The sequence below is a fragment of the Emys orbicularis genome, chromosome 18, assembly GCF_028017835.1.
Source record: "Emys orbicularis isolate rEmyOrb1 chromosome 18, rEmyOrb1.hap1, whole genome shotgun sequence".
Classification (NCBI taxonomy): domain Eukaryota; kingdom Metazoa; phylum Chordata; order Testudines; family Emydidae; genus Emys; species Emys orbicularis.
Genome location: NC_088700.1, coordinates 15464107 through 15536195, shown reverse-complemented (window position 1 = coordinate 15536195; position 72089 = coordinate 15464107).

Here is a 72089-nt window from a genome sequence, read left to right as displayed (position 1 = left end):
AAGTCAAGGAAACATTGTTCCCATTCCTGTGAAAATTCTTCTGTCCTGAATCCGTCAAAATCTCAAAAATTTTCACCCACAAAAAAATAGTTCAGGTCAATTGAAATGTTTCATTTTAATCATTTCAGAATATTTCATTTTTTTCGGACTACTTTTCATTTTTACAAAAATTATAATTAGTTTACATTTCAAAACAAAAAAGTTGTTTCGAACCTGAAAACGGGAATTTTTCATTTCAAAAATGTCAAAACACTTTCAAAACTTTTTTTCTTCCAAAGAAAATTTTTGAGTCAAAAAATGTGTCAAAACCACCCCTTTCCCATGAAAAGTTCAGGTTTTGACCAATCAGCGTTTTCCAGTGAAAAAATGTTTCACCAAAAATTCTCAGCCTGCTTTGTTTTTTACTCAAGCCTCATACACTTCCATTGTGGCGGCCAATGGGAATTTGCCTGACTAATAATTATATCATATCTTTTAGGCACAGCCCATGGTAAGGGGCAGTGTGGAGGTGCAGCATCTCAATGGGACCACCAGGCGGTACTCTGCCCCTGGAAAGCAGAATTCCTTCAGTAGCTTTTAGCCACATAGAAGGAGCATGCCCACTGATACACCACTTCACGGAGTGCCCACTTCTTCCACCCTCTGTGCTGGTTCCATCCCACATGCTCCTGCCCTTCTATGCACCCTTTGGGGCAGCATCAGTCCCCTGGACAATAGGGACAAAGCTATCTCTGTGCTCTGCTCAGCCCAAGCAGCGAGTGCAATTCTACCTGATCCTTTTGTCATCTGTGCAAGGTGTGCTGTGGCAGACTTCCTCACACTGTGTACCAGCATGAGACCCAGGCAGAATCTGGCCCTGAGTAAGGACCTCACATTTTGACCTCTAGAGTAGCTCCAAAATCCCTCTGGGACAAACACAGGCACTTCCCTTCTCCTAGACTGTGTGTTACTGGAGTAATATATTGGTCTACCAGGGGTCACCCAATGAAATTATTTGCCAGCAAGTTTAAGAGAAACATAAGGAAATACTTCTTCACAAATGCACAATCAACCTGTGGAACTCATTGCCAGGGGAAGTTGTGAAGGCCAAAAGTATAAATGGGTTCAAAAAAGAGTTAGATAGCTATTGATGGACCTATCCTCCATGAATGTATTAGCCAAGGTGGTCAGAGATGAAACCCCAAACTCTGAGTGTCCCTAAAACACTGACTACCAGAAGCTATGTCTGGAAGACAGGGGACAGATCCCTCAATAATTGCACTGCTCTGTTCATTCCCTCTGAAGCTTCTGGTACTGAACACAGTCGGAAGACAGGATACTGGGCTAGATGGACCATTGGTCTGACCCAGTGTGGCCATTCTTATGTTCTAATGATTCTAAAGTGTCCTCTTTTGGTGCCTGCAAAATATGTCCCATGTAAAACGAATGGTATATGTGGAAATCCGATTGGCTGGATCTGTAACTACGTCACTTGGGCCCACAGGCCCATTGCAGGTGCACTAATGTGGGTGCCCCAGCTTGCGAATGCAAATCTCCCCTGCAGAAGGAGGCCCCATCCTTTTGAAAAGCTGGCCCCAAAGGTTCTTTGTTTACCCTAAATTTCCTTCTGTTTGCAAGTCTGAAATCAGACCTGAACTGTGTGTGACTGGGGAATGTTGTCAGTACGAGGTAGTGCTCCAAGGGGAGCAGCGGGGGCACAAAGCCTAACTTGTTTTAAGACTAAGCTTGATACGTTTATGGCAGGGATGGTATGATGAGCTTTCCTACAATGGTCTATGGCCCATTCGCGACTGCTAGTAGCAAATATCTCCAAGAGCTGGAGATGGGACACTAGACAAGGAGAGCCCTGAGTTATTATGGAGAATTCTTTCCCAGGTGTCTGGCTGGTGGGTCTGGCCCACATGCTCAGGGTCTAATCACCATATTTTGGGTCAGGAAGTAATTTTCCTCCTGGTCAGATTGGAAGAGACCCTTCCTCTGCAGCATGGGGCACGGGTCACTTGCTAGTTTGAACTACAGTAAATGGTGGATTCTCTGTAACTTGAAGTATTTAAATCAAGACGTGAGGACTTCAGTAACTCAGACAGAGTTGATGAACCTTCTGTAGGAGTGAGTGGGTGAGGTTCTGTGGCCTGCAACGTACAGGAGGTCAAACTGGATGATCCTGATGGTCCCTTCTGGCCTTAAAGTCCATGAGTCCTCTCAGCAGGCATGAAACGGGCTAAGCTCCACTCAAGTCCGTGCAGCGTGGCCAGTTCATACCAGCTAAGGATCTGGCCCATTGTGTTGGCAGAGCTAATAAAAGAAGATATATCATGGCTTCCCGGGCCGTTTAACACAGTCATTGAATACAGTAATTCTGTGAGAATGCACACATTGTGAAGCCACGAACGGCTTATTATTAATACACACATTTAGAGCAGCCCGAAGACTCACCAACAGAGATAAAAACATAATTGTCCCACAGACCCCTCTGCCCACAAAGGTGTTTATTAAAATCATTTTCTGCAACTTGACTTTTGGTTTTGTTAAAGTGTAAAGCCTTTTAAAAGGAAAATGGAAATATGTTTGCTGCTTCCTTTGTAGTTGCTTTCTGATTTTGGAGCCTTTAGTATGCTCTCAAATCACAGTTTCAAGTTTTTCTCCACAGTTACGAAGGCTAGAAACTCACGCTTGTAAAAAAATAAAAGATGAGATTTCCAGGTAATAACAGGACTCCAGGAGTTGGGGCATTAAGAAAAATATGAAATATCATGAGACCCGTGATAAAATAGTGAGAGTTGGCAACACTCTGCCCTCTGAATTGCTATTAAACCAATGCCCCTCATGGTGTCAGTGAGATATCTTCCCCTCTCCCCCTGCCCTGAGCTCTTCTGTCCTTTTGTACTCATTAAAGATCGGATGGCACGTTGCATGGTCATCAGAGTTCCTTAGTCAAATTCTATCTCAGGTTATTTACATTCAGCCTCTCTACATTCCCCCTGAAGTCTCATTTACAGATGTTATCCTTCCCTTTTTAAATACAGATGTGTACAGTTCTATTGGTCTGTTGAGCAGCTGCCAAGTTCCGCAACAGAGGTGGCTGCATTTCAGTAGCAGGTTCCGGAGACCTTGGATAGATTAAAATATTGCCAAATGTTCCTTTTTGTAGATGAAGTTACCAGCTGATCCCTAATTCAATTGGGGCTCTAATATTTGTATAGCACCATAGATGTGCACATGGCTTTATATACATGCTCCTTGCCTCAAAGAACTTCCAGTCTAAACTGACCACAAAAAGACAGGGTGGTGTAATAGACAATAGGCAAGAGGGCCAGTGGCAGATTACTCCCCCCCCCCACCCCCCAGGAGTGAAGGGGAAGATCGGGATGAATCTTGTCTCAGCGAGCTGAGTTGCTTCTTGAGGAGCCCCGTACACAGAGCTAGATGCAAAAGGATAACCTAGCCCTGTCTGATTTTCTGCACCGTATATTTTCAGAGCATTGATTGGACCCTGCAATCACAGATCAATTGGTAATTTCATAAAACCTAATGTATGGTTGTCAACATTTTAATCAGTGCAATACAATGTCTAGCCATTGACCTTCACCCCTCTGCCCGTGAGCATGTGTCAAAGATAAAGTGCCTCTTCTCTGTGCCTGTCCTTCCCACTCTCCTCAGGCTGTTGCTGTTTATGGATAGAATGAGTCTGTGTTTAATTGCTTATGGTAGGAAGGGAAATAAATAACACTAATGCTTAGCACTTCCATAGCGTAACCCCAGATTGCCACCGTGTGAGGCTTGGCTGAATGAGAGATTAGTGAGTCTGCTACAGCTGCCAGAAGGAGGCCGTCACCTTTTAGCATGAACAGTAGAGGATCATGTTTTTAGCAAGAAGTACCCCGTTCAATTGCTGCTAATGCCTTCGGCCAGGTCCACACATTAAAATGTAGGTCCACCTACCTATGTTGCTCCGGGGTCTGAAAAATCCATACCCCTGAGCAAAGTAGTTAAGCCGACCTAATCCTCAGTGTAGACACCAATAGGTAGATGGAAGAACTCTTCTGTTGATCTAGTAGCACCTTCTCAGAGAGGTGAATTAACTACAGCGACAGAAAAAACCCTTCTGGTGACGTAGGAAGTGTCTACACTATGGTGCTCCAGCATCACAGCTGCAGCGCCATAGCTGGGACACTGAATTACCTCTAGTGTAGACATAGCTTTGGTAACAGCAGAGGGATGAGAGTCATAAGAACATTGCTAGCTCTCAATATGCTTTACAATGGTGGGTATAAGGCCTGGTCTACACTTAAAATGTATACTAGCATAGCTACATCGGTCAGGTGCGTGAAAAAAAAACACATCCTTGACCAACTTAGCTACGCCGACAAAACCCCCAGTTTAGACACAGCTATGCTGACAGAAGAGGGCTTCTGTCAGCATAGTTAATGTTCAGGGAGGTGGTGTTCTTATGCTGGCAGAAAGGGACCATTGGTCCTGGCTGCTCTACGATACAAAGTTAGCTCGGCTTATCTACATCACTCAGAGGTGTGAAAAATGTCACGGCCTGTGCGACTAAGGCCATGTCTACATTGCCTCTTATGTCGACAAAACGTATGTCGCTCAGCTACAGCCTCTTGGAGAGGTGGATTTACCACAGCAATGGAAGAGCCCCTTCTGCTGCTGTAGTGTCTACACTACAGCGCTACAGTGGTGCAGCAGCAGCGCTCCCAGCTGTGTCTTCGTAGCATTTCTAATGTAGACATATCCTATGTGTACGCTGCAATCTATGCCAGCCTAGCTGTGCTGACATAGGCTGTGTCTAAACTACTGAGTCTAAGTATTATCTGCAGTTTCCATATGGGGAAACTGAGGCATGGCACAGCAAATAGCCAAAAATCACCCAGCGAGATTGGAGCCTCAGCTTTCCCTAAAGTGTCAGTGTATATGCTCTCTATCTGCATTTGTCACCAAACTACTCCGAAGAAGTGGGCTGTAGCCCACGAAAGCTTATGCTCTAATAAATTTGTTGGTCTCTAAGGTGCCACAAGTACTCCTGTTCTTTTTGCGGATACAGACTAACACGGCTGCTACTCTGAAACCAGATAAGTGAATGACTCTTGTTTATTTGTATAGATACCTATATTTTTTCTCCAGTCAGCTTATATTTTTACTACATGTTTGTTTAACTTTGGTATTCTTAGAGCTCAATGAAGAATTTCCAGCGAATTTAACCTCTTTTTCTCAGGGTGGAATATTCTGTGAGCAGATTCCAGTTTCCTCAGATTTCTTCATTATTCAAGTTAACTAAACAAATATCTTTTCTGATTTTTAATCCCTCGAACCACTGGTTGTAAACATTCACAATTTGATCCTGCATTGCTTAGTTGTGATTGGTCAATTAAGTCACATGGCTCAATATCAATTCTGCTTCCCTATTGAATCAGTGTTCCAATGCTTCCAGGACAAATACTTGCAACTGTGGGTTCAAAATTTGGTTCCTATGAGACCTCACGTAACTGTGAGACTTTCTCCCTAAGCCATTGATTGCTCAAATTCATACAGTCATAAAGTGAACACAAAGAGAGCTAATTAAATTAGAAAGGCAAACAAAAGTTCACAGGAATTTGTTTGCATTATCCACCGGGCACTAGTCATTATGCAGTCACCTCTCTATGTTTCCTTCTTGTCCATCATAATAAATAAATACACCTTTTGGCTTTGTTGTAAACATGCCATGAAATGTGGAATCAACCCATGTTGTGCATCATTTGGATGCACCAGCCGTGTTCAGGCGCCTGTATGAATTAAATGCCATGCTAATCAGATCAAGCAGTTAGGACACAGAATTAGGTTACGGCCCAGAACCAGAACCCTGTACTCAAATGCCCCTTAAGTATGGGGTATTTGAATTAATTGATGATGATGATGATAATAATAAATTATATGTATTAGCGTAGCTCACACAAGTCCCAGTCTTGGACCAGGACCCCATTGTGCTAGGTGCTGTACAAACACAGAACAAAAAAAGATAGTTCCCGCCCCAAATAGCTGACAGATCAGGATCCAAACTCTATGGCTTGGGCTCACGTCCATGCAATCAGTATAAAATGGTCTGTAGCAAGGATATAGTCACCTTATTCAAGTAGGGTGTGCCTCATCCTCCAGTCCTATCACCCCCTTGAGGCTAAAGGGAAGGGAAACTCCACCAAGTTCCCTTTGTGAAGTCATCAATTGTTCCTTCATGGGTGACAGGGTTTGTCCTGATGTCTCTCTCTGGTCTGGGTCTACCCCCCTCGCCCCCACCCAGACCTCAACTGATGGAGTCTAAGGCCATCTATACAGAGGCTCTGGGCCTCCATGCCTGTTATGGACCTCTGGTGCTCACTCAGTGCTATCATAGGGCCGAAGCAGATGCATTTTCAGTACTTCCATTGCTGGCAGTTGTCATGGCTGAGGAGAGCTCTATGGAAATGTAACACAGGCCTCGGCTGTTATACTCCTGCCCTGAACGCCACGGGGCTGGTGAGGGGAGAATGCACCCACTCCTCTCTCGGTCTGCCCAACCCCTCCGCACAAGGGGATACACCGACCTGCAGAGCTTTGTCAGGGAGGGTGTAATCCTGACATGGAGGCAGCAGGGCCCCCTCTCCATGCACAGAAGGTCCTTTCTCTCTGTGTGTATCTCTGAGGAGCAACCAGGCCCTTTGTTTTTACTCAAACTAACCCCCAGCATGATTTGCCTGAGAGGGGGCTGCAGGTTCTGCCCCACAAGAACCCAGTCAAAGGGCTTTTCTAGTGACATTAGTTAGAGGAGTTCTGTGGTGGTTAGACCTGGTCTTCCTTAGCTGAGTTGTCTCGCTTCAGACCTGTCATCACACAGACCCGTTGCAGGGGTAATAGCTTGATCTCTCCTCCCAGTCACTAGGGTCTGTTGAGGCCTAGCGAATTGGGGGTTTTCTCAGAGCAGAGGTGTCTCCTAAAGGAAACAGATTCCTGTGCCTGCTTCCCTCCAGTGCCTCTCCCACGAACTGGGCCAAGAAAGGTGTTTATCACCAGGGGATTTTCCAGCATTGGAACCAATACCAGCACTGATAGCTCTCCATGATAAGATCAGAGGAATCGAAGGACACGCTCCGGCAGGATTTCAACTGATTGCCCCCCAGGGGCAGAAAGGTATTTCTCCATGCACCCCCTTACATTGCACAATTCAGTGCATTGTGGTAGTTTTTGCTGCCCTCTGAAGAAGTATCCATCACTGGAGGCAGGAAACCAGACAAGATGGCTGAGTGGTGCAGGAGGCAAATCCTCACTCCCTCTAGGAAGGTGTGCGTTGTTGTTGTTGTTGTTCTTTTCAAAGACAGCACACAGCTCTCCTCCTGCAGTTGCGCTGAGCCGGGTCTCTTCTGGGGTGGAGGGTGGGGGTTGGGAAGACGCTGCGGCTGCGTTTTTTCCCCTGGGGCTGATGCGATATATTAGATGGAGGTGACACTTGGGTCAAGTGAGCACCTGTTCTCTCAAGGCCTCGGGGAGCCTTACTAATGTGGGAAGAATTCATTTTAACAGCTAGAAACTGGGGGAGATTATGGCAGCTCATTGTCTCCCCTGGAGTAGTAAAGTGCTGGAATTCACCTCTCCCCTCTGGGATGCTGCGAAAAGAGGAAGTGTCTCTCTGCAAGGGCAAGAGGAGGGGCCTTCACATTATACCTCTGTGCCTTGTGCTCAAGCTACATGTGCTTTGCAATGGTGGGTGAGAAATCCAGGCTCCCCCCTCCCCAGAAGGGAATCCAGGAGCACAGTGCTAAGCTGACAGGACAGCTGAGGGGTTTGATGGTAGACATGGGATGACTTCGCTATTAGGCTACCGGTTTGAATCCGTGACAGTAGGGGTAGAAATATACATATGTATTTTGCATCCATGTCCTTAGTGTCTGGACATGCTGCAAAAATTAGACCCAAACAAAGGAATTGCTGCCTATTGTAGGTAACTAAAAATATGCATCCTCTTGCCCATTGCCATCTAAAACAGCTGACACCCAGATCGCATCTTGCTGCATGCCCAGTGAGCCAGGAAAATGCCAGATTAAATGAATGGACCCTGGAACACAACCTGTAGATCACCAATCCAACTCCAATGGAACAAGTGATTTGCAGTTTGTTACTGTCTGGTGGTGGCCTGTGTGGCTGATTTCAGTCAACTCCCCAGTCGCTGAGCATCTAACACACAAACCTGGCATGATGTTAGTATCGTTATGAAATGACTCAGCAGAGATGCCAAGGACTGAATGGGCCTGGAGACTCTATTCCTGGTGCTGCGAATAGCAGGTCTGTAGATGAAGGGAGGACTTCGTTCTTCAGGGTGTCAAGACCAGAGCTTGCGCAAGTGCTAAATGAACTTTCTACAGTAGCAACAGGCACTTTGGCTTGGCCAGGTGAGTCTGTGGGTGAGGCCAGGAGCAGAATCCAGCGTGTGAAGCCCAAACTGGTTCCACTAAAGTCAATTGGCTTAATCCCGATTTACAGTGTGGTCACAAAGCAGAATTTGGCCCATTCTCTCCTGGTTTCCATTCCTAAGCCTTAACCACAGAATATCCACCTCCCTAAGCAGAGGTTTCATGATTTGCCCCAATGACTTGGCTAAACAGCAGATTGGCTCATGCAGCTATTGGAGAAAGTTTGCAGCAGCATGTCCTTCCTCTATGTGCACAAACACAAAGGCAGAGAGAGGGGGGGTGAAATGTTGCTGAAAGGGTGACTCCCAGCTTATAGGTCCTCTGCTTGTCCTTCCCAACATCTCTGGTGCAGAGGAAAGCCGCTGCTGCTGACCTCATTCCCCTGTGATCTCCATTTCTTCTGCAAAGTCCAGTGCCACTCCCTTGCAAATGGGCCACGCCCAACTCTGCCGAATAACCCCGCTCATTGAACGTGTCAAGAAGGTTGAAAACACAGCAACAGCCAGACCATCCAGTGCATCATCCGCAGTTGGGAGGAGACATCCCCCCCCGTGAGATTCACGCCCCAGCAAAACAAAACATCTCCTCCAATGCCATGTGGCAGGAAGAGCTCCATAGTCCGAAATCCATTGTGACAAGGTCAGCTGATCCTTTCTTGCATTCGCCTAGCGGTCCCATTGATACCGAGAAGGATAGCCATGGTAATTAAAAGGTAGCAAAGCTCCTCGTCTGCATGAATAGAGGCCAAGTCAATACAGTTCAATCTGCTGCTGAATTGACTGCAATCAATTTCTCTTTCTGCCTGTCCAAGGCTGCAGCTGTAAAGCACTCGGAAGCTGATCAATGGTGACCTTGAGAGTAATGAAGGGAGAGACAAAGCGGCGCTGGGAGCAGAGGGACAGAGGGGAGAATCAGTAGCAAAATAAAATAAAATACAATGCAAGCTGAAAGGCAGAGCTTAACCCTTCCCTAAGCCAGAGCTGAGGCTATGACGCACCAGGGTCATTTCTGCCAGGCAGATCCCAAAACTCAGGCAGCTCCTCCTCCATCCAGGAGAATGATGGTGATAGTTATACTGACCGGATGAACTGTGGAGTAAATGATGCTCCACAGGGGTCCACACTGATAGTGCTCAACCCTTTACCCAGAATCCCTCTGGGAGAGTGCATGTATTATTACATCTATTACAGCAGAGCCTGGAGGCCCCAGCCTGCCAGACCCTGGGCACGCACACAGTAAGAGACAGTCCCTGCCCTGGAGCATTTACAAACTACATAGCGAAGCATTGCTGTTACTAGGGAGAGCTCAGTGGTTTGAGCATTGGCCTCCTAAAGCCAGCGTTGTGAGTTCAATCCTTGCGGGGGTGATTTAGGGATCTGGGGCAAAAATCTGTCTGGGGATTGGTCCCCCTTTGAGCAGGGGGTTGGACTAGATGACCTCCTGAGGTCCTGTCCAACCCTGATATTCTATGATTCTAGCCCAAAGTCACACATGGAGTCTGTGGTATAGCTGGGAGCTGAGCCCAGGTCTTCTGCGCGCCAGGCCAGCACCTTAAGCACAAGCTCAGCCTTCCTTCCCCGCGGCACGGTTTGGATTGTCAGCAGCCTGTCTGCCCTCTCCCGGCTGGATGGCAACAAGCGGGGCAAGGAACGCCTTCAGAGAGAGCAGTGCCAGCTGCACTGCCAGCCTAACATGGAGACTTCACCCCCTTACGGACACTTCCCAGTTCAGCTGCAGGTGGGCTCCTGCAAAGATGCTCAAAAGAGATGGGCAAATGCTCCTTAGCCCCCTTCCCCCCACTCCCTCATGATCCTGCCAAGCTACAACCCAGCCTAATGACTGGTAATTAATTAATTAGCTCAGTCACCACCCGATGTCATCTGCAGTTTACAACATGCAAACCCCCCACTCCACCCCCACATCTTAAAATAATACCCTTCTAAAGGGCCCTCTCTCTCTGGCAAATCCAATTCACCGGCCTTAATGAAACACTAATTGGTAGAAAAAATTGAAAACCTCCTGAATGCTATTCTAATTAAATTTCCCTTTTCTAGCATTGAAAGGTGAGGGCTACCGTGCAGAGAGAAGAGCAAACAGGCATAGGGACTGCCCTTCTCTGGCAGGTGTGGGCAGCTGGGGGGGCATATTCCCTCCCTGAGGTTTTGTGGGGGGGGGGTCAAGTAAATAAATAAAAATAATGTTTACAAAGGCACCGCCTGCTCCTGTGCTTCAGGCACTGCTCTGGCAATTAAAGGATTAGCACAGGAACAGCGATAAATAAACAGCCGTCGTGGTTAGAACAGCATCAGGGTGAAGACGGTATTACAGACAAGGCGAAAGATGGGCCAGGCCCGATGGGCAGAGGTACTGGCCAGGCTGCAGTCCCGGCCTCAAGCGGAGGGAGGGCAGGAGGATTAGCCCTTCTGAAATTCAGTCACCCCAGATTCAGCCGAGTTGTCAGAAAGGTGTGAGGGGGACAGGGAGCTGCAGGGGTGTAAATAGAAGAAGGAGGGGGGGGGCTGAGGTGGCTCGGCCCCATCGGCAGCAAGGTGCATATCCCAGGGCCCGTCAACCACGGGCATAGTGGTGAAACCCCTAGAAGGGGAAGGACACAAGGTGAAGCCTGCAGAAGCAGCCACGAGCCAGGCAGGTAGGGAAATGGGGCCTGCAATGGGAGATTAAGAGTGGGGGGGGATCCCATGGATTGTGGGTTTCATTTGATCCCGGCTGCAGCCGGAGCACCTTGTCTGCGCAGAGCCTTGCTGGAGACTTTCAACATCTTTGCAAACAGCCTGTCTAGCTGGGTATAATTACCTGACTTAAAACCCCACCTCGCCTCTCCCACTAGAAAGGCTCACAGCCGCGCGGTGCTTGTTTTATCAAGCTGGTTAGCAGCAGAATCAGAGAGTCCTTCAGCCTCCACTGCTGATAGACCGGAGCTCCAGATACCCAGTGCGGGGAGGCTCCTGTGCTCCAGCCGCGTCTCCGTGAGCAGGTCGCTGTGCGGGAACTCCAAGCAAAGAGCCCGGAAAGAGAAGCTTCCCCCTTCCATTCTCCTCCTCACCCCGGCCTGTCTATGTGTCCTCAGCTCCCTGTGGCTTCCGGGAGTTAGGAATTTTCACTGGGTTGGCTCCATCCTAATTATCCAGACATGGCCTGTCTGTTGTGCTGTGTTGCTTAACAACAGGATAATGTCTAATGCCAACAGTCAGAGGCTTTGATTCTCAGGTATTCCCACTCTGTAGCTGGAACAGGAACAGAGAGTGGGGCAGAGGCGGCTTTAAACTGTGGTGTTCAGTGATCACTCAGCACCTGAGGTCCTTGCAAAAAATATGCTTTATTCTGTGTCCCATTCCAACTGACTGTGCATAACAACAAGAGCTGCTTCAGCCTGCCCTGCCCAGACTCTCTGTCTGGGGAGCTCAGCCCTTACAGTCACAGTCTCCAATACCATGTAAAGCACCTTTGCACCTACCAAATTCTGTGGCAGCCAGGAGTCTTCCTGATCCTGACCCCTGGTGTAAGTTAGAGCAGCCTTAGGGTTGCTCTAACTTTCCCTCTGCTTCCCATAAACCTCCTTGTGGTCCCAAGGAAACAGAGAATAGCCACAGCACTCTGGCAAGACCCCCTACTTTCCCCTGGCTTGCCCCCTGCCTACTCTGACACACACCCAACCATGGTGGGGTCCAGGAGTAAGTCTGTCATAGACTCCGTACACTAGCTGTACGTTAGCCGTGGTGGCTCCCTAGGCAGGGGATATTCACCCGGGGTCATTTCTGCCCCTGTAGCTTCCCTTTACACTGCCAGAACAGCATAAAGGAACTTTGGTGTAAGTGAGAACCAGGCCCACTGCGTTTGGGTTCGGCTAGGGGTAGTAGGAGCTGGAATGAAGCAGTAACATGGCTAGATTCAAATGGGTGTAGAAGATGTGAGCCTGGCTTCCTCCTCCTTATGGGATGTTCAGACAACAGCCCTGCTCCTTTTTCCTGCTCCATGAAAATTGCCTTATTGAATTTTTAAACAAATTGCGTTGGCCGGAATATCTGAAGAGCCTTTGCACGGGGAGGTTTTTTAAATTAAAAATCTTGGCCTTGGGCTACATGGAAATGTCTGCAGATTTGCAATCAGTGCTCATGTTACAAATCTGACATGCCGTTTATAAACTGGAGACTTCACGGGATTTGATCCTGGGGGCCGCAACCAACAGATTTGCGGATTCCCAGCGCCCAGGGCAGCGTGACACCAGTTGCTACCAATGACCATTACTGAGGAGAAAAAGCATCGTCCAGTTATAATTGAGGAGCTGTGCATGGCAGTCACATCACCCTCTCATTCCATCCTCCTCCTCCTCTCCTTCTTCTTCTCTTCTGCAACATTTTGACCTGCCAAGAGATGCTGCTTGCACTAGGCTTGTGCAATCCATTAAAAAGATTTAAACCAAAGCTGAAAACTTCTCCCAGCCCTCAGGCCAACTAGCCACCCACACCACCAACCAGCAGAGATGGAAAATTAATAACTGTTTGCTGTTAAATACTGCGCAGGAACTGTCAGAGGCAAGTAGACAAGGCAAAAACAGCTTGAACTTTGCTCCCAGGCATCTCTCCCTAATCATTGCACTGGTCCTCCTGATTAGTTGAGGTCAAAGGGAGATCCTCCTTGGGAAAAGCCTGGGGAAGGAGGAAAAGTGGCATTCAAAAGATCCTCACCATAAGATAAAATTGTGATGTAGTTATCAGAGGATTAAATATATGACCTAGTCACTAATGCGCTTATAGCAAGCAGGTAAAGGACACAAGGAGGGGTGAGTCAAAAAGTGCCACCATGAGCAACATGGTGAGCAGAAGATGCTTGAGGGGTAGACTGGTAGATAGAAGGATGGACAGTCAGTAAAGCCAGGCGTGTGGGGGTTAATCGAGAAGTGGGGAGAAGTTAGTGGATAGGACTGGTCTACACTAGAGAATTTTTACCATGCTGCAAACAGTTTCTTTTTTTCCCTTAGCAAGCTTGTAACACACACAAAAGTGCTCCACATGGAGTATATGTTTGCTGAGAGCAAATCTAATGCAATGGTGTCTAGCAGAGCTAAATCTTGGGTCAGTCCAAACTGCTCCAGCCTGAAGTGGCTTAGGGCCAATGTGTTTTACTCCTCCCACTACTGTCCCAACCCATGTCCCAGTGGCATTTTGAAATCTCCCAGAATCCACTGTTTCTAGGAGCTGTGCTATGAACCAAGTGAAAGATACCCACAAGGAAACTTAGAAGAGCCCTGGTATAGAAGCCGGGTAAAAGGGCCAGGGTTCACAACATCTTTGTGCACACTGAACTGTTTGTGTCAATCTGGTGCCGTCTCCTTGGTTGCTTTAGGCGTAGTTCGCTTCTCCTGTGCAGACACGGCATCCGTGTGTTTTTCTGGAACGAGGAGTGGGTTGGTAAGCAGATTGTGGACGATCTGTCAGGTCAGACGTATGAGAGTCAGTCTGGTATCAGAGCGAAGCTGGAGGGCAGAGAGAAAAATGCACTCTCAGGTTGCGAATGTGCACGCTGCTCTGGGAAAGGGAGCAGGTCGGTGCAGTTTGGGGCAGGCCTGTTTTGCTCTCCCTCTTCCCCCAAAGTGTAAATGATTCCCATCCATCATTATTATGTCACTATGCACAGGGCTGACCCAGGATTCTGGGGAGGTCGTGGAGGTGATCCGCAAGGAGCTACCCCAAGCTTGGCTGACTCATGTTACAAATAAAGTGTTTGTGTGTGAGAGCGAGCAAGAGATCTTTAAATCTCTGCACTAGGAACAGAGGAGTGTAATGGTAGCTTCAAATTCCCTTCTTGCAGCACTGTGCTGAGTTCTCCTCAGGGATGAGCCGCTAGATCTGGTTGGGATTTTTTTGACCCCAAAAATGTTTTGTCCTCGAAAAATGCCGGTTAGTGAAAAACAAAACTTCACGAGAAAGAGTCAGTTTCAACAAATTTCTCGGCTCAAAAAATTTGTGGAAAGAAAGCTTCAAACATTTGGAAACATTCCATTTCAGCGTTTTCCAAACCAAAAAAAAAAACCATTCCACTTTGAAACGACAGTTTGTTTTGAAAAGTCAGCGAATTCAAATAAAAAAATGGTCAGCATTAACACAAAATGTTTCAATTGACCCAAACCATTTCTTCTGTAATATTTTATCTGATTTTTTGAGATTTTTTCCCATCCGGACTCAGGATGAGAAAAAAAAATGGAACTCTCAAAAATGTTCACGGGGCAGGAGATCTACATTCAGCTCCTTAGAGCTGTTTTCTGGTCCCCTGTGAGTTGTTCCTGATTCCAGAATGCCCCATCGCAGGCCCTTTGCCTCAGGCTCTCCCATGATAGCATTGCTCTGGCTATAGAGCCAACACTGACGGGTTTCAGTGGAGGGACAGGAGCACTTGTTTCATTGGACATCCTCAGCGGGTGTTTCAGGGCAGTTTGGTGCCAGCCATGCTCTGGTTGAGCTTGCAAGAAGAGCCTCTGCGAATTGGCTGTCCAGGAATCAACATCTCCCCCTCCTGGCTTCTTGTGGAAGCCCCTGCATTATCTGCCTTTAGCCCACAGGGCTCAGGATGAAAAGCGGTGCTGAGAGCCAGTGTCTTTAAAACAGAGAACATCCTGGGTGCAAGACCAGCCAGAAGCTCCATCCTGTGAGAGGCTGGGTGCCCTTCATCTATCATTGATTCTAACAGGCATGGAAGATACTTAGCCCCTAACAGGATTGGGCTTCTATAGGAGGAAGAGAGAGGAAGAGTGAACATGTGGAGGGGGAGAGAGAGAGAGAGACTGTTGGAGGGTTTCATCATTCCCCTCTTGAAGATATTTCTCCATTGACTTTATTTAAAGTCACCCCCAGGCTTGTGGGCTTGGCCAGCTTTTAGCAGATGAAAGAACTCACTCATCAGGCAAGCTTTCTCCCCAGCTCTCACAGGTCTGTTTTAAAAGCCATTTCAGCAATTGTTGGAAACTGTCAGTCGTCTTTGACAGATCAATACGTTACTGTGGAACGTGTGTGGCCCGTTAGCCAATCAAAATGCAAATTGGGGATAAATTTAATACATAAGCCCTCGGTTTGTCTTCCTAATGGCGTTGGAAAGTCATGAAAGTAATTCGGCTCTTCCCCAGGACTGCACCTTTCCGGGGTCTCACAGCTCCGGCTCAGCCTGTGTTTTCACAGGACGGGAATGTATCTGGGCCTATGTCTCTATTGTGCCGGTGAATGCTACAGGCATCATTTCCAAGCCATGAGCATAAATCTTCCCCTCGGACTGAGATTTATAGCTCAGCCACAGGTCTCCCGGCGCCTCCCAGCACAGCTTCTCCTTTTCCTTTTCAGATCGAGACAGGCTCTGATGGGACAGGGTGTGTGCGCAAAGGTAAACCAGGCACTCGTGTCTTTCACATGCCCTCAGTCTTGGTTCCCCACCTCCCTTTCGTTTCCAGATGGCACTAGGTTTTAGTGGCAGAGCTGCGTTTCGTGCCAGCAGCTCACACTGCGGCAGTAATGAGAACCGTTTAATGAAGGTTGAGTCAACAAAAACATGCTTCCCCTTCAACAAATAAACACTTTTATTCCTGCTCAATGTTTTTCCCACTATGTGTTTTGTGCTGTTGGAAGGTGCCAGCCTGGCATCCCAGTAGGCACAGAGCTGCTACAAAGCACACCACATCATTCCCTGCACATGCCTCTCCACCTTGGCTTGGCAGGATCACATCTATGGTTGGGAGTTAGTTTGATATCAATGGTCCATTCCGTTTTGCACCTCTGGATGCATGATGGCAACAAGAAAGCCCACTAGTGGTGTTGTGGTGTTGTGTGATTGTGGGCCCACTGGCGGTGTTGGGGTGTTGTGCGATTGTGGGCCCACGGGTGGAGTTGGGGAGTTGTGCGATTGTGGGCCCACTAGTGGTGTTGGGGCGTTGTGTGATTGTGGAAAGATTTCCATCTAGATCTTTTTCAGTGAAAAATTGGGTTTTTGACTGCATGAACAGTTTTGAAGACAAGGGTCTGCATTCCTTTCAAATGCTCCCTTTTCATCAGACAACTGAAAACCTGGAAAATGAAATGCTTTTGGGTTTTGGCCAACATTTTTCACTTTTCAGCAACCGAAAAAGTGGGGGGGGGAGTGGTTTTTGGCTTTTTGACAAAACATCGATATTTCTGCAGAAAAAGAAAATTTACAACCTGCTCTTGTTGTGGACACCTGTCCACCAGGACTTTTACTAAAGCCACCAGGATTATTTCACATAGGCCACTGCACAGCTGTGGTAACAAATTTACCTAGGCTTATCTCATTGAGCCATCTAGTCCCAGGGTATATGCTGTTTTAAAATGACGCAGATGGTTTCTATTGGTTCCAGACAACCACCCACATTCCTCTTACAGGGTCACATCTTAACCCTGTAGGCCCCAGTTTCGTCATGGGGCGTAAGTTACTCTGCTGATTAGCAAAGCATCCTGATCAGTTTCCATCCTGGAATAGTGCAAAGGGAGATGTTGAAACTGGAGATGACCTTTTGTAGGATGAAGATTGTTCTAATTCTGCCCAAAATGGCTCACACAGTGGTCTTGACCCTTCTGAGGCTGGTTGCATGGGAACTGATATGTTACGGAGCAATATGTTTGAGGTTGTGGGGCTTCTTTGTGCCTTCATATGAAATGGACGTGTCCTTCCCATGTGATCAGCCTGGGATACTTTATTTTCTTTCTGTGCATCCAATATGGTTTTACATCTCACTCCCTTCCTAAAGCCTTGATTCCTCCTCTCCCTGCTGGAGTCTGCCCTCTTGTCTGACTCACCGAGGCAGCCAGGTACCTCCACAGTATTTATTTGTCTGAACTGATTGAAGCCTGCACAGAAGCACCTAAAACCTCACTGAAGGGGTCTGGGTAAAGCCATGGAATGTGATCGATGTGAGAGAACCACCAGCTACGTACCGACCAAAGCGCACAAAAATCCAGGAGCGAGATTGTGGGTGTGCGTGTGTGTATGTGAATGTGAATGAGGTTTTAAGTGCGGGTTCTATTGTGCATCGGTGTTCACAGCTGTTTCTGTATTTGGTCCCTTGTGTGTTTGTGTCAGTGTCGATGACTGCAGGTGTATTTGCGTAGATGGGTATGTGTGTGTATAGGTCAGTGAATACATGACTGCCTCTGTGGTTGCCTATAGACGCGCTTGTGCATCTCTGTTTGTTTCACTATATGTTTGAATGTATATAGGCATGGGCCTGTGTGTGTAGGAGTGTGTTTTTGGAGGAATGTACATGTGTAGGTGTATGGCTTTGTATATATTTGTACATGACGGGAGCTATAAATAGATGACTAGGCATGCGGCTGGTGTTTGTGTGTACATGCACAGGGCACAATAGGAATCATTTCTCGTATAGCAACTAGGCCTCAACGTGCTTCACAGTGCTCAAACATATTTAGCCTCAGAACACCCTGTGAGGAATGGAAGCATTATTCCTATTTTACAGATGAGCAACACAGAGGCTAAGTGACTTGCCCAACATCACACAGGAATTTTATTGTAGTGAAGAGAAGTGAACCCTACTACGTTCTAGGCTACAGCCCTAACCCCAGGCTGATCCTTCCTTGAGGGGATGTGTAAAGATCTCTGTGTGCCACTGGGCCTCTCACAACTGTAGATAGCAAGTAGTCAGCATTTGAGCTGATTGGTCGCCTAAGTCACATAGTATTGTTTCTGTTCCCTAATTGGGTGACCTAGCCTCTATAAAGAGAAGGAATGTTTGAAGGAACCATGGAGGCTTTGAGAGAGTGGACTTTAGGGACAGGTATTCTCCATTCCCAGAGGATGGGGCAAAGTGTCTCTAAAGCAAGGGGGCTTTCTATTGCACTATTCCCAATCCCCAAGTATTCAAAGAGCAACTCCAAAAATCATGAGATTGGCTTAGAAATCATGAGGTTTACAAAATGTATGTGGAGTTCTTTTTACCTTCTGGCATTTGGAGCTTTAGGGTTCATGTTTTGCATCTTTTCTCTGCATCTGGAAGGGGGTAGAAGCTTTTAATTGAAAGAGGAGATTCTCATATAATCCCATGCCTCCAGAAGCTGGCACTTTACAGATGACACCAAACGTCTCAAAGCTTGCTATAACACTCTCTACCTCCTCCCCACCCCTCACTGCTAACCACAAGGATAATATCTCTTAGGTATCCAGATCAGCATTTTTGGGGTGAAGATTTTTCTTTGCATGTGAATAAAATCTCCCCTCCAAACACTTGTGTGAACAAAAATTTCATATATTTCATATTCAGGGAATGTGAATGTACACCTGTCGGTAACATGGTTGAGTCGAAGATTGATCGGAATTCAACAAAAGTGGAAATGTGTCAGGAACTGTGTTGTGACATGTTGCTCAGCATTCCCATGGCTTTGGGAGACGGGCACTGTGGAGGGATTTACACTGAACCGGGTTCCCTTAGGGGTAAAAGAATATGCCCGTTTTCATGCAGTACCCTTTCATTGCACTGATGCACGGCAGTTTACTGTCAACACAATGAGAGCAGGGGCGCCTTCGCATTCCTACATGCACTGGCCGTTTTCAGAAGAGATTTATAGAAGGATGGATCAGGATATTGGTCATTGCAGGCCACTATGATTGATAGAAGCTAGGCATGTTGAACTTCTCAGCTGGGACCCCTCATGCTTATTGGAGCACATGCCACAGCTCCTTCAGGGTTCGGCTGGCACACGGTTGTAGGGCTACAAGCTACACTCAGAGTTTAGCATCAGCCCCAGCACCAGGAGTACAAGCAGCAAAAATTAGTAGAGCAGTTGTGAAAGGGTGTAATGCTCTGGAAGCAGGTGGAAGATGGAGGGTGCAAAGGGTTTAGGTGGGTGTGGCTTTGAGAAGAGAGGGTGTGGCTGGGGCATAGTCAGCTAGAGATGGGCAGGGTTTGTGAAGTGCACAGGTGCGGTATGATCTGGAGTTTGGACTGATGGCTTTAAGGGAGCATAAGGAGCAACAACGAACGCGTCGCCAGCACCACGCAGCAAGCACCTTCGGTATAGCCCCATTAGCCACTTCATTGTCACAGACTCAGAGATGCATCTTTGTGACACCAGTACCGCTGCGTTGGCATATAGCTGTGTATTACAATGAACGGAGCACAGCCTCCGTGCAAAGCCTTGGTACGTTATTAAAGGCACGTGGAACAACACGCTTTCAGAACTAGCTGCGCTTGCCAGACAACAATCATCGTAGGTTTCTGGCACGCAGCCTCGCAATGTTATTTTGCTGGTCTTACTGAAGCATACCACCCAGTATGCCATTGAGATAGCAGATTGCAATACAGACCCCTACGTACACACTGGGATTCCACAGGACCCCACCTGTGGTGCAAACTGAGCTTCCATCTGAATTTCATTGCCGGCTTGCTCCACTCGGAGAGCGCAACTTACATGTCTGATCGGCCTTTACGCCTCCTGGCCTAGGGTTGAGGTTTAGAGCTCAGGGCTCCGGGTTTGGAATATAAACATACAGGTTCCTACTGCTCTGCTAGAAATCAGGGGTATGTGTATACACCCAGAGAGAGCATCTCTCTCCCTTCTCCCGTCTCTGGTCGTTTAATCTCAACAACCTCCTCTTGGTGGCTGCTAGACTAGAATATCCTGCCACTCTTTGGCTACATCTACACTACAGGGGGGGGGGTCGATTTAAGAGACGCAAATTCAGCTACGCGAATAGCGTAGCTGAATTCGACGTATCAGATCCGACTTACCCTGTTGTGAGGACGGCGGCAAAATCGACTGCCGCGGCTCCCAGTCGACGGCGCTTACTCCCACCTCCGCTGGTGGAGTAAGCGCGTTGATTCGGGGATCGATTGTCGCGTCCTGACGAGACGCGATAAGTCGATCCCCAAGAGATCGATTTCTACCCGCCGATTCAGGCGGGTAGTGTAGACCTAGCCTCAGTCCCAGGGTTTTACTTTAGTCTCAGATTTGGGGGGGTTCGTGGGATTTACATGTTACAAAGGGCTTGCGTTTGGTCCTCTTCACAGGGCCAAATTTCAACCTACATGAAAAGTATATAGAATTAGGAATACACTCTGCAAACCTTAATAAAGGAGTTCTTAGAGAGCTCCTGAACTGCACAAAATCTTCCAAGCAACAGGCTGCTTTACCAGGATTAATAACCTAGAGGAGGAGGATTAATATAACTGTTATTCCCTGCTAGAATGGTGGGAAATATTCACAATGAAGTTAATATAAAAAAAATTCTTTGAAATCTGAGGTTTTCACACTTGGTTGCAAAATTCCACAAGAAGTGCTCGGATGTCACAACGTACACGCAATGTTTCCCCACTGTGATTCAGAGCCAGCTGAAAAACCACATTATTCTCCACCCCCAGCACCAAAAAAAAATCATAATTAAAAACATTGCTGTTTCATTCCTAGATCAGTTTTCACATGGAAATTTGCAAAGCAAAAAAAAAAAAAGTGAATTTTCCCATATCTCAATTTGGAAATAATTCATGGGATACTTTGTCAGAAAATGTCACTTTGCAAGTTGAAAACAAAACAGTAGAGAACCTTGTGAAAAGTTTCCACCAACTAATTTCCTGGTTTTCTATGGCCCTGGGGAATACATCATCCACCCCTCACCTACGCCCCCTCTCAGCATGTGGTCAGGTGCTCTACGTGATTACAGTAGCATCAGATCTGATACCAAGACTTGTCCTGATGCCCGTAAATAGAACATCACTGGACTGTGACCAGGAAAATAATTCTTCACAAATAAGGAAATAAACATAATCATCTTTATCACATTAATCACAATTTCACAGGCCACCTTCACCATGGTTTAAAATGAGTTCTGAGCCTGTTATCTCATTATCCATGATTCTACAGTGGCTAGAGGCAACCATTCTTCCCCCCCCCCCCCCGAATGAAATTCACCTCTGTGCAAAGAATCAGTGCAAATTCTATGCATCACTTAAATGCCACTTAACTAGACCCATGTGCTGACTCTCTGCACAAGAGTGCATGTAACCCTTCGTGCATTAAGTGCCTGATTCAAAGTCTGCTGAAGTGACGGGGAGTCTTTCCATTTTCTGTAATGGCTTTTGGTTCAGGCCCTAAATGAAACAGAAATCCATCCAGGATCTCATCAAGACATCTCTGAGGAAGCACGGTTATCTGCACAGGCATTTAGTTGTACCGTAGTGATATTGACATAATTCACTTCTTTAGTCCAGCTTGAGGAATAATAGTTTGTGTGCACCTCGGTTAGAGGCTTGTCAAGACATAAACGGCCTGACCCAAAGGCCGTTGAAATCAATAAGCATCTTTTCAATTACTTCAGTGGGGGTTGGATCAGGCCCAAAGTTTCTACCATTGAACCTGCTCACTGATATTCCTATAGCACGCCCCAGTACACATCCCTTAACCCATCCTTGCAGTGTAGCCACCACAGGGCAAAACACACTTTGTGTTTAACAGTCCACAGCAACGCTGCACCCGGGTTTAGGAGAGAAAGCGAAGAAGAGCGCTGTCTGCAACTGCAGGGGAAATTAGGGATGCAGGATGTAATTGTTCAAATTGGAATTGGGCCAGAACACTGGAGCTGACTTTAAGGCCCAATCGTTTCCTTGGATGCATGTACTTTAGGGCCGATTCTCGGTTACACTAAGGCCCCTCTCCGCCATTCTGGCAGTCTAAAGGGGCCTTAAAGTGAATAGAAGCAGTCCCCTGATAAAAGATCCTTTGCAGTGTGCATCTGCTGCAAAGGCTGTCCACCAGCCCTCTTAACAGCCACCAATGTTGGGGGCGTGTCATGATGTGTACAGAGCACACTGCATTATGACTATTCTCTGCTTCTCAGGGGGCACAGGGGACTATGGAATGTAAAGCGTAAATCAGAGCGACCCTGAGGTTGCTCTAACTCAGTGGTTTTCCACCTTTTCACATTGAGACCCGCATTTCCATACCAAGACTTCTCCAGGAATCCTCTCTTATCAAGCTGGGAACTACCTAGTACCCTCTTTCTCATTTAGGCTAAATGATTTAGCAATACAGGGAGAGCAGGGTGATCACAGCCCCTAATCTGTTCACAACATCCAGCCTGAGGACCCATATTCTAATTTACACCCCCACACACTCCACCCCTGCCCCAAGCACAGGGACAGAGTAATGGAGAATCAGGCCCGTTGTTTTCAATGGGAGTTACACACCTGCATCTGAAGGGAAGATTAGGCACAGCGCTCAAACTTGTACTCTGAATTTCTTTTGAAAATGAACCTTTTACCATTCTTTCTGGGTCAGATCCAGTCCTTTTGCGCCCGAACCACTAATGGTTGGACCACTTCCTAAGTGATGAAACTACTGTCAGTCCTCCATTCCAAGCCAGCTGCATCTCAGACGCACGTAGACTGGGCTTTTGTATGTACAGCCGAAAGCTTTGGAGCTTCTGCTTTGCCTAGACGAGACAGAGAGCTGCTCTGTCAGGCAGAGAGCAAAGGGCCCATCTGATGCTGTGATGGCAGCACAGTAAAATTCCCTGGGAATTAAATATTTTATCTTCATAAAATAAACATAGATCTTCTCATCATGAAATATACATAAAAATGTTTAAACGTGTTAATTATTAAACTAATATTGATTCATATTGGATGAAGCATTAACGGGTGGGGCTGGGAGAGGGTGGAAGATTGGCTAATGTATTTAATATCTACTGCACAGTTGCAGTGTATCAATATTCATCAGCTCTAACCACCAATAATCATAAAAACGACAGACTGTATTTATGGCCTTTGGTGAAGGAGTACAAGTCAGCACGAAGGGACAAACTACAGAATAATGAAGATGTGAGAGGCAGAATCTCTCCTGTTTTCAAAGCTAATCATTGTACTTTTGGAGATCAGTCCTAAAATTTGAACATTGATGGTTGATTAAAAAAAACTCATGACTTCGGATGGGGACTGCAGCGTTCTTACAGCTGATATTAAGCAAAGAATGGACTAGATAGTGGGTTGTGGGGACTATCAGTGATGGGATGTATGTGGAATTCTTTTGTGCCCACTGAATAAGGGGTTAACCTCCCCCTTCCTTTCCTTGAACAGAGGAAGGACAGTAAATTGGCTCCCTGAGTGCCAGGGAAGGGAGAATGCCTTTGAGCACTGTCATGCGCCATACTTTAGGGTACTTTGGGTTAAAGGTGACATACAAGCTGGAGGAGTTTCATGGTGTACGCTTTTTCTTGGTTTCTGGTTATAAACATTACCCCAGAGGAGAATTCCTTGCTGATTGCACCTGGGGCGTATTTCTATTGAGTCGTTCCACCAGCTTGGACCCTGAAAATGCAGCTGGGAAAATACCATGGGACCTTAGAACAGAATGCTCCTAGAAACTAAAAAGACCCTGGAAACTGACCACTAAGCATTTGTGTGAGCTTTCAATGGCTCAGAATTTGGGTCTGCAAGAGCATCCAGCAATGCAAATGGTCATCCAAGCCACTTGGACTTGAAAAATGGAGCTGGAAACCTTGTGGGAATACAGACTTTTACTGGCACTTTGGCTCCTGGGCCTTGTCAAAATTACACCACTTCAGGACAACTATAGTAGTTCCTCAGTTTACCTACATGTAAAATGGGTACAATTACCCAGGGGAATGTAGCATCATGAATGGAAATACTACAGAACTAAACGATCTTACTAATATTATTACCATGCTTTCCAACGGTAAAGAACTCTACAAGTGCTAAATATTAACTAACATGGTATTATACAGAAGAGTGAGTGTTTCTTGTAACGGTCTTGTGAGGTTTAAAGATTATCTTTCAGTGACTCCAGATCAAATTTGTTCAGTTTACAAGGCAAAAGAAGATTGTTTTTCTTTGCCGCCGCCTCTGCAAACAGTGTGGCAACAGACAGCTAAACTGGGTTCTCTTCCTTGTCAAGCTTTGTTAACGATTTTCATTATTGTGTTGTTCTGAAGTGCTAACATGAGTAAAAGTAGTGAAACCATATTTCTGTGAGACGAGGAAGCAGCAGCTATGACTCTGAATAGACAGGTCTTGATGTTTTGGTGATGAAGGCATTAGACCAGAAGTCTAAAGGATGGCACAGAAATTACTGGGTTAAATTCTCTGGCCTGGGTTGTGCAGGAGGTCAAAGTAGATGTTCATAATGGTGCCTTCTGGCCTTAAAATCTATGCATGTAGACCAAGACTTGGGGGTTCAATTCCCAACTCTGCCGCAGACTTTTTGTGTGACCTCATTTAATCTCTCTGTTCTTCAGATCCCCATCCAGAAGATGGGGAGAATACTAATTCTATCCTCTGTCGTGTCTGTTTAGACTGTAAGCTCAGAGCAGGTGTTGACTCCTACTATGTATATGTCTTGGGACCTGAACTCGGTTGAGATCTCTAGCTGCTACTGTAATTAATAATAGATGAGTACCATTGTCTTCTGACCTTAATAACACTTTAATATTTATAAAGTGCTTTGGGATCGTGGACGAAACGCAGTCTATAAGTCCAAAGTCATATTAATGGCATTTACTTACCTATAAAGTTAGAAAAAAACCCACTATTATTCATAGTCTAATAACACCTAGAGGCCCCGGCTGAGATCACGGCCCATAGTGCTAGGTGCTGCACAAACGCACAGTGAGACAGTCCCTATACTGAATAGCTTGCAAACTAACTAGACACGTCAAAGGGTGTGAAGGAAACAGATTTGAGATGATTTGCCCAAGGTTAGAGGCTCCCAAGTCCAATGGACTCCTAGTCCATTGCTCTATCTACTAGGGTGCACTGCCTCCAGAATATGCCCAGGAATTCTCTGCCAAAATACCCTGGTGTAATGGGAGAGATTGACAGCAAACGACAACCTTTTTGATGAGGACAACACACCCAATGGCCCAAGCCTCCAACATCTGGTGGCTGTAGAGTTCTGCTGAACAATGGCTGTATTGTCAATGTTTATACACTGGAGAAAGATGCTTTTGAGCCCATGCAAAGAGATGATACACTAAACCGTGCATTTAATTTCCATTTAATGTGATATTCAGAGTACATTAAGTAATATTTGATCATTAAAAACCTATTTATGGAAGTCTAACATCTATGTCAGTGATACGTGACTAATACATGACTGCTAACTGTGTCTGTCAGAATCAGCTGGGTTTTGGTTAATTTGCTATTGACGATTGTTAAATGGAATTAGTTTTCTGGTGGGGGTGCTCTTCAACTTATCCCTCCAAGGGCAGCCATGTAAATCTGGGGCCTGATCCTACACTGGACTGAGTTCAGGCACAGTTTACTGCTGTGTCTACACAAGATCTCCTGGTATCCTCTAAGCACACACAGGAGAAGGGAAAAGAGTGCTCCTAGAGACAAAAGGAAGCAGTTCTACATCAAGTGATCCAGGCAGGGTCAGAGTCAGATACCTTACTTACCCTACCTTATCCCACAGAGAGTCCTGTTGACTTCTGTGGAATTGGCGCTGGAGTAAGGCAATTTTCAAGACATGTCTACATGGGGAAGTTATTCTGGAATAAGGGAGAGTGTAAATTTAAAGTGGATTAACTGTTCCAGAATAGCCCTCCATGTGGGCACTCTTATTCTGGAATCAGAGTGCCTTTTTCTGGTTCAGCTAAATCCACTTGGAATAAGAAGGCCCAGAAGGGGGCGCTATTCCAAAGTAGCTATTCCAGTCAATATCCCCATATAGACAAACTTTAATGGGAGAAACAAATGGTGTCAGAAACTGGCCCACAATGTCTATTTCAGAAACATGGCAACGTTTCCCGTGCAAGGAAAAGCTTAAAGCTTAACTGTAGTCTTCAGAACTGCCAGCTACCAAAATAACTCAGAAACTGGTCCTGCTTTGAGCAGGGGGTTGGACTAGATGACCTCCTGAGGTCCCTTCCAACCCTGATATTCTATGATTCTATGATTCTAATATAGTACCCAGAGCTGCTAGCCATTAATGCAATCCTAAAACTACGTAACTATAGGATTCAGAACAGCGAGCCACTGAGACTTCATCAATTATTTAGCCAGATTACATAGTAGGTAATATTAATGTAGGTAGTTAGAGTGTCTGGCATTCAAACAAATAGCCGTATAGTCTCTTTATCCTTTCATTTTGCTATCCAGAATCTGCATGCCCTGCTGTCAGTCTGAGAGCATCCTTAGGGACTGGAGGGGCAGCCCATTGTCCCACCAAGGTGACTGCTGATAAATGAGCCCCAGTCCCTCCTGCTTTTCTGTCTCCTTCCTTCTCCTTAAATTCTTAGTCATTATTTTGAAATTTCTTTCCCTCTCTCTCTCTCTTTCTCCCAAATTAGACCCTCCCCAGTTCAAGAAAAGTAAAGGAGTGGCCACTTTTGCCATGTTTATTTAAAAATCCACATTCAGCATGGAGGCAGCATTCAAAAGAGAGAACTCAGCAGTAGCAGCAGAGGGCAATCACCCACCACGGTCCGTCATTTAGGTACTCGTGAGATGATGGATGGGGTCGGGGTTAAGGCACTGGCCTGGGATTCGGGATCTGGTTTTAATTCCCAGCTCTTTCATGGTTCTTATGTGAGCTTAGGCAAGCTGCTTCGTCTCTCTGGCCCCAATTCAGCAAAGTTTTTCATAGATCTTAAGGCCAGAATCGTCTAGTCTGACCTCCTGTGTAATGCAGGTCAATGGGACATAAGCACCGGATTAAAACTGAACCTGGGCTTAAGTGCTTTGCTGAATTGGGATCTCTGTGCCTCAGTTTCCCCCGGTGCACAATGGGATAATGATATCTCCTTTCTCCCACCCATTGGCGGTCTTGCCTGTTTCGACTGTATGATCCTTGGGGTAGGTCCTGAGTATATGTGCGGATAGCAGTCAGCCAAATGGGGCCTAGGTCTTGGCTGGAGCATCTAGGTGCTACCGTAATACAAATAATTAATCATACTAAACGATGCACAGCAGGATGGGCTCCTTCTTGCACTGGGAGCTGATGACATGGGATGCCCTACGCAAATGCATCTGCCGCATGGGCCTAACAGCAGCTCCGCTGTATGGGGTGCAATTAGGAGGCCATAGAAAATCTGGCATTGATGGCTTCCCGGCTGCCTTTAGAAATTGTTCTGAACAGGCAGCTAATAGGTAGGTTTCTTTGACGCCTCTTTGATAGTTAGGGACAGCGGGAGGAAAATCAAGCGGAAGACCCAGCTTGGCATTATTATTCTGTTTCACTTTGTTTAGCAAATGATGTTGAAATGCTCAGTACAAAAGCAGCCCCACTTTTAAGCATAGGTTTTCCATGCCTCGTCTCTTGCTAGGCTCTAATTTTAAGAGAACACTTCAGGATTTTAATAACGGAATTATACATTCCCCCCGCAGGTCTTTAATCTCTCGGTGTTTATCCCATCAGTCGTGTCTCTGGTGAGCCTTTATCCTAGGATGTTTGTCTATTAAATTAAGAGCATTTCAGAAGAGGAGAAGGCATTTACAAGCAGTAAATCACAAGGCAGTGGCATTCACTTAGGTCTCTTACTGTTACATCATTCAGTGTATTATACATTGTTATATATACTCAGTATATCACTGAGTTCTTCATCTTCCCCGCCACCCCCGCCCGCCACCTCCATGCTGTCTGCAAAAGCGCAGACCTCTCGGAGGCTGGCGAATCAAAAGAGAAAGAGACAGATGGAGCCGCGCAAAGCAGATAACTGGGAAATTCGTGAGCGTTTGGATGGCGCGACTGCTTGATTTCAGTTGGAGCATGTTATAAAAAAGCATCCTATGGTTGGGCATTTCGGTAGAGCCCTTTCATCAGAGGATTTCAAAGCGCTTTGCAAACGGTGACTAATTACGCCCCACAAAACCCCCGGGTTGGCAGGAAGGGATATATAAAGTTCATCCCGCCCACCACTGAAATGAAATCATCTCTGGGGTGGGACGCAACAGATGCTTAACAGTGCACAACAACACTGCGCTGTGGTTTAGAAAGGGAAGGGAATGAATATGTTGTGCTCGTTTGAAGCTGTATAGGGCAGTGAGGGAGGCGGAATATAATTAGTTGGGATGTTGCCAGGAGACGGGGAATGACAATCCGACTCTTGCAAAAAGTGCCATGGGGTCTTTACTGACTTCAAATGGCCAGGATCTTGGTTTCACGTCTTGTCCAAAAAAGGCAGCTTCGGCAGCATGGTTCCTCTTGACACCATGCTGAGGTTTGGTTCAAAGGAAAGCACTCCCCCCCTACTGTATACCCAACACCGCTCTATGTGAAACTTGTTATTTTCCCCCCTTGATCTCTCCCCTTCAAGCACTGTATGAATTCAGTCTTGTTTATTATTTGAGATCTGATGAGACCACAACACAAAAAGTGGGTATAGCTGCACAGTGCTTCTGTGATGCTTATGGCTTCTGCATACTGACTTTTCACTGCCATAAGAAGGAGTGGGGTTGGAATAAACAGCGTGAGATTCCCAAACTCCTTGTGTCTTGGCAATTTAGGATTCCCCTCCAGTAGGAAGGGGCTGATCTATCTGATATTATGGCCCAGATTTTCAAAGAGCGCCCTCAAGTTTTTGCAGCTGCAAATAACCATGGCCTTGCATTTATTTGCAACAATGTAGGTGGTTTTGATTTTTAAGTCCCTGATTTGCCGGCAGAATCGGGGTTTTGAACAATGGTGTAAACTCCGTTGCAGACACAAGCCTGGCAAGTTTCAAATTGTACTTGCCATGATTCACACCCGCAGTTCTGTACCCACAAAAATGAAGGCCTCGCTAACACTGAAAACTTGGAGCTACAGGAACATCAATGAGAGGATCATCTGTTGCTTAGACTGCATGACTGAGAGCCAGGGGTGGCCACATTTTATTCCTGGCTTTGCCAATGAACCAGTGCATAGCTGATCTTAGCTCACTGTCTCTGTGACTCAATTTACCCATCTTCAGAATGGGGATAATAATTCTTACCTACCTCACAGCAAAACATAACTAATTCCTGTTTGCCAAGAACTTAGGCTCAGATGCTATAGCAGTGTCAAAGTTATCGTAACGGAAACTTTTGCAGGGGCCTCAATGCTATTCCAAAATTCCTAGGAAAAGAATGCCCCAGGAAACTTAAACTAACACTTTTCCATGCGCTGCCATCTGTGCTTCTTGGAGACTGGTTGGGCTATTGCCATCACACTAATCTATCAGGAGAAGGCAAAGTGGTTAAGAAAACAGCAGAGATCAGTTTAAACTGCAAACTAAGCAGAAAAACTAGATAGGGCAGATCCTCAGCTGGAGTAAATCGTACTCCATGGGCTTCAGCTGAGCTACGCCAATTTACTCCACCTGAAGATTGGCTCCTTATCAACTTCTCCCACAATCAACAGGCAAGTTTCTAATGTTTTGAGTGATTCCTGCTTTGAGCTTACAGCTGTTTCAATAAGGCCTTTAGTTTATCCCATTAAGATATCATTAGTCAGTACATACAAAAAGAACGTTACAAGACTGGCTGTATAAAAAATATAGGTGCATTTATTCTTCCTGTGCTTCAGCCTGAGATCTTGGGAGAGAGAGACTGCTAAAGTAGAATCCTATTGGGACATATTTTATAGTTAGGATAAAGATACTGGCTAGGATCTAAGGAGGTGGTAAATGCCCGTTCAGATGAATGAAAGAACCAGAATGAACCCACAATGCCAAACCAATAACTCTTTATGAATTTTAAAATATTTGGGTTTTCAACTCTGCACTCCCCTGGGGTTGCTGGTTCTACCTGGAATCAGCTGCAGATCTCCCAAAATACCTGGGAGGAAAATTTTTCTGACTCAAAAGGAAGCAGAAAACAGCAGAAATGTGATGAAAAAACCTGTTGTCTTAAAATTTTCAGTCCTTCTTGGTAGGTTTAAGAGGGCTGGATAGTTCAGATCAACCTGGGATAACTGAAATTTTTGAGTCCTTATCTGACCTGAACCTCCAAACCTTTTGATCTTATCTCACCTCCATTGTTATTTATTTATTTTGATTACTTTAGCACATAGAGATCCCAACCGAGGTTGAGCTAAATTGAGCTAATCACTGTTCTTAAGTAGGCTTGTCAAAATTTAATTTCTAGTTTTTCTAATAATTTTGACAGATAATCATGTTTTTTTAAACATTTTTAACAAAGCTACTCAAGATAGTTAACTTCCAGGCCAACTGCAAAGAGCTACAAAAGGATCTAGCTCAGTGGTTTGAGCATTGGCCTACTAACCCCAGGATTGTCAGTTCAGTCCTTGAGGGGGCTGTTTAGGGAATTGGGGTAAAAATCTGTCTGGGGATTGGTCCTGCTTTGAGCAGGGGGTTGGACTAGATGACTTCCTGAGGTCCCTTCCAACCCTGATGTTCTATGAACTGGGTGACTGGGCAACAAAATGGCAGATGAAATTTAATGTTGATAAATGCAAAGTAATGCACATTGGAAAACATAATCCCAACTATACATATAAAATGATGGGGTCTAAATTCACTTTTACCACTCAAGAAAGAGATCTTGGAGTCCTTGTGGATAGTTCTCTGAAAACACCCACTCAATATGCAGCAGCAGTCAAAAAAGCAAACAGAATGTTGGTAATCATTAAGACAGGGATAGATAATAAGACAGAAAATAGCATATTGCCTCAATATAAATCCATGGTACGTCCACATCTTGAATACTGTGTGCAGATGTGGTCGCCCCATCTCAAAAAAGATATATTGGAATTGGAAAAGGTTGAGAAAAGGGCAACAAAAATGATTAGGGGTATGGCATCTGCCATATGAGGAGAGATTAATAAGACTGGGACTTTTCAGCTTGGAAAAAAGACGACTTAGGTGGGATATAATAGAGGTCTATAAAATCATGACTGGTGTGGAGAAAGTAAATAAGAAAGCGTTATTTACTCCTTCTCATAACACAAGAACTAGGGTTCACCAAATGAAATTAATAGGCAGCAGGTTTAAAACAAACAAAAGGATGTATTTCTTCACACAGCGCACAGTCAACCTGTGGAACTCTTTGCCAGAGGATGTTGTGAAGGCCAAGACTATAACAGGGTTCAAAAAAGAACTAGATAAATTTATGGAGGATAGGTCCATCAATTGTTATTAGCCAGGATGGGTAGGGATGGTGTCCCTAGCCTCTGTTTGCCAGAAGCTGGGAATGAGCGACAGGGGATGGGGCACCTGGCATTGGCCACTGTTGGAAGACAGGATACTGGGCTAGATGGACATTTGGTCTGACCCAGTATGGCCGTTCTTATGTTCTTATGTTTTTAAAATTTTGATCTATTTACATTTTCACAGCTGAGTGAAATTATGGGGCAGTCAGCATACAAAATAAGTTCTCAAGGAGCTTTTTTTATTATTATTTTGCCTATCCATCTATTTAGAGTATCATCAATGAAAATCTTTTTTGTCAGTTTGTGTATGTACGGTGAAATCAAAATTTACGGACATTTATAGATACAAATCTAATCCTTCCAAGCCTATACATAAGTACAGTTCCTACCCAAAGAGCTTAGAGTTTAAGTTGATGAAAAATAATGGTGGAGTAAAAGAAATATTATTATCCCATTTTCTTTTCAGATGGAGAACTGAGATACACAGGGTAACATTTTAAAAATCACCTAAGTCATGTACAGGCCTAAGTCCCATTTTCAAAAATGATTTAGGGTCAGATTTTCAAGGTATTTAGGTAGCTAAAGATGGAGATAGGCTTCTAGTGAGATTTTCAAAGGATCCTGAGCACTTGCATTGATTTCAATGAGAGTTAGGAGCCTAACCTGCTTCTGTGCTTCTGAAAATCTCACTGGGCGCTTTGCTGCACCTTGACGTTCCTAAACTCTTTTGAAAATCTGGCACTAAGGAAAAGAGGGGGGAACAGACAGCGGTGTAAAAACACTCCAGTAACGTTACCTTGAGAATGTTTATTTGCAGCGGCTGGAGCAGCTGAAGATATAAAACAAAAAGAGCAGAGCCAAAGGCAAATTCTTTGTTTTCTCCGGAGATGCCTTGAAATGACTCCACCTGGGGGAATGCAATGGCCAGGGCAGCGTCTCTGGTTCTGCTACAGATGAGCAGGCATGCCTGCAGTAACGGCACTGGGCCCGTACGCCAACGGTGAGTGGGTGCCCTTATTGTCTGGAACAGACTTAATATTGTCTTGACTTAATAAACTCACTGACACGTTAGCGTCAGAACCGTGGCCGTGCCTGGCAGCAAGATTGTACTAGAGGCATCATCGGGGTTTAGATTATCAAAGCCATCCATCACCGATGTGTATGGTAATTCAGCTCCTTCGCGCCCACTGGGGGAAAGAGTTCACACACACCTCCCCAGCCCAAGTTGCTTTTTATTGCGATTTCTATGTCTGGAATGTTCCAGCTCTGCTAACGTGCCCATTTTGTAATCGGGGGAGCGATGAAACAATAGCCGGGTCGTTTCAGGGGTTGTGTTTGGAATGATCTATCTTAACGTGGGCTGCGCTTTCCCAACCTACATTTTGCAGTCCAGGATGGAGTGGCTTTTTTGGTTTGTTTGTTTTTGTTTTCAATTGTTCAGACAGCCATGCCTATTGCAATTGGACAAGCAATGACCAGGCATGTGCAGTAGCTCTTTCCAGTACTCCATGTGGTCGAATGCGAGCATCCAGAAATCAGAGCTGCTGGGACTCTATGCTCTGTCTTGCAAGATGGGTAAAATTCACCTTTATGATCAGGACCCAGCACAAAGACCATGCACCGCTTAAGTAGGGTGACCAGATAGCAACTGTGAAAAAACGGGACAGGAGGTGGGGGGTAATAGGCGCCTATATAAGAAAAAGCCCCCCAAAACAGTACAGTCCCTATAAAAACGGGTCATCTGGTCACCCGATGCTTAAGTCATATTTTGGACTCAAGTGGTGTATAGATCCAAAGCTGGTATAGCCAATCCCGCTTGGGCTGGCAGCTGGGTTTGAACACCGACTCTTCAATGCTAAAAGAATGAGGGTCTATTATTTGAGCTGTAGCATTTAGGGTTTGAGCTAAATCCCGCTGGAATCAGTGGAAATACTCCCATTGACTTCAGTGTGCTTTGGATCAGGTCCTAAGTCCTCTAACTGTGGGCAGTAGCAGACTCATAAACCTCCTGTGTGGACCAGATACCAGAGAGGGAAAAAAAAGATCTGCACTCTCCTAGTGTGGCTTACATTGGCTCACAGCACAGGGGTGAATTTCACCAGCTATGTGTAATTCCCCCATTGTTGGACCCTGTGCTGGTGTATGACCTTGGGCAAGTCACTTAACAGAAACACAGACTGCTGTAATAATACTTATTTTGCCTCACAGGGGTGCTGGGCAGTGAAATAGGATGACCTCCCTCTTTAATGGGACCACCAGCACTGTTCACTAATCAGATACAGCTGAGGAGACCAATGTTCCCTAGAAAGAGCTGCAGGAAGCGGAAGGGAAGGGAAGGATGACAGAAAAAGGATGCAGGAAGGGTCAGGTGCCTGTTGTAGTCCCCAAAGAAAGGACACTCCAGGAGAGAAGCCTGGGAATGGTGGCTGGGTAGAAAACCCCAGCTGGAATTTTGTTTTGCTTTTGTGAGTTTGTTGGTTGTTTGGACAATCAGTGGAGCTCAAATGCAGGGGGTAAAGACTGATTTGGGTATGGCTGATAATTCCCCAGGCTAGTGAGGAAGATTGCTAACTTACAGGTAGCTTCACTAACTCGTGTTCATAAAAGGCTTTGAGATAAGTGAAAAGCATCCTTATTTTTATTATTTTCATATACATTTCTATATCTATAGCTATATAGATATATCACTACATCTATAGGTACACACACACACCCCCACACACACATATTATGTTCATGCTCCATGTTAAAGTCCAGTGTGGATAATACCCACCATCTCATTCATTCCAGTGGGAGTTTACTTCCTCACATTTGCATTGTGATGGATCCTTTGGAGCCATTCTGATGTCAGCCCGCTGTCGGAAGTTGGCAGTGGAATAGCTACTTCAATGCACAAGATTCTCCTTGTGCTAAAATTCAAAAAGTAGCTTTAGTCTAAAACCATAAATGTTTTATTTCCCTTGCCCAGACTGAGGCCTCATCCTCAGAAGCATCAGGGTTTCCATTTCATATCAGAGCCAAGTTCTTTCACTCACATACCATACTCCCTGCCTGACAAGTCACTGTTTGTCATGCTGCCATATTCCATTCAGAAAGGAATTCAGGTTCTTCCCCCCTCATGGTCTATATTTCTTCACAGATGAGTATTTTCCAAGCACAGCATTAAAGGATCAGTTCTTTCATTGTCATTGTCACACAACTAGCTTGGTGACTGATACTACCTGTGATACTACAGGGCACATCAAGGCCTACCATTGAGCCTTTCTGCAGCACAGAGATATCTACCTGGATATCTGTGATACTGACTCTGATGCTATAGTGTGCACAGAGACTTACTGGAAATGGCTATGACACTGGTTGTAATGCTTTACAACCTAGATAGACCTGGCTAGATGGCCGTGGTATTGAATGCAATAGCGTCAAATTCAGCGCTGATGTTAGTGGGTGCAACACCACTGCATTTACGCATGCAAGCCTTGTTGTCGGCTAGTGTCACCAGAACGCCACAGCCATGGACTTATTTATAAACACAAATAAAATGGCCCAGGATTTTCTGCTCCCAGGCATTCCCCCAGCCCCAGGGGATATAGGCTCTCCCCGGACATTTGGAAGTCAAAAGCTGAAGGCAAGGAAACTGAAAGTCCTGGAGGAAGATTCAAACTGTTAAAAGAATAAACCAGAATGTTGTGGAGGATATTAAACCTCCTACTTCACGTCTGGAGCCAACCTCTCACAACTGGGGTTAGGAGGAGGCTTTTTCTTGATCTTGCAACGTCCTCTTAAGTGTCTGGTGTTGGTCCCGAACAGAGACAGATACTCAACTAGATGGGCCTCAGGTCTGATCCAGGCTGGCAATTTCTATGTTCCCCTGGATTTCTTCCTCTCAAGGGCTCCTGCTGGGAATCCTGATTCTCCCAATAGATTGGTCAGTCATAGCCCAAAATAGTTATAGAAAGGAGAGCCCGAACCATGTGACCAGACATCTCTCTGCCGCACACCAGCAACTGCTCTGCTGACCAGTGGTAGCCCTGCCCTGCCCCAGAGTGTGTGGCACAGAGCTTTGTGTGTGTAGCTTTGATGTTTGGATCACTGAAACATATTGCGGTGTAACACTGCTCTAAACAATGGGGGTGAGTATTTGTAGACTGTGGGCTTCTGCCAGGTTTATTGGTAGCTCTCACCACTGACTTGAGACCTGAGAGGAGAGGTGAATTCAGTCCCAGTGTTTTGTTCAGTGGTGGAGTTTCACCACCAGTCAGCTCCACCAAAGGACTCCAATCCAGGATAGGTGTGGGCAGCATTTCTCGGTGTCAGGGAGAAAAATTGGTCTCTGTATTCACTGAATCCTGACCATCCTCCCTGCTGCTCTGCCGATAGACCTCAGCCAGGACCCACTGTCTTCTGCAATGAGGGGGAAGCTCAGAATTGATGTTCATTCAGTCCTTGGAATCCCACTGCTACTCACCTAGGATGAAATTCAGCCCTGTGCAATGGGCCAAGACAAGGCCTAAGCCCTTCCTATGTCTCCATTAAGGACCATGCACCACTTAAAATGGTGGCTGGCCCTTGATATCACCTCTAAGGTCTTTTGCTACCAACTTGGAGAAGCTGTCCTCTTTGGGGTGGAATTATGTTCATCCTCTGATTTTGAAAAATGAAAGAGCCAGGTCATCACATTTTTTCTTACACCCAGAGGGTTTTGTACCTTATGCTGTTGTCTCCTGTGGACTAACAAGATGAAAATAAATAGCTAAAAGAGTTGACGGTTTACAATGATCCCAAGTTAAGTGATACAGGAGATGGAAGGAGGTCAGTATTTGAGATGGAAAACACTGTACAATGTCACTGAATTCATTTTAGAGAAGTGCCAGGATATGGGTCCTGAGCCTCAACTCAAGATCCAAACTTCTTGTGTCTGAAAAATTGTCCTGGAAAACTCATAAAAACAGGCTTCACTTATGGGAGTTCCATATTTACAGCTGTCAAATGGATCCAAAATATGAGAACAACAGACTCTCCCCTGATATTCTGACTTCTACTTTAGGCTCATGACAGAAGCTATAAGGTGCATGAAAATGTAAAACTAAACAAACAAACAAAAATAGCCAACCTTTTTGATCCTCACCATTAACTTTGTTTCAGGTGGGAAAACCCTTTTCTGTCTGCACCGATTTCCTGGTCCCATGTTAGTAGCAGTTGTCAAAGTTTCTTTTCAGTCCTGTACATGATTATCTCTAGCCCTCTGGAGAATTTGGACCAGATGTTCAGCCGTTGTAAATCAATGTCGCTCAAATTAAATCTAAATGACTTTGCCTGCGTGCCACCAATTTTCATCAGCTGAGGATCTGGCCCATGTGGGCCAATGGAGTCAGCCTGGGAAGGGTTGTGAGTTTAATCAGTTCTTGCAGCAATCAAACCTAGCAGGGAGTGCGGAGCAGAGAAAGGCATTTCCCACTGATGGAGACAGCCTGCACGGTGATTTGTCATTTTCTCCTCTCCATACATGGACTGTCTCAGCTGCCTCACTCATCACTTTTTTAGCCCTGTGGTTTTTGAGATAGAGGGCTTTATTTTTTCTTCTTCTGTACACTAGGTAACGTTCAGCTGAAATTCACAATGGTGTTGGACTCTGACAGGACTCTGTGTGTGACCTTTCCTGAGTATAAGCCACATGCTTGGGGTGTGTTCATGCGGAGTCATGGCCATCTGCGCGTGTGCGCATCTGTTTATCTGCATATAGGCCCATCATGAATGAATGTGTGCGTAGACATGTTTTGTATGCATATGCACGTGGGAATGTATATGTGTTTCCACATGTCTGAACATATGTACTTGTGTGTGTGTGCAGAAGCATATATACTTACACTTGTCTATGCACCTATGTGTGGCATATATATATATATATATGTATATATATAAATGTAAACACACACATACATATATATATATGTGTGTGTGTGTTTATATATATATATATATATATATGTGTGTGTTTATATATATATATATATATATATATATATATATATATATATATATATATATATATATATATATATATATATATATATATATATATATGTAATTTATGTATCATAAAATGTGCTTGCGAGGTACCTGTGCACATGGATTTATATGTGTGTTTACATTTGTATATGCATGTGAGCTGTGTAGTACAAATCTACATACTATGCTGGTAGACACAATAGAAATACATTAATAGCTAGATATTTGTGATCTGTGCATGATCTTGCAGCCTGGCTTTGGTTGCTTCTCTATGTGTATGGTAGCTAGGTGAATTTGCACATATATGCATGTTCACCTGTAGGACTTGTGTGTGCTTTGCATCTGTGTATGTATTATTAAGATATATTTACATAGCACTATAGACATACATGGCATTTTATAGAGTCATGTAGCTCCATTGACTTCAACTGAGTGATTTACTCAGTGGGATTAAGCCCAAATAAATTTGTTAGTTTCTAAGGTGCCACAAGGACTCCTCAGTGGGATTGTTTACTCTGTGGGTGACGTCCTCGCTGTCTGTCTCATGCTCTTTGCTCTAAAGAACTCTCAGCCTACCATGGTGTGTACATCTGCCTGGAAAGTGTGAGACTGTCTCCAATCGTATATACTTGCTATTATAGCGGTGACAATTGATAGGATGTGGCCCCCATTATCCCTTCTGTCAGAGCAATGCTAGTCGCCACTTTCAGCGGCTCTCAATTTCTTTGGAAATCCAGCTAGCCCAGACAGATGTGGCTCACAATACTACCTGCATTTACCATGTCATCACAGTAGCTGGGGGAGGATATGTGGCTTCATTGCATATGTACTATAAAACACTAGCCTCCTGTGTGTGAGAACATGACTCCCTCTGGTGACTGGCCCATGCGACTATACATCCTCCTCCTTTCTCATAGCTGGCAAAGGTCTTGTTTAGCGCAAGAGGCAGAGACCTGTGGTTTTAGAGCTGAAGATCACAGGTTAGATCCCAGCTGATGACTTCAATGTCTGCATGGTTTATATGGGAGGCTTTGGTTAGTTTCATATGCAGTACAACCATTGAGGAGAATGTAGGCGCATGTGTCTCGCTAAATTGTTTACTCGGTGGGTGACGTCCTCCTCAATGAACTTGCTCTTCGGGCTGGTTGGAATACAGCATCTCTGTACCATGGAAAATCCCAACCCCTTGACATTTCTTTTTGTTCCAAATCAGGATGAAAAGGCAAAATATTTTGCAGAGTAGAAATTCTGAAATATTTCTATATGGAAACATTGAAATGACCATAGAGAAATATTTAGTTTGGCTAATGTCTAACCCTTTCATCTCAAGAATATTGAAACATTGTAATATAATATAAACTATTACATGATATATATTAAAATAAATATAATATAATCTTAAAATTAATTAAATGTTAAAAAGGGTGAAATGAAACTATGTTAGAATAAAATGATATAAGAAAGTCAAAACAGAACAAGAAAGTAAAGATAAAATGCTCCATTTTCATTTTGAATTGAACTTTCCCATGAAATATTTTGCTATAGACAAAACAGCATTCTCTAACGGAAAACTGTTCCATCGTTGTTTTTTTACCAGCGCTATTTGCTGTACTGTTCAGCTCCTCTTCTCAGCTAATTTTACTGGTTGCACTTTTGTATTTGTGTAAAGTGAAAAGACCATTTAACATGGAGATTGAAGTCAGGGCAAGAATTAAAATCTCATGTTTCCAGGCTCCCAAATTGCAAGCTTGATAGGCCATCATCCTTGGAAGATTTAATCAGAAGGCCAAGAGTCCTTCTTCACCACCCATTTCCATTGCATCCTCAGTTCAAGGGTGGTGGGAATAATGAATGTTGATTGAACCGCACTCTTGAAATGAATAGAAAAGAAAAAGACCCATCGCTCTTGTGTGATTAAATTACCTGGAAATACTTTTACTCTCTTGGGGATTTATTCATAGGTTCATAATGAATTCAATTTTGGGGGAATGTAATGGGCACTGACAGTGTTGAACGAATGCTGATTTGACTCCGGAACACGGGTTGTGGAAGGAGGCTAGACAGAGAAGGTAGTAGATGAAGGAGTTCTACGTAGCCAAGGTGACATGAGAGAGGCAAGCAGTGGGAAAGAATTGAAAAAGGTTTTCTGGGGTCTGGGCAAGGATAAGGGAAGGTAGAAAGCAGTGGGTAGGGAACCAGTGCTGGAACTGGGGAAGGTTGCATATGACAGGTCAGATAGCAACAGAGAACAGAGGTGTGCTGGTCTTCACTGAAATGGGAACTTCCATTTAGTAGCAGCCATTTTAAGGATCCCAGTATGTCAGAAGCAACCAGATTTGTACAAATGCAAGTCTGGTAAAAATTGCCAGATTTGTATCAAAACTGATTACGAATCAGAATATAATCCCATCATAAAGAGAGAGATGAACAGAGACTGAGAGCTAGATACAAATAAAACAAACATTGAAACAAAAAATTATGGTATAAATTTCATCTTTGGTGTTTTATACAATACCCTGTTTAAAAACCAAAAAACCAAAAAAACAAAGAGCCCCTTCCACCTTTGTTTTTCAGAGAGCTGGGCAAATAGTATAACCTGGGTATTCACCCACGAAAGCTTATGCTCCAATACATCTGTTAGTCTTAAAGGTGCCACAGGACTCTCTCTTGCTCCATACCAGGATAGCCACCTTCCAGACCAAGACAAAGGAACCTGTGGGGTTAGAAGAACAGAGACACTCCCTTCCCATTGTGGGAATGAAGGAGGACTGCTCCTTCTCAGTGTGGAACAGGTATTAGATAGAGCATTGGAGACAGCCCTTTGCCTGGGTGGGATTTGGGAACGCTGAAGAGAACACCACAGCCCCATCCCCAGGGTCAGGCATAAACCATCTGGGGCTGTTTGTGGGAAGGAGTGAGGGACTCATTCCCTGCAGAGAACTGCACTTCCAGGGCCCGCAGTTCAGTGGCCAGCTCAAAGCCAAAATGAAAGAGGCAAGGATGGCAGGCAGAGGCTAAAGGAGAAACAACAAAGGAGCCGACATGAAAGGCAGCAAAGAGATTCCTAAAGAGGGAAATAAATAGTTGAAAGGCAGATCGGAACCAGTGTGAGGGAGAAAGGGAGAAAAAGCTCCAGTCTTTCATGGCTGATGCCCTGATGACTTAAATGCCAGGAGATTGGTCCTGCCGAGTTCACAGCCCCACCACAGCATGCTGCACTGATGTGGGCTGAGCGGCGTGGTCCTTGGACCCCTGTCTCCAGAAAGAAAGGAGCCGGCACTCATTAGACTTTCAAATGGCAGAGGGGTTTGATAGTGGCAAAGTCTTTGCGATTTTTTCACACAGTGAAAACTTCTATCAAAGGCAAAACTTGGAAAGGACTCGGGGTTTGTGTGTGCTGTTTTCCATGGATTTTTTTTTTTTTTTTTTAGTATTATTCTTATGTGCAAACAGAACTGCCAAGGGAGCACCCAAACGGTTCTCTCAGAACAGCAGATGAAAGTAATGGACTTCTTAAAGACTTTCTTTACATTATTGAACTGAGCACGGCGGGGAGGGGGAGGGAGGAGTGAGATGTGCTCACATATTCAATGAACAGCCCACTTTTCCTCTCACTGCTAGTCAGTGGGCTGCCAGAACATCTGCAGGTTTCGCCCAGGTGTCTCCTCCACGTATATCCCCTTGCAAGTTTGAACAGCAGGACAGTGGTCAGTTTCAGCTTAGCCAGGGGATAGGGAGCTGCTCTCAGTCTAATGGGCCCAGAGGAAACTTCCTGTAGATGTCATTGGCCTGATTTTCAAAGCGTCCACAGCTCCGGATGAGATCAGAAGGAGGGTATTACACCTTTCTTTTCTTCCCGGGGTTTTGTTTTCTTTCCCCCTCAGGTCTAATGTGGCATGTCACTGAAATTTACAAAAAAAAAATGTCCTGTAAACTCTATTGTTGGTCCAAAAGATGAGAAAAATGTCATGACATTTCATTCCACTTTTTTACCATATTTTTATCCAAATATGAAATTATGGTGACATTTTTTGTGGAAATTTTAAAAACGTTGACCCGCCCTCTGAATTATACTTTGCATGCCTATAGCACCTTCCCTCTGGGTATCTCAAAGCCCTTCAGGAACACTAGTGAACTGTGCCTCCCTGCAGCTGTGTCAGGTCACTAAATGTTAGCATGCCCATTTTACAGAAAGGAAAGCCTAGGTCCAATGAGGTCAAGTGACTTCTTCAAAAATAGTTGTTTGCAGCATTGTTGTAGCTGGTCCCAGAATATTAGCGAGATGAGATGGGTGAGATAATATCTCCTGTTGCTGAAAGAGACAAGCTTTCAAGCTTGCGCAGAGCTCTTCTTCAGGTCTGGGTTTTCCAGTTTGGGATATGTGTCCCTAAACTCTGTATGTCACAAGCTGGGAATGGATCATTTGATGATTGCCTGCTCTGTTCATTCCCTCTGGCCCACCTGGCACTGGCCATTGTCAGAAGACTGGAAAATGGGCTAGATGGACCTTTGGTCTGACCCAGTTTGGCTGCTCTTATGTGGTTAAAATGGGATGCAGGACCATGTTGTTGAGTTTCTGTCAAGCACGACTCTATGGGGACATGGGTAAGGATTGAACATGGGACCCTGCAGCACCTACGCTTCTTAAGCTAATTCTGCACTCTCATGATTAGGCCGAGTGATTGTATAGAAAACTGGGTTCCTGCTACGGGGCCAGGACTCAGCCTGGCTCTCCACTGCCATGATTTGGAAACTGAAAGCCAACCTCAGGAGAGAGGAACCCATGCCGAAAGGCAGATATGCAGAACTGAAACTGACCCAGACCTGAAGAAGAGCTCTGTAGCTCAAAAGCTTGTCTCTTTCACCAACAGAATTTTGTCCGATAAAAGATGCTACCGCACCCACCTTGTTTCTCCAAAGGTCTGCAGCAAATCTGTGTCAGAGCAGGGAATAGAATGCAGTTTCCCTGTCTCTAGGCCTGCACTTTAATTACAAGATCATCTTTCCTGCTCATTCAGAGTCAAACGTGTTACTGGATGAGGGACAATTATTATACAATTATGTCTTAGTTATGTAAAATTCATTTGTTTTTTTACACCTTTAGATTCCCCTCTCACATTCCACTGGCCACCAGTTGCATTTCCTACAGGTATAGCAAACACCTGCCTATGGACACAGCATCTGCAGCTACAGCAAGACATAAAGGCTCAAAGGTCACTGTTCACTAATACGCACTGAGGTTCTAAAATATGTCCTGGCTCCTTAGGACACAGTCCGCCATGCTGACAATTCATGGGCCAGCTGAAGATTATAAAACCACGGGAAGTCCACTGGAGATTCACTCAAACACCTACCTTATGCTGGGGTTAAAGCAGAATTTGGCTTCTATCCATACTGCTGTTGCTGCCTCCACCTGGGAATTGTGTTGCCAGATGGCCCTGCTCTTCCAGGTGCCCGCAGTAGGCAGAGGTGTTGGAGAGCTCAGCACATGTCTGACAGACTGGTAGATGGGTGTGCAGGCGGGAAAGGAAGTGCAGGTGCAAAGCGGGTGACTCAAGGCTGACACTGCGGGCCCGATTCATCCCGGGGGTGAACCAATTGAAGGCAGTAGAGTAACAGTATGGCTGCATGTGGAACTGCCATTGGTATGTATTGTGTTGTGGGAACTGCCAGGGGCAACATCATGCTGGGTCTGGAAGAAGCACCCAGTCAGACATGGCCCTGCCTGGAGAAGTTCCCAGTCTAAGACCAGCTTTCCAATGTGTGTGTGTGGGGGGGGGAGGGGGTTCTCAGTATAGATTGGGATGCTCAGCTTATCTCAGAGGCACTGTTACCTAGAAGATAGAGCACTGGGCTGGGACTCTGGGCTCTGTTCCCAGCTCTGCCACTGGCCTACTGGGTGACCTTGGGCAAGTCACTTCCCCTCTCCGTGCCTCAGTTTCCTCCTCTGTAAAATGACACTGACCTCTTTTGCAACGCACTTGGAGATCCACTGATGACAAGGGCTCAATAAGAGCTAGGTGTTGTTATTCCTAGACCTCTAAGTGCCGATCTGATCACCCACAAGCGAGACATGAATGATCGCCTACCGCGCCGACCTTTAAAAATGGCATCCTTCATCTTTCCAGCATGGGGCATGTGGTTATGCGGGGGTGCCAGGCTGTGGTGTTGTAGCTCTGCCAAGGCTGGCTCTGAGCTGCCACTCTTGGGGCATGTGGTAAGGAGGGATCAATGGGACCCTGCTGCACCTCCACTTCGTAAGCTAATTCTGCACGATTAGGACGTGGGACTGTACTGAACCCTGGGTTCCTGCCATGGGGCCAGGGCTCAGCCTGGCTCTCCACTGCCATGATTTGGAAACTGAAAGCCAACCTCACTTCTGTCCAGCAAAAATCTCCCTCCCTTCATTAACTCCTCCCCTCTCGGCGGCTCTTTGGCACACTCAGTCTCTTCCTCAGCTGCTGGATTTTTTTTTATTCCTCCCTCCTCCCCCACCTACTGGATGGAGTCGCCTTCTCAGCCAGAACAGACGTCGACCATGCTGCGATCGAAATGTGTGGGTTTGTTAAGCCCCAGCGATCACCCTGCGATTCATTCTGCAGCGTCTTGCCGAGCAGGGGGGGGGGGGGGTGTCTGAGTGCTGGCTGCTGACCCCCTCCAAATGCAATGCTCATTTATTCCGAAAATGTACCAGAAAACAATTTACAGCGTCCTGGAACCTCCAGCCTGGTGTGCAGCCGAAACCGTCCATCCACAGAATGCATTAGTCACGTATATGGCTGAGTTAAGTTACAATTTGGGACGCTAGGACGGACAGAACCTTGCCCTGTCAGTCTTACAGCATGAGCTTCCTCGTAACAGTGCCCTCAAGATTCCAGTGGGCCAAGCTCTTCTCTTACTCAGGCCGGTAACTCCATCGTGTCATTGGATTTACACCAGCGTGAGCAGGACGAGAGTCAAGCTGTTAGGAACACAGCTCCAGGGTGTGAACTTCCTCACTTCGGTGCCCTTTCAGTACATGGGAGGTAATTCCCAGCAATGCTCCAACGATGCAAGTTACAGCCAGGGCAATTGGAGTCTCCTTTGCTTGGTTAGGCACTTGCCGGGCCATCCTGCTTGGCCTTGAATGTAGCTCAGTGAGTGAAGCTAGTTACTTGTGTACAGACTCGCATTCAGTCTTGGCATAAGTGGGTGCAGTTCCCATTGTAATCAGCAGGGGAGGGTGTTGTAGGACAGCGTGGTTGCAATTGGCCCATTACATCTAGATCCTGCACACATAGGATTGCACAGCAGACCTCAGAACGCAACCCAGGTCTTTTTACTCCTAGTCTAGTGCTGTGTCCACTGGACCGTCCTGCCTTCCAATCCCTACTGTCACTGCAAGGGACTAATTCAGATCAGGGTGTCATTGACCGTCTTTTATCTCAGCTAGATCCTAGTCTAGGGAAAAAGCAAAGCCCCGTGAAAGATCACAAAATTAGATTCCCCCACCCCGCTTCCCCCCCAGAGAAGGAAACACTCACTGGTATGAGCCACAGCCTTGTACTCCGAGATTGTTAATGAACATGTTTCCTGCAGATAATGATAGGGACTGGGATATTGAAAGCACTTAAAACATCTCATTCTTTTAATTCATTAATTATATTGCAATTACACCGTTCTCAGACACTCTCCAGCATGCTGGAAATCAGCCATTCCTAGGAGACACAGCGGAGACGGGGGCAGGGAAGGGTAGCAGGGGCCCCGGAGAAAGAGGGGGTCTGAAAAGATTAAATGAGCTCATGCGACAAGCTAATTGGAAACCTCTCAAGTGAAATCAGGGTCCAGTGGGTTGGGGAGAGCTCATGGGGCTGCACTGATGTATTATTTATTATTCTTCATGATGAGGATAGAGTCTCCCCCTGCCTGAAGTCTCCAAGTGCTTGGATAAATAGACCAAAAGTTTGTCCAGTTTTGCTGTAAGTTCTGCATCCCGTCTCCCTTCCACTCGCTCCCAGTAAAATGGTGAAGCACTCCATCCCAGAGAGCCCTACGCCTGCTACAGCAGCAGTATGCTAGTCAGGAGGGGATTATTTTCCCCCTCCCTCTTTACATCAAAGTCACAATGCTGTCCTCAGGGAGGGTCCATTCCACTCTGCTACCGATAAATAATACATCATATTGACTAGCACCGACTGGGGCCAGGTTCTCTGCCCCAGTAGGAATCTTTCACACCAGCAGTAAAAAGGGTCAAGTACTCTATTTATCTGTCACTTTCTGGTTCCGAGCACGGACAGCATAGCCTGGGAAAGGGGGCATGGCCAGGGAGCAGTACACGCTGGTGGTTCCTGACTGACAGAACAGCTGCCCCATGGCTGCTCTATGTTGTACTGGGGGTTGAAGCAGCTCTTGGCTGGCCTGAAGCTGGGGAGTGGGGGTTAACTGTGGCGTATCCCCTCTTTGCAGTCATTATGCCTGGAAGCATTTTTCAAAACTAATCATAACCCAGCCGCTCCCCGCAGAGGTGAATCTTTCAAGCCCCATCTCAGAGTTGGAGACAATGAGGTGGAGAGGTTTAGTGATGTACTTAAGGTCACGCAGCACGTTCAAGCCCAGATTAGAACTCAGGAGGTCCTGGCATCCAGGCGTGAGCTCAGACTAACAGGCCCCACTTTACCAGCGCAGGCACAGAACAGCAAAGCAAGAACCACAGCCTGGTTGCCAGGGTATGGTCCTGGGTTTGACTGGCCAGGAGGAACAGTTGCCAGTTTGGTTTGGTCCTGCAGGGGATTCTGAGCCTTGATCAGACGTGCTGATTTGTACAGCGATGATAAAAAGGGGCCCTTCTGTTTGCCCGTGTTTCATGGTAACTAGCAGCAAACAGAACACTCCTGTGGACGTAAACGCTCCCTATCACTACAGTGCTTGGACAGAACAGTAGGAGGGGTCATCGGAGGAAAAGTAAGCCTGAGGACATTCGGAAGCTTTTTTCTCCATGGTCCTGATTTGGGGGGTTTTATTATTTATTTATTTTAGAGAAGGAGAGAAAATGCACCCTGGAGTCAAAATGTTGTGTTCTGCCTGGGCTGAGCATGTCTCACTCTTTCTTTCCTGCTCTCTTATTCTCCCAGGATGCTCGGCCTCTGCCTGAGTTGGCTGATTTTGTATTCACCAAGTATGTGTGGGCTGTTGGAAAAGAAAAAAAAGAAAGAAAAAAGAAAACTAGAAAATCCCTGGTAGGAAAACCTGCATGCGGCAAGCGAGAAAAAAAATCTCTGCTCCTACATCATCCTCAAGAGGAGAATAACAAAACCAGGAAACACAAAACAAAAAACCAACCACAAACTCAGAGCCCTGGGATTTGCCACCTATCAAGGTTTGGAGCTATCTGGCGACAAAGCCAGCAGCTTTCCCCCTGCACACAGGTGTGAGTTTGTGTGTGAAATAGTAAGGTATAGACACAGTTGTGGTGTTCGACATACATGTTTACACAAGAAGCCTTCTTCATTTGAAGCCAGAAGGGAAGAACATTAAGGATAATACATATACACACACACACATGGAACTATAACAGTAAGCTCATGTTAATTGCTATTTTGGTCTCCTTAGGGAAGGAAACATCCACTAAGCATATTCACACTGCAAATGGGTTTCATAACAATTTGTCTGAGTCTGAAACCACTTGTACCTCCTCCTGGAGCCAAGCCAACACCTATATTTAAACAAACTTGCTGAAGAAAGATGACACTCAGAATGGTGGTGCGTTGGTATGTTTATTTATAGACGCATATAGTTTGTGTGCACAGACGCAGCAGGGGCATTGTCAAGGAAGGGAAAGTTCAAAGTGTGTGTGTGTGTATTTGTCGATAATTGTGTGTGTGTGTTTGTATGCATGTGGGCAAGCACATGTGTATCTATGAATATATTTTTCTGAGAATCTGTATGTGAATCTCTGTGAGCTGTGTATATTTCTGTGTGTGTATCTATCTATTGGTTTGTATTTATCCATGTCTGAGAATCTGTATCTATGTGTATGTGTATCTCTGTGAGTTGTGTTTCTGTGTGTAGTAGGGGCAGGAAATGCAAAGGGCAGATATGTATTCAATTTATCCCTTTGTGGATGTTTTGGTCATGCCTATTTCGCTGCATGATTTTTTGCATTACAGCCAGTGTCACATGCTGGTCTGTAGCCATGGAGTTAACAACTGGAAGTCCTGTCGCGTATCATGCAATACAGGGGATGGTGTGCCATTGCTCTAATGACACCAGAAAAGCATCACAGTATGGGCAATGCAGCAACAGGGAGTAAAAAGAGCACAGAAAACTGCCCAAAAGAATATTTGAGTTCTTAAAAAAATTCTGTGTGATGAGAGACTTAAGGATTGAAATCTGTTTAGTTTATAAAGAAGATCAAGAGGTGACTTAATGATGGCATCTTAATGGGGAGAAAATACCGGGTACTAGTGAGCTTTTTAACCTAGCGGAGAAGGGCATAACAAGAACCATGGCTGGAAGCTAAAACCAGACAAATTCAAATTAGACATGTGACATGGATTTTTAATAATGCGGGAGATTAACCATTGGAACAAACTACCAAGGGCAGTGGTGGAGGCTCTTGATGTCTTCATAGCCAAATTGGCTGCTTTTCCGGGAGACGTGCTTTAGTCAAGCCCAAGTTTGGGCTCAATCCAGGGATAACTGTGAAATTGTATGGCCTGCTTCACAGAGGGCAGATTAATGGTCCCTCCTTGCCTTTAAATATGGGAATCTGTTTATCTTATTTTTTTTTACCCAAATCTTTTGGATGTTGGCACCTTTTTGCACAAAATTTTCAGTTTTATAAAAATTATTTCTGTTAAAATTTTCAGCAATTTGATCTTTAGCTGGGATTTTGACCAAAAAAATAAAAATCAAAATTTTCTGCAGAAAACTTTGATGAAAAAGGAATTATTTTTCTTTTTGATGAAAAAAAAGTAATTTTCTGACCAGCTTTTTTGGTTAAGGTACAAAGTACTTTCGGATTCATGGGATGTCTAATGAGCTCAAGTTTATGGGAGCCTGTTACTTTCTAGTAGCTTCAGCCAACAAGGGTGCTCCAGCCTCATATTGGAGCAAGTTGAAATGTTTCAAAATTCAAAATTTCACTGATTTGTCAAAATTTCAAATTTGGATGAATAAAAAATTGAGACTAGCAATGTGAAAATGTTGTTCCATATTTCAGCCACCCTGAAAGTGCTACAGCCAATGCGGATTCTACTCTACTTCAGGACTGACCCGCAACACACGTCTCTGGGTTCTTTTCCCAGAGACGAATATACCGTGATGCCTGTATGTGTAGCAAGTGAATTTGTTATGATAACAGTAGGGATGTGATTCATGTAGCCCTTGAAAGATTTGTGGTGTTTTGCTAGTGTCCCTACTGCTTGGGCAAGGAAGCTAGGAGACAGTCTAGACAGGCTCTGGCTGTGTCCTCCTGGATGAGTTTATTGTGGGTATGGAGGGAAGACATGTCAGTGTAGGATATAGTAATAGGAAGCATTTGAAGAAGCTCTGTTGGCTTCAAGGAGGAAGAGGGTAGAGCGTGGATGAGCACTGCAATTCAGGGTGATTTACACATAAAGAAAAATTGCAGGGAAGCCCCGAGTCAGTTCATTAAATCTGCCCTCTCTGCCCACACGCAGAGACACACAGGGCAATGCAAGCCGAGATGTCTGCTGCCTGTGGGTTTGCTTGAGGACTTCACGGAGTCAGATTCCACAGCCAGAGGCAGCGCTGGAAACATCAAGCGGTCACATGGCAGCTGATAACAGAGCAGCAGGAGAGACTAGTGCTTCCCAATAACTTTTTCTGGTTGACCCCCCTCCACCACCACTCTCAATGGACAGACAGATGAGGCCTCTTTGTTCTTAGCCCCTACAGTTATCACCATCCTTCTCATTCTCTTTCTCCGCTTATTGTGTTTGTTCTGTTTCTTTCCATCTCTTCTTTGAAAGGGTGGGTGGGTGGGTTTACATCTATTTTCCTGCTTGTTCTGCCTTTTGATTAATCCTCCCCTGACCATTCCCCTATTCTCGCGGGTGGTGAGGGGAAGGACGTGTATGCTAGTGAAGGTGGGGAGGTGGTTTCCACTGCGGACTCAGAGGGGACACGTGGCATTCATGCTTTCATAGTTGAGCTAACTGCTGCAGAAGTAGAGAAAAAAGGCTCAAGGTCAGCTGCATGAAGACCTGATGGATGGCTTTCAAGGAGCAGTTTATCTGCAACGGTTGGTTTTGCAGTGGGTAAGGGGCAGATACAGGGTCCTGAAGCATTCCCCACTACCCATGATGCTTTCCTTGCACTCCTCACCCTCCCAAAGGAGCATGGCACCCACCCGCAGGCTGGGACTGACTTGTATCAATGGAAATTTCCATTTGGTGCCAGGAAGTTATCGCAGGAATCCATATTTGACATAGCTAAGTTTTGCCCATGCCCTTGAGTTATCTCTTCACTGCTTGCACATGGGAGAACAGTGACATCTGAGGCCTGATTCTCCTCTCACTTACACTGGTGTAACTGGCTTCAGTGGAGCTGCTCTTGGTTAGCACTGTTGTTAGTGAGAAGAGAATCAGCCCCACAGAGATATAGGGGAGTGAGCGATGTCTGACGTACGTGCTCAGCAGGTAGGCCTGCTTGAAAAGATAGGGACTTATAAGCTATAGAGTACTAAATCCTGAGGTATTTACATCTTGCCAAATTCTAAGATCTTTACTCAGAGCTCAGGCAAAACAGTTACTGATGTTAATTGGAGACTGCCTAACGAAGGCGCTCAGGATCCAGCCCTGAACGATATATCCTTTCCATGTATGTGTCTTTGAAGCCATCTTGTTTCAGAAGGTTTCAAGCAGGAAAGTATAGACTTCTCTGCAGGACTAAGGAGGATACACACCAACAGGGCACATACCAGGGACTCATGGTCTAGTAGCTTGATCATTGGTAACTAGGAACTCTTATGGTCTAATGTCAGCTTTCACATTGACTGCCTGTATGACCGTGGGCAAGTCACTTAGTCTGAGAGTTTCAAAGTGGCCTAATGGAGTTAGGTGCCCAAATGCAATGGATCATCTGGAGATGTTTCATGTAATCGCTTCTCTTCCATTTCAGGGGCCTCAGGCATTGGTGGTACCTCCATCTCTCCTCTTCTCTGCCTCTGGCACACATCAGTTTAGTCTCTTAAGGATTAAGATCCTTTGGTCTAACTAAGACACTGGGCTCAACACAGGGGTGTTTGGATGCAATTTACTGGTCTGTGGTCAGACTAGATGATATAATGGTCCTTTCTGACCTTAAAGTATATAAAACGAGGAACAATTGAAAATCTCAGTTCACTTTCTGACTCAATTTCCTCAGGTGTGACTATGTGACAACAATCATTCCTCATCTAGGTACAGAGATGGGTGAAGAATAATTACATATTATCAGTACAGAACTTGGAACATGAATTAACATTATTGTAATTACACATGTACATAGTTGCTGTTTCTTTAAACAAACAAAATAAAATAAAATAAAAAATGCAACGACTTGGTCAAAAATGTATCACATTCAATATAAAGAAGCAAAGCTTCCAAAAGGATAATTCAGCACCTCTAGAGTTATAATTGTTTCCTAATGCAATGTCTTTATTCTATAGCACAAATAAACACTTTCTTGTAATGGTGAGCTTTGTTAATTACCATGAGTCTTAAAATGTGCCCTAAGTATGCATTATATTACAATGACAACATTATAAATGAATACCAAGTAACATTAATATCGTCTATTAATAGCTGGAGGTTTTGGCAGGTGGGATTCTGGGATTTATGCAAATGGAGAATGTGTTCCTCAATTATAATTTCAGTGGATCTCTGTAAACTTCTGGTATGCTGAATTAATGTCTGCAGTGCATTTTTTTTTTAAAAAAGAGGAAACCACTTACATATACTATAGGGAGATAATGAATTATTATGATTCAAAAAAGAAGGTTTGTTGCACTCATTTGCATATAATGTTTAATTTTTACAGAATGTTTCATTTTAATGCATGCAAAAATGATCAAGAAGTATCAAAATATGCTAATACACATTCTATTGCAACTAAAGTGTAGCCTTGTTTCTGGGCTTTTATTATAAAACATTAAAATAATTTTCAATGGCAAAGATAATCTTTGTAAAAAAATATTGAGATTGTTCTGATGAAAGCACAAGATGGAATTCTTGACAACTCTCCCATCACTTGGAAGCCTTGGGCTCAAATACTTTTGTGAGGTTCGGATTAAAGCCCACTGAAATCAATGGAAAGACTTCCACTGATTTCAGTGGGCTTTGGATCAGAGCTGTATTCCATAAAGGGTGGGGTGCTCAAAATACCTGACATTGGCCCAACATTAAAGTCAATAGGGGAATTAAATTACGCCCATACTGAGTACTTTAGAAAATCCCAGATAGAATGAGTGTCCGTGCTCTAATCTAGAAGGCAGAGTGTTATGTGTTTCATGATGCTTCAATGGGGACGGTTCTCTTACGACATTGGTTATGGTTTCTCAGGACTAGATCCTCCTCCCTGTGAAGTCAATGGGACTTTTTGCCGTTGACTTCAGTGTAGGCCAATCAATTCTTTGGGACACACTTATGATCTAACTGTAGCTGTACATGTCCCAGCTTCATGGATAGAACATAATTAAAATCCACCTCAAACAGTGAAGGATTATAATAGCATGTCAGTATTCAGTCCTTCCCTTGTGCCTATCACCATGATATGTAGGTGCCATGTTCAAGGTTGACAGAGAAAGAGAGAACTAAAGGAGAGCTCCTAAATCCTTATTTAGGCATTGGTCCTGATTTCCCAAGCTGCTGGTGCTCAGAGCTTTCGGAGCCTAACATTAGATTCTGTTGTTGAAAGCCTTGGTCCAGATACATAATCAAACATATTATTTTACAGCACTCATATTTTTGCTTCACAAACTGGCATCATGTCTGTCCACAAAAGAACCAATATTTCCACCTCCCCCTTACTTCATGACACTTGTTTATGTTCAATCATTCTTACTCTAGAAAAAAATATTGCCAGTCATTCTGAAGTTATTGAGCAAAGGCCTGTAGAAAGAGATGAGTCTTGTATGTCCCTATAGATGATGAAGTAGGATTTCTCCTGCTCTCCAGTGGCTGTGAATTCTACAGTGGCGGGCCTCCCACAGAGTGACCTGTATGATCCAACCACCAGAGCTTTTGATTCTAAAGGCCAGCGATTGCAATGACTACCCCTCTATCACAGTGGTCATGGTTGGGTGTGGAGACAGAGGCAACGGGCACATTCAGACCACGTTCCTGTCTGTTTGACGAACATGGATGGGTTTGATAAGCTTCACTCGGGAAAGTGACGGATAACCAGGGTCTGAAAGAGCCAGCCCATAGAACACCGCCATGTTGGACCTATATGCTATGGTATGCAGTGTTGTTGTAGCCGTGTTGATCCCAGGATATTAGAGTGACATGGTGGGTGAGGTAATATCTTGTATTGGGCCAACCTCTGTTCATGAGAGAGACAAGCTCGAATGTTTGAAGTTGGGGTAACTATAATACTAATCAGCGTTTGGGTAACACTTTTTATCTTCAAACCCCAATAACCCTCCATGAAGAAGATGGATATTACTAGCCATACATCTCAGGTGAGGGAACTGAGGCAAAGAGATGTGAAGTGGCTTATCCTAGGCTGGAAAGGGAATTAACGTCAGTTTGGGAGGCAGCGTCGCCTAATAGATAAGGAATTGAGCTGAGGCTCAGCAGCCGGGTTTGCTTCCTGGCTCTTCCACTGTCTGCCCTTGAGCAAGTCACTTCACCTCTCTGGGTCCCCATTTCCTCTTCCACCTTTTGTCGGTCCTGTCTATTTCGACTGCAAGTGTAACCTACACACCTTCTGGGTGTGGTGTTCTGTCCCATCTAGTGGCACCGAGACCACTTAGAGAGAGAGAGAAATAAAATGAGTCTGTTCTATAGCCTTAGCTAACAGCCAGTTGGCTTTCAGCTCATGCGGTAGAGGCTCATACACTAAGCACCAGAGGTCCCCAGTTCAATCCCACCAATTGACAACCAGGGTCTGTCAGTGTTACAAGTGGGGGCTTGTCATGGATTTCAACTGGGAAGACTCTGAAGCTTGGGACATGCTCCCTTAACTAGGGGAAGTATGTTACCCACACACCTTCTGAGTGTGGTGTTCTGTCCCATCTAGTGGCACCGAGACCACTTAGAGAGAGAGAGAAATAAAATGAGTCTGTTCTATAGCCTTAGCTAACAGCCAGTTGGCTTTTAGCTCATGCGGTAGAGGCTCATGTACTAAGCTCCAGGGGCCCCAGGTTCAATCCCACCCACCACCAACCAGGGTCAGTCGGTATTACACAAGCTCTTAAATAGTCTCTTGCTATACATCAATACAGGATACATCACAACTGGGACCCAGTGTCAGCAGGGCCCTCTAGGCATTACTGCAATATTAATAATTAATTATAATAGGACCGGTCAAGATTAACCATATGGTGCAGACCAGAGCGCTCATACACTTCCCAACATCTCTATTTTCCTCCCCTCTCAGGAATATGGCTAAAGCCTGAATACCTCCTGGAGCAGTAAAACTCCCACAGCATGGTTAATTGGCTTTTTTTGTACCAGGTGTGATTTAAGTGCTTAGCAGTGTGGAATATTGTAACCGATGTGATGGTGCCCAGGGCTGTGTGAATAGGGGCTTTTGGTTTGTACCTAGCAATTGAAAGAAGAAATAAAGAAACAATAACCAAACAGAGCCGGCTCCTCTGCTGCTGTAAATGGGCCTTGCTCTAATGGATCCCCAAGATAAGCCCATTCTTAGCTGGCCCGGCACTAAGCAGATAAAGCATCCTGCAGCCTCAGGCTCTTTCACAGGAGTTAAACACCTGCCCATTTTTGAAGGAGAGGGCTACTGCTGTGCATGTGATTTCTGCATCCCGGCAGTATTCCCTCAATAAATCATTCATAAAACAATAACTCGGTGTCACGATACTCTTGGGCTCGGTGGAGAACAGATTTGGGAGGCACTGAGCAGTGCTCCATTCAGATTGCTGTCTCCGTCCTTTGTTTCCAAAGCATGCGCACTCTCAAGTGCTTCGAATAGATAATCCTGCTTGCTTTAACCTTGCTGTATGTGCTCTGTAGCTGCCTTGTGTTTTTCCTCTGCGCTGACAGCTCCTGGCCTGTTTTTCCGGGCCTGTGATTGTAACACTGTACTCTCTACTCAGGGGCGCAGCGGCAAGGAAATAGGGAGGGGGTTCAGAGCTGACAGGTGGGCGGGATGACTACTAGACTGACCGTGCCAGGGAGCATCAGTGTTAAAGTGATTAATTTCTCTTCTCCATTACTCTAAATTAGCTAAACAAATCCCTTGCTAGGCCTGTCATCTTGATGTTCAGCATGCAAATTGTTTCTAATGAGCAGGGCACTGCGGCTGGTGGCTAGCTTGTAAATCGATGGGTTCTGACACTTGGTTCTCTCACTGAGTGGACGTTATTTGTGAGGAGATGGGGAGCAGCACAGTAAATGATACTGCTCCCTGAGTTCCAGTAGACGGAGGAAGCTGGCTGGATTTATGAAGCATTTGGAGCGGTGAGCAGTGGACGGAGACCAGGTGGTACATAAGGGGGGCGCAGACCGTGCTGCTCCTGCTTACAGAGGGGAAAGGCATCCTGCAGGCAATGGAGTAAAACAAGTTGTGGAGAAAAAGAGCAGGCTTGTTTTCTAAATAGAAATACTTCCACTTTGAAATTGCCACTAACTAACTAACTTTGATATTTGATAACTAACTCCGGAGGGAAATACCTTCAGCTCGGCTTGACTTTAGAGCATTCCACACAAAACCCTGCAGCCAAATTCCACCCAACATTGGGCAAACATTTTCCCTCAACAATGTTTTTCAAGAGAAAATTGGGTTTTCAACTAAAAAATGTTCACACACTCCCCCAAATTTTGTTTTTCAGCTTCCAGCTTTTTTGCTTGAAAGTCAAAATTGTCCATGGAAAAAAAAATCCATTTTCTGACCAACTCTAATCTCACTCCCATTGACTTTTGCTAGCTGCTTATCAAAGGGCAGGACTTGTCCTATAGAAATTGAGATGGAAAAGGTCTCTTAGACTGTCCAGTCCCTCCCCCAAATGTTCCCAGCACTAATTGAAGGATAATTTCTTGTAACCTTCAGATCGCTGAACAGAGACCACAACTGGCCACTTCTTGTTCTTTGCATTTTTTATTTTGCAGTGGAATTACAGACACTTTGTTATTACTACTCGTTCGTATGCCATGGGGCCTAGCCCCACTGTGCTAAGTGCTGTAAAAACATATAACTAAAGAGACCGTCCTTGCTTTGAAGAGCTCACAATGTAAGCATAAAACAAGAGACAACAGGTGGCAGATGGAAGGCAGTTCAAAGTGACAATGGGATGATGCAGAGCAGCATGATAAACAATGGCCACCGCACACCAGCTGCCTAACCATTCTCGGGGGATTTTTGTGGACATTCTAACAGAGGAGCGTTTTAAGACACTCATGCATTAATCAGTGTGTCTCTTAGGATACTTCATCCTTCTTCATTCATGGCTTTTGATGGTTCCTCCATTGAGCCAAGCTCACTAGGCTTCTGAATGCCCCCCGCCACCCAACTTGCTTTTTCCCCAAATGAAATGCAAATAAGAGTCTCAGGCTGCCTTTCCATTACGAGCTAGACGTGGGATTCCACCTCGCGTTGACATACTCGTACTAGCTCTTATCTGAGCTAGCGTGCTAAATATAGGAGTGTCGCACAGTCAGCAGCACTGGGTACGTAGCCACGGGGTGGAGGCTAGTTTGTAGGGAGGTCAGCTATCAAAGTGTAGCCATAGCTACCATGCTAGCTCAGATGAGAGCGAACGCAAGTATGACTGCATGAGTTGAGAATCACAGCCCTAGCTCGTAGTGTAGATGTAGCCCAAAATCCTGCCTCCTCTTTCCGATGTAAGTTCATAAAAGCCACAAGGATGGCCATAAACCTCGAGATTAAAATGATTTTTCAGTCCAAAGGGTCTCAACAGTCTACAAGAAAATAATCCACTGGGTAAGGCAGAGTTGGTCAAAGAGTGAAAAAACAACAACGTTGATTTTTAAATCTAACAGGCCCTGATTCAGCAAACCATCCCTATTCAGCAAAGCATTTGAGCACATGCTTAACTTGAAGCATATGCTTGAATCCCAATGGGATTCCCAGATGTGTACCCCTTCTTCTTTCTTGCCACTTTGCTATTTGGGGTCAGCAACTTTTATAGCCTTCTTTCAAAACTCATGATCCTACATCAGGCTATCATGCAGATTGGTCTCTCTGAGGTCCATTGATATCTGGTCTATGTACAGAGTCTTTGGTCTCCCCTTGTTCATCTTCCATCCATAATCATTGCAAGAGCCACCCTGCTGATATAGCGCTCAGGTCTCCCCTGGATATGCCCATACTAACATAGCCTCGCCTCCCTCAACTTGTCTTCAGTTGTAGCAACCCATATTAGGCCCTTTACAACCTCATATCATTTTCTGTCATGGAATGTCCAATGACTGACCAACTCAACATCTTCATTTCCATGGTGGAGCGCATACCCATTTCTTTTCTTGAGGCTGGCCAAGTCTCTCTGCCGTACATTACGATGGGTGAAATGACAGTTTTATACACTAAAACTTGTATTTATATGCTTTGCTGAATTGGTGGCTGGAGACCATATTTTCAAAGGTATTTAGGCACCTAAAGACACAGTTAGGTGCTAAATGGCACTTTCAAATGCTCCTAAGCACTTTGATTTCAGTGGGAGTTTGGCACCTCTCCTGCTTAAGCACTTTTGAAAATCCCACTAGGCACCTATCTTCATCTTTAAACACCTAAATAGCTTTGAAAATCTGGCCCATAGCGAATTAAAGCAATCAGTTTAATGAAGTATGATTCACAGAGTCACATTATTCATTATACTTTAGTATTTGGACAGCTGCAGAGAATGTATTAAAATATTTGCAAATATTGAATGTTTCACCCATGTTAGTATGAAGATTTATGTAAGAAAGTATGTTATCCATTTTTTGTTAATCATTTTTTCCTCCTGTTTAAAATGCTTCAGGAAGCAAAAACAATACCATGTGAGATGCTTGACCAACCATACAAAATTAATTATGATTGAGTAGCAAATAGTGTAAAGCAAAGAGCCCAACCTGTTTGATGAATACTTACACATAATAAATCCATTCGTATGAAAGCAGGATTGGTTCATGAACAATTTGCTAACCAGACTGAGGCTCTGATTCATGGAAGCTGCAGCTCTGTTGAAGTCAATGGGATTTAAGCATGTGCTTATAGTTAAGTGGTTAAAAGGTTAAGTGATTCCCTGAAACAGCATAAATGCTTAATGAAAATTATTCATAACCAATAGTTCCACAAGTCCTAGTAAGGACAACCACCAATATTTCACCTCTGACATCAAAGGAAGGAGAATAACAGAAAAAGAATGTAAGGTTTCTACATTTTTTTCTCTACAAATAAGACAAGGGATACAATAGCTACTCAGGAATCCACTGTTTCCTGCACGGAAATTGTGCATGTCAATAACAGAGGTAGTCAAGATTGAGTTTCCTACCCAGTTCATTTTGTAACACAGGTTGAAACTCAGAGAACATCTCTTTGGACTGGTTAAACATGGAAGTGATCTTGTTTAGCCCAGGGGCTCAGAAACCATGTTCCTGAGAATACAATGCTTGAGTTCTTTAGGGTGGTTGCCCTGGGAAAGTGGGCTGAATACTCAATAGATGAATCCATTAACTCTGCTGGAGCTGGTAACTCAAAGAAAATCCTCCAGATGCTTAATTAATCCATTCTGGACTCAGTCCTCCAATATACTGAGAACTCTGGCCCTGATCCAGCATTTAAGAACATCTCTGAGTAGCCCCAAACTGTCTGAAATGTTTTCCTGATTTTTCATTCTGCAGATTTTCCAAGTTTTTTTAAAATGTTATTTTTGACATTGGAAAACGTTGAAAAGGGAATTTTTTCCTTTTTAAAAAAAATCATCCTACCATGTGGCTAAGCTGACCAATCAAAACTGGTAACAGACAGACAGAAAGAAAGAACAGCAAAGTACTAAACTTTTCGTTACACATTATGACTTTTTTTAAATGAAATGTTTTCACAAAATATCCATTTTTGAAAAATGGTCAAATTTCAATATTTTTTAAAAGAAAAATGTTGACCAGCTTTGTTCATGAACTGTGATGTACAGATTCCTCTGTGAATCTATGTGCTTAAGTATATTTGAATTTTATTTATTCCTCTGTGAGAAACCAGTTTTCCCAAAAAGGCCAGTCAGGCTCCCGGTAGAGTTACTCCACTTTCTGAACTGTGGACATTTAGATCTTTGCTTTCCAAATTCTGGAAAAAATAGTAATTCATCTGGACCAAATGTAATAACGTCAAGTCCCGCATTTGATATCAGGACCCCTATAGAAAGATCTAAACAGCTTCTTTGGATGCCAGTCTGGACTTATCTTGAGATCTCGGGTATAACAATGTGCCAGAAATTCCTAATGCAGCTCCAGATAGTCTTCCACACCAAGGGAACCTGATCAAATGTCCCTGCCAACAGTTCAGAAGAAAACACATATTTTATTAAAATTTCTCTCCAATAAGAAATTTACATTACAAAAGCACTGTTATAAAACCCTGCAAAAAAAAAACAACATCTCCCCCACTGCTCCTGAAGGCCTTTCAACAAACTAGTGACAACAAACAAGTCCAGACAAAGCAAGAGAGTCCATTGGGGCTAGCCTGAGGTCTGTAACCAAGCCAGGGTGAGCCACTGAAGCACAGGGAGAAATCCAAAGAGAAACACGTGCCCTTGTGAAGCAGTGATTAAACATTCAACATCATTGAATGGAAAATAATAATAAGCCCTCTTCCTCTTGCTTTCTGTTTATGCTCAAAGATAAAACCCTTTGATGGCATGTAGAATACTTCATTAGTCCTTTGGCGATGGGCCATCTTCTTCTCAAATTAGAGGCAAATATGAGAGAGGTTTTGTTTATAATAAAATAATGGTTTTACATGTGGCTAGAGCTAAGAAGGCCCCTCTCAAGCTGAACTGATCTTCTTGGTCCTGTTGATCATAAAATAAATAAGTCTACCCACCTTGTGCCCATGGGACCTTCTGTTTACTAGGAATGCAACACCAGAAGCATATGGATGGCAGCCAATGTGGCAGCATGAACTCTACTGCCCCTGCTGTCTGCTAGCCAAACACTAACATAAGAACATAAGAATGGCCATACTGGGTCAGACCAAAGGTCCATCTAGCCCAGTGTCCTGTCTTCCAACAGTGACCAATACCAGGTGCCCCAGATGGAATGAACAGAACAGGTAATCATCAAATGATCCATCCCCTGTCACCCATTCCCAGCTTCTGGCAAACACAGGCTAGCGACACCATCCCTGCCCATCCTGGCTAATAGCCATTGATGGACCTATCCTCCATGAATTTATCTAGTTCTTTTTTGAACCCTGTTATAGTCTTGACCTTCACAACATCCTCTGGCAAGGAGTTCCACAGGTTGACTGTGTGTTGTGTGAAAAAATACTTCCTTTTGTTTGTTTTAAACCTGCTGCCTATTAATTTCATTTGGTTAATCCTAGTTCTTGTGTTATGAGAAGGATTAAATAACACTTCCTTATTTACTTTCTCCACACCAGTCATGATTTTATAGACCTCCATCATGTCGCCCCTTAGGCATCTTTTTTCCAAGCTGAAAAGTCCCAGTTTTATTAATCTCTCCTCATATGGCAGACGCTCCATACCTCTAATCATTTTTGTTGCCCTTTTCTGAACCTTTTCCAATTCCAGAAAAGGCCAACTAGAGGTGAGTGCAACCAACCTCTGCTCTTCATCCAGTGGCTGAGATTGCTGTGAGCGTCTTCTGTGCATCGCAATGAAGGAGACACTCAATCCAGGGCCCTTTGTGGTCCCTCAGAACCAGTTCTATTGAGGAAACTAAAATGGAACCCGCTTGTGGCTAAGTTGCTAGATGGTGTTCTGTGCTCATCTCAGCTGGAAGGTCATCCCTTATATAGACAGCAAACTCCTTCTCCTGCAAGAAGTAGGCCTATAAAAGGTCTCTGGGCCTCAGGAGCAGCAGAAGTAAGAAAGTGAAGCTTGCCTGCCGCTCTCATCTGCTCAACCCAATACCAGCACTAGGACCAGTTAGGATACCCAGCTCCAGAATCCTCTCCCCACAGCAGCCACCTGGAACAAGAGTTCCACCAACTTTCTCCAAGGAGCATCCTATGAAAGGCCTTTATTCCCTTGGCAGTGGAAGTAGAAGGGCCTTCCCTGATGCATCAGCCTGGTGGCATGAGCTGACCAAACAGGTAAACTCTTAAGCAGCCCATTGAGGTCAGCAGAACACATGGACTTGGAAAGAAGGACAGGAAGGGTCAGTGGTGACTGCTGAGAGGGCACAAGGTGACACGAATAGGCACTAATCGTGCAATTGGCACCATTCAGAGATAGGTGTCCCTAGAAGGTTGTGACTTGACGAATCAGGGTCTTGGACAGTAACCTCTTTTGGGGAGGGACTATATCTTACTATTAGCATGTACATAGGGTGACCAGATAGCAAGTGTGAAAAATCAGGACAGGGAGTGGGGGGTAATTGGCACCTATATAAGAAAAAGCCTCAAACATCGAGACTGTCCCTATAAAATCAGGACATCTGGTCACCCTACATGTACAGCACCGAGCACAGTGGAACCCTGTTCTCAGTTGGGACCCATTGGTGCTACAGTAATAGGAATAAAAACAACATACAGCTGTGAGACACAACTGGGCAGAGCTGGGCTTTAGGTTTTCACCAGCTTTGCCTCTGAAAAGCCTCCAGGAGTCTGGACTCAGCTACAGGTCTCAACAAGGATCATTGCTAGTTAGAGACTCACACATGTGAGAGAACCAGCTCGGCCAGCCATGTGGAAACGCTCACTAGGCCCCAGATCCTTTGTGGCTCTCAGCCCAGGTCATAGCACTCCAGGCCCCTCCACTAAAAACTAGCTGTTTTTAGGCATAAGCAAGATGCTCACATGCTGAAATGGAATTTCATCCTCCGGGTGTAAATATAGTCTCCAGGAGTACCGCTACACAAACTGGCATGAGGGCTAGGCTACAGGGGAGGGGACTACAATGGCAGTGCACCCCTTATGGAAATAAATCAGCCCCTGGAGGGAATCTCCTTGTAGTAGCTTGAGCAATTCTCCTGCCTTCACCAGCCTTTGGTGGTGTTCTAGGGCACACACAGGGTTGAACATTCAAGGAAAGATGTGAGGAAGCCAAACCATTCTCTGATCAATAGAATAACAAGGCTGATGATGAAGACCAGCTGAAACTCATTAGGGCATGAGCTAGGGCAAGGCAGGGCCATAAATGCAGACAGCTGAGAGAAGGGAGGGACTTGAACAGTATATAGGCTCCCCGTAGGTGCTTCTCTCTTTTCTGTGGGGGATTTAAGCTGGGGTTATGTTGTAGAAGATTTGGTAGGGAGATGATCTGAAATAGGGGCTGAGGAAAAATAGGGATTTGCCTTTATGCTCCCTTGGCATACTTTGGAATAAGAGAGTTTTGAGATGAGACAGAAAGGAAAAATGATAGCTTCCAAAATTCTAGGGCTTTCACCTGAACAGGAACGGTAAGGCTCCTGGGCTGTGTCAATAGGGCTAAAGTTAGCTGGTTGCTGTTTTGCTAGTGAAAACAGTTCTGTACATGGATTGGAAAGACACTGAGTCAGGAACTATGTCTTTGAGTATCCAGTACAATAGGATCCTGACTGGGGTCTCTGGCTGCTACTGCAATAGAAACAGGCAATGGACAAAAGCCTTTGTTTATTTCAGTAGCTTTTTAACAAATGCACTTGCATCTGATTTTTTTTTTAAGTGCTACAGACCAAATTATCCTCTTCCTCTTACAGTAATGAAGAACCTGTAGCTCCACTGAAGAGAAATGAATGAACCTTGCTTTATGGAGTAAATGAGATCAGAATCTGGCCTAGCATTACTCTTCTGGTGTGCTAAAAATGAAGTTACAGGGGGGTGATTCCAGGATACTGCTGAACTCACTGTCAGTCAAGTGAGTCACCATGAATCAATTTACATGTTCCTATGTTTAACCCTTTCAGTGTGTGTAACCGTGACTTAGTGGGTCACAACTGAGGATGGCAAATTTAGGATGAACTGAGAAATAAGGCAAACACAACCCAAAACTGGTGGTTTATTCTTTTATAAGATATACCAAACCAGCCACAAAAGTAAACTGTTTCACCATCCTGGCTAATAAAAAAACATAAAGGCAGTTTCCTCAGGTATTCTAGTTCTTCTATCGCCACCAGGAACACTAGATTCAGAGATGAGTGGGTCTTTACAACCAGTCTTATCATAATAGGTACTTTTGATCCCAAAGGACCAGCCACACACCCAGGTCAATATATAACTTAAATCTTACCCCAAAATCATGCTGATGCCAATCCTTTAGTAGCTAAAATCTAAACCTTTATTTATTAAAAGAAAGATGAGTTAAAAGTGGTTAAAGGAATCCATTACAGATAGTAATGGCAATGTTCTTGGTTCAGGCATGTAGCAATGATGGAATAAACTGCTGGCCTAAATCAAGTCTTTGGAGTACATCCCACAGCTTGGATGAGCCATTTAGGCCTTTGTTCAGAGCTTCAGGTTCTCCAGAGGTAAGAAGCAGGATTGAAGACAAAATGGAGGTATTTCTAGGGCCTTTTATATCTTTTGCCATGTGGAGGACAACCCATTGTTCTTACTGTGGAAAACTACAGCAACAAGATGGAGTTTGGAGTCAAATGGGCAAGTCACATGTTCATGCCCAATTTCCCTCAGTCATTGCAGGAAGCCATTACCTACACTCCAGACAGCACGTTTACATGACAGTCCACTCAGTGTAGATGGGCATCTCCCATGATCCACTGTGAACCAACTGTTCCTTGATGAACCACTTAATTTGAACAGTTCCTCCAAGATGTGCTGGCTAGCTACCTTGTGGGTGTTATCCCAGGAGCAAACATTTGAAATCCAAGTATAGAGCCAATACTTATAACTTCACATACAAAAATGATACATGCATACAGACAGCATGATCATAACCAGCAAAACGTAACCTTTTCATAGACATCTCACTCAACAACCTTTGTACAATATTTGCTGCAAATATGTAACTGGTTGCAACAAAGATCTATATGGTTATATTTCAATTAGATAACATCAGTTTGCTTTTAGTAGTTCCCTCTGATGATCATTTCCCCGTGAGATGGCCAGTTTTCAGACTTTTTTCTTCCATCTAGTTAACTTTTTTAAAACCAAGAAGAGGTAATGCTGTTGGGTGCTCTAACAGAAATTCGGGAGGTGAATGAACAGTAAACAAAACTACTCCTTGCTGACTGAAAAGCAAACAAAACAAGTGTGATAATTTCAACACCACCTGCTAGGAGCCAAACAAACCAGCTGAATAATGATATGATCTAGTGATAAACAAGAGTAAGGGAAGTTTATTTACATGTAAAATATGAAAGATGCCTATCTATGGCTCTAGAAGCCCTAGACACACAGTCCAGGCAGCACTGAAATAACCATTTCATAGGGTCTCAGTCAGGCCCATGCTCACTGATCTTCCTTTCTGCCCCTTCCTTGGTGCACGGTAGTGCAACGTTGGTAGTCCAAATTTAAATCTTACCCAAAAATCATGCTTATGCCAATGTTTGGGGGGGGGAAGCTCCGTGGTTTGAGCATTGGCCTGCTAAACCCAGGGTTGTGAGTTCAATCCTTGAGGGGGCCATTTGGGGATCTGGGGCAAAATTGGTACTTGGTCCTGTTAGTGAAGGCAGGGGACTGGACTCAATGACCTTTCAAGGTCCCTTCCAGTTCTATGAGATAGTCCCCATTCAAAGCTCAAATAATAATATGGAGATGTACCTGAGAGCAAAAGAGACAGAGCAGGTTGGGCTTGGAGTCAGGGAAGTATGTTGCTCTCCCATGACCCATTCCGCTCTACGTGTAGAGAGTGCTGAGTAACACACAGAGGTGGGGGTGTATATACAACAGTGGCAGAGCATCTGCAGAATGAGGGGAACGTACCAAAAAATGGTGAACTTTCCCATGAGCTGTGGCCTGCCGGATTTTAGAGGGGAAACCCTGGTACAAAAAAGACCCCCTCCCTGTTAGCAAGAAAGATGCAGACCCATCTGTGTGTCCATGCCCTGAGTTCAACCGTGAGGGCTCCGTACCATCACCACCCGAGCGCGCCTTCTGTACAAACCGGGGGAGCAGGAAGAAGGCAGTAATCCCAGATATGACCGTATGTTCCTCAGCTGGGAAAAATTCACATGTGTTGGGGGGGGGGCAGAGGAAAGGGGCCATCCCACGCAGGGACTTGTGGTGAAGCTGTGACACCCCAATCCTATCCCAGCCTTCCCCAGGATGGTCATTGCTTCCACTTGACTTTCCGAACGTGAGCGGAAGGGTTGCAATAATTTGTTTGGCAGGGAAGTGCGGGCCCTGGATGTTCGCAGGACTTGTCAGCATGTCACTTTGCCTCTCGCACACTCTGTTAAAGGCTTGACAGCCAACTCGCCTTTACTATTGCAGGGCCAATTATCTTGATCACAGAAACAAGACACCGCCCCCCCTTCGCCCTTCCGCTATGGATCATAAAAACGATTTTACACACGCACACGCCATCTGCAGAGTGCAATGGATTGCACCAGCTTCGGCCTTCGGGTTCCTCAGCGGCCACCTCAGCGTGGCAGGGAAAAAGATTGAATGTTCTCTTTGTGACTCATGAGAGATGAAAGGCGTGGGCCTTCACCTGGGCTTAATCCTGTCTAAGGAATTTAAATCAGTTCTAATATGCAGCAAGGCTCTGAAGTGCTACAAAAGAGAAGGCAGCTCCACATAGGAGGAAGAGGCTGTTTCACAGTTTCCAGACCTCCCTGTGTCCAATACTGGGAAGGGGTGTCTCTATACCCCATATAAAACAGTCCCAGAGTTTAATAGGGTTTCAGAAAGAACAAGATTATCTAGTCTTATCTCCTGTATATCAAAGACCAATACAGTTCACCCAGATACCCCCTATTGAGCCCATGTCAGGGTTCTCAGAAGAACATAAGAATGGCCATACTGGGTCAGACCAATGGTCCATCTAGCCCAGTATCCTGTAATAGAATCATAGAAGATTAGGGTTGGAAGAGACCTCAGGAGCTCATCTAGACCAAACCCCTGCTCAAAGCAGGACCAACCCCAACTAAATCATCCCAGCCAGGGCTTTGACAAACTGGGCCTTAGAGGTTTTTAAGGATGGAGATTCCACCACCTCCCTAGGTAACCCATTTCAGTGCTTCACTACCCTCCTAGTGAAATAGTTTTTTTCCCTAATATCCAACCTAGACCTCCCACACTGTAGCTTGAGACCATTGCTCCTTGTTCTCTCATTTGCCACCAGGGCCGGCTCCAGCATTTCTGCCGCCCCAAGCAAAAAAAAAAAAGCCGCGATCGCGACCAACAGCGGCAATTGGGAAAAAAAAAGAAGCTGCGATCGGCAGTTACGCAGCAGGTCCTTCGCTCCTAGAGGGAGTGAGGGACCTGCCGCCCCCGAATTGCCGCAGATGCTGCCCCTCTCCCTTGGCCGCCCCAAGCACCTGCTTGTTAAGCTGGTGCCTGGAGCCGGCCCTGTCTGCCACCACTGAGAACAGCCTAGCTCCATCCTCTTTGGAACCCCCCTTCAGGTAGTTGAAGGCTGCTATCAAATCCCCCCTCACTCTTCTCTTCTGCTGACTAAATAAGCCCAGTTCTCTCAGCCTCTCTTCATAAGTCATGTGCCCCAGCCCCCTAATCATTTTCATTGCCCTCCACTGGATTCCTTTTTGTCCACATCCTTTCTGTAGTGGGGGGCCCCAAAACTGGACACAGTACTCCAGATGTGGCCTCACCGGTGCCGAATAGAGGGGAATAATCACTTCCCTCGATCTGCTGGCAATGCTCCTACTTATACAGCCCAAAATGCCGTTAGCCTTCTTGGCAACAAGGGTACGCTGTTGACTCATATCCAGCTTCTCGTCCATTGCAATGCAGAACTGCCACTTAGCCAGTCGGTCCCCAGCCTGTAGCAGTCCATGGGATTCTTCCGTCCTAAATGCAGGACTCTGCACTTGTCCTTGTTCAACCTCATCAGATTTATTTTGGCCTAATCCTCCAATTTGTCTAGGTCACTCTGGACCCTATCCCTACCCTCCAGCATATCTACCTGTCCCCCCAGCTTAGTGTCATCTGCAAACGTGCTGAGGGTGCAATCCATCCCATCATCCAGATCATTAATGAAGATGTTGAACAAAACCGGACCCAGGACCCTAGGGCACTCCGCTTGATACTGGCTGCCAACTAGACATTGAGCCATTGATTGCTACCCATTGAGCCTGATGATCTAGCCAGCTTTCTATCCACCTTATAGCCCATTCATCCAATTCATACTTCAACTTGCTGGCAAGAATACTGTGGGAGACCGTATCTCAAGCTTTGCTAAAGTCAAGGTATATCTCGTTCACTGCTTTCCTCATATCCACAGAGCCAATTATCTCATCATAGAAGGTAATCAGGTTGCTCAGGCATGACTTGCCCTTGGTGAATCCATGTCTTCTGACAGTGGCCAATGTCTGTTACTTCAGAGGGAATGAACAGAACAGGCAGTCACTGAGTGATCCTTCCCCTGTTGTCCACTCCCAGGTTCTGACAATCAGAGGCTAGGGACATCCCGAGCCTGGGGTTGCATCCCTGACCAAAACTAAACTATTATTACACTTCTTCTGAATGGCTCCCCATCCCCCCAGTACAGAGGCAATGGAACAGGCTGATGGAGACTCATCTGTGCCCTTAGAAAGGGGATGGTTGAAAGAGACCTTCCAATTAAAGCTGGGAGGGAAATGAGGTTTTTTGAATATTTTTCCCTTCCCACATTGAGATGAAAAGTCAAAATCTCAAATTTTTGCCAATACCTCAAATTTTAGTCAACTAATAATCCAAAAAAAAAAAAAAAAAGTGGGGTGGAAATCAGGTCAAACAAACTATTTTGTTACAATGTTGACCTATAAAACAAACAAACAAGTTTAGTATAAATAAACTAACATTCTGAAACTTGTTTGTTTGTTTGTTTGTTTCAAAAATGTCAACAGGCTGTTTTGACAACTTTTAAAAAAAAATTCAACTTTTTTCCAGTGGTCATAACCAACCATTTCATTAAACTCAAAACTGTTTGTGGGAATTGGCATTTCCCATTTTGAAAAACTTTTCTATGGAAAACTCCCAACCAGGTCTACGTCTAACCCCTTCCACTAGGGTAGGGTTCCTAGCCAGGCCATGCAAACCTGCCAGGTTATTACCAAGGCTCATGGGGGGGGGGAATAAAGTGGTGTCAGGTTACTTTGCAGCAGAGGCGATGCGTGGGGGGGACATACGGGGTCACATGCCCCCCAGCTCTGCTGCTTGGCTTGTACTGAGCATGCTCAATAACACTGCTGATGCCAGCTGCCCTCACTCTGTCCCCCCGCTATCAGCAGGCCCCGGTCGTCTCTGCTTTACAGCCCCCTCAGGGGTTTTGCCTTTTTTCCTCACAGTATCTACAAAAGTGTGCGTATGTGGTAGGGACCTGGATGTTGCAAGCTCAGCCTTGGGAAGAGTTCTGCATCCCACTGCAAACATTTCACACCGCTCTAGCGTCTGCTGCTGCTTCTTCCTCACTGCGTGAGTCTGGGTTTGCTTTTATTCCTCCATTTCTTCGAGTTTGTGGGTGATAGAGCAACATAAATGCTAAATAACGTTCAGTGTTTGCTCTCTCCTTGGGAAGGATGGGCTTCTACCCATGATTGATGGCATCCAACGTGGTTCAGTGGGCCCTTACTCAGCAGGCTGCATCTACTACTCAGCTTGGCAGGGTTGCCCGTACCAGCTTCTTTCAGTGTGTGCATGTGTTGCTAGTGGACCTGAGGGAGACGGCTTTTTTTTAAAAAAAGCAGAACGTTACCAGAAGGATTATATAACCCAGCTCTAGGAGTACTGAGAACAGCAGGTGTGCATCTCCTAGACTGATTGGTGAGGGACTGGCTTGATAAGAGAGAAATTATTGCTTGTCCTTCAAATCGGCTGCCTTTTGACAGCCCCCTTTGCCTTCTCCCAGCCCCTGCCCTTCCTTGTGATGACATGTTTGTTTTTTTGCAGCAGTGCTGGTTCAATAACCCCTGCCTACGCTCAGTCATTAGGGGTCCCCTAGAAATGTGAGTGAAATGTTTTGAAATTCTCACCCCCTGAGCACACTGAAATCCACGCACCTGGGCACTAGTGCCAGGATTTCATCGAGTTTAAGGCCAGAAGGGCCCCTTAGATCATCTAGTCTGACCTCCTGTATATCACAGGCCATTAATGTTCACCCAGCTACCCCTATATTAACCCCAAAGACTTTATAGTCAGCCCAAAGCATTTCAGTCTTTAGGAGGGTGAACAGGATGCTACAGGGTAGAGAACAGGAGAGACCGAGGTGCCACCAATGCCTGAAGCCCCTGCAAGGGCAGTGAATTGATTAAAGGAGATACACCCATATGATCCCAGCAGGTGACCTCCACGCTGCAGAGGAAGGCAAAACAACCAGGTTCCAGCCTGGGGGGAAATTCCTCCCCAACCCAAATCTGGCAACCCTGAGAAGACACACCAGCCAGGCATCTAGAAGGAGTGGACCTGTGGTCCAGAGAATCCTCTATGTGGAGCTCCAGCTATGGCCAAACTGGCTGGGTTCTGACTCCCAGGTTCTGTGTGAGCCAGGATCTGCTCACCTGAACACTAGGGCCAAGGCTCTGACTCCCAAAATCACTGAGCACAGCAGGACCCGCTCACCTGGGCATTGGTACCACTGATCCAATTCCCACCCACTGAGCACTGCAGGATCCACACTAGTGCAAGGAATCAGTCCCTCTCCATTGGTGGTGGGATTCCAACCCTGGTGCACCAGCACCTGAATTCCACTGTTCGAGGGCACACCCTGCAGTGAACTGATGTAACAGTTCAGGACCTTGCCATAGCCCTTTCCCCCACCCACCCAAGATCATTATTCAGATAGCTAGCCCCCTGGGAACCTGAGCCAGACTACCTCTCCTTCACCCCTGTGCAGCAGCGGTCTCTCTCTCTCTCTCCCTCTCTCTCTCTCTCTCTCTCTCTTTTTTTTTTCCTTGCCACTTCTGTAAAACAACTTAAATGTCATCTTCCTGCAATTACCCACAGAAGAGGGAAATGAATAGGAACATTCCCACAGGGGTCCCTGTCTTAAATGAGGCTTTTGTTGTTATAAATTGTTACTCAAAGCAGTACAAGCCTTTGGAATCACTCACATGTTCCTGGTAACTTGATTCATGGGGCTTTGAATTCAGAGAGCTTGTTTGGAGTCTGCCAGCCTTCTGTAGGTGTGAAATCTGAACGCATAATTCATAGCAGCAGCCCCATCCCCCACCCCCCACTCCAGCTTGCCTAACACTATCTGCCACCTTGCAAGGCACAGAACATGTAGGGTAGGGCCTGCCATATCCTTCTTGCCTAGTCCTCCCACAGGCTCCAATCAGGGCACCTTCCACCCACATTCACTGCTCCCTGGGGCTCGCCTGCGAGCCACAGAGTTGCAGGAAGAGATGGAATTGCCACATCCCCCAATTTTTGCTGCTAATGCCTTCACCTACCCCCTCTCCCCCCCCCCCCCCCCAAACTAGAATCTGAGTGGCTGCAGGTGCTAGGACAAAGCTGGAAATAGACAGGTGGAAGCTGCAGCTTGGCTCCCCCAAGAAGGTGAGACAGTGCTGCCTAGTGGTTAGGACATGGGACTGGGAGCCAGGGACCCTGGGGTCCATTCTCAGCTCTGCTAATGATTCTCTGTGTGACCTTGAGCAAGTCATTTCATCACCTTGTGTCTCAGTTTCCCCATCTGTATGTAAGGATAATGCTCCCACCCCCATGCATGGGAGCATTGGGAGACTTAACATAGTAATGACTGAAATCCACCCCTGTGCAAAGACCCAGCAGGGGGCCTATACATCACATAAACACTATGGACTGGTGTGGTCCTTGGATGGAAAATGCTGCAGAAAGGCAACATCTTTTTTTTTTTTTTTTTTTTTTTTTTTTTTTTTTAAATGTCTGCAGAAATGGGCTTCACAGTGTTTTTTTGCAAGATTTAGAGACTGGTTGCCAGGTGGCAAGCCGGGTTGGGGGCAGCAGTCTGTACTAACAGCCCTGCACCGCTGAGTTCTGTTTCCCTCTGCCCCTCACTGACTCTTGGGCCTGCAGGCTGCCATCGTGGGGAAAGACAGCCTGGCTGAGCTCATTTCTCCACAGCGAGGGCTTGAGATGCCCCTGGAAACTGGGGAGGGCAAAACTGCCCACCAGCGCCTTGTCCTTCTCCTCCAGGGGAAGGAATTGGATGGGGCCCGGGTGCAAAGTGCTGATATAGCCAGAGTTGCAGTGGCAGACCTAAGCTACCAGGCTGAAATTCAACAGTATAATGAGGGTGTCAGTCATTTTACAAGCTTAGGGCGGCTAGAAAGAGGGAACGCAGCCTGGTTTCATCATTAGCTGCCACCACAAACCATCCCTCCTCTCCCCCCTCCGCCCCAGCACCACCTCACCCCACTGCAGAGTGAAAGCACGTTGCATTTTCCCGAAACAGATCACACAATCAGCGTTCTTTGAAAAGGGGCTAAAAAAAGATATTAAACTTTAAATACCATTTCTTTCCATGCTGCTAAGCAGCTTATTTATCACAGCGTGAGCCCACCTTAAGAGCTGTGACGAGAGAAAGCTCCGCTGGTAATTACCGCAGGGAGCCAGGAGGCGTGGATGAGTCACTGCAGTGTCGGTGCACTGCAGACTAGGTAGGGAGAGACAGACAGACAGATGGAGGTTGACGAGGGCCAGGGGAACCAAGAGGGGGAATGGAAAAGAAGGACCATGTTTGGAGGAACTACGAATTAGCAAATCCTATTTGTCCCTTGAGAGGACAAAGTAAGCTGGAATTGCCTCTTCAGCCAATTGCCATAGATAGACAGAGCTGGGTGTGGATCTCCAGCCATGTGGCCCTGACTTAGACTTTTCTGAAGAACGAGGCACTCCAGAAGCATGTCCCAAACAGATATCGCTGGAGCCTTTCAGCTCTAGGATCCTGGCACAGAGAGACAAGCATGCAAGGCTGGGCCTTTCAGAGGAGTGACAGAACTGGAGCTGCGTGAAGATACCCTTGGTTCTTGCTGGCTGTCCTTCCTGTTCTGTCTCTGCTAAGAAACGTTGGCCTCATCCGCGAACTCCCTTCTCCCAGTCCTGCACATCAGGAGGAATTCAGGCACGTTGGTTAAGTGAGTGACAACGGAGAGAATCTAAGATGACAAGCCGGAGCCTA